Here is a 70,341-nt window from a genome sequence, read left to right as displayed (position 1 = left end):
TGGATAGTGTAATAGGATCATTTATGTTGGGTGCTTTGGGCCATGCCATATCTGTACTAGATCCAGAGGAACTGGATACTAAAGATCCAGTCTGGACACCAAGGCTTGGGTGAGTTTCCCTAGTTGGCCATACATATTGTGTTGTCACACATTGTTGCAGGAAGGTGTTGTTAACACTCCATGACTCCACTGGGAAAGGGTTACCGGAAGCTCTGAGTTTGGAACCCTCCTAGATTCTGCTCCATGTGTCTCCTCCCTTTGCTGATTTTGCTTTGTGTTCTTTTGCTATAATAAACCCTAACCTTGAGTATAATCGCTTTTAGTGAATTCTGTGGGTCCTTCTAATCAATTATCTAATCTGAGGGTAGTTTTGGAGAGACCTCTGAACCCTGAAGTTGGTGTCAGATGTGTGAGTGCAGCCTTATGGACTGTTCTTAGCTCTGCACTATGTCAAAATGGTATTATTATTATTTTTATATGCAGTTTTTATGTTTTTAATATTTATTTGGTTATACCAGGTCTTAGTTGCGGCAGGTGGGCTTCTTAGTTGTGACTTGCTGGCTCCTTAGTTGCGGCATGCATGTGGGACCTAGTTCCCTGACCAGAGATCGAACCCAGTCCCCCTGCATTGGAAGCGTGGAGTCTTATCCACTGCGCCACCAGGGAAGCCCCACAATGGTATTAATATTACTATATTTTTTTATCACTCAAATATTGGGATGATTTTTTTTGCCTTAATTTAATGAATTTGGTAGTTCCCACATGAGCCTAAGTCTATTCACCTAACTGCAGACTTCCAAAGAGTGATAAACACTTGTTTGGGCCTTAGTGAAAGATAAAGGGAAATGAAAGCAGTTAACTGTAAGCTTCCTTGACGATCTTACAAAACTGAGGGCTCCTGGAAGTCAAGGACAACCTTATTTCTCTTTGTATCTCCAGTCCCCATGCCAGTGACTAGCCCAGACACATTCAATGACTATCTCTTAAATAAATTGATTTATAAATAAATATGCTAACTACTGCATGGCACAATTTGCTAGGACATTTTGACACACATCAAGAATCTCCTTATAGGGCTTCCCTGGTGGTGCAGTGGTTGACTGTCCGCCTGCCGATGCAGGGGACGCGGGTTCGTGCCCCGGTCCGGGAGGATCCCACATGATGCGGAGTGGCTAGGTCCGTGAGCCATGGCCGCTGGGCCTACGCGTCCGGAGCCTGTGCTCCGCAACTGGAGAGGCCGCAACGGTGAGAGGCCCGTGTACCACACACACACAAAAAAAGAATCTCCTTATAAACCTTCGTAACTGAATTCTTCACTTTAGTTTCTTCTTTTATGGAGTTTCTGCTAACTCTTAATCTGTTACCTTACACTTGAAACATTGTATTTTTTTACTCATCATCAATCTTCACTCCTATATTTTAAATAAATTTTTATGTTACCTTTAATTTCTTGTCAATTTTAAATTTCATTACCATTTTCTTTATTATTATTTTCTCCTATTTTCTTTTTTATTTTAATTTATTTATTTTTGGCTGTGTTGGGTCTTCCTTGCCGTGCACGGGCTTCTCATTGCGGTGGCTTCTCCCACTGCGGAGCACCAGCTCTAAGCGAGCAGGCTTCAGCAGTTGTGGCTTGCGGGCTGTAGAGCACAGACTCAGCAGTTGTGGCGCATGGGCCTAGTTGCTCCTTGGCATGTGGGATCTTCCCGGACCAGGGCTCGAACCCGTGTCCCCTGAACCAGCAGGCAGACTCCCAACCATTGCACCACCAGGGAAGCTCTATTTTCTCCTATTTTCATATACCACAGTATTTTCTGAAATTTTAATTTTTTACTATATTTATTTTCTTCTTTAATTTGTTTTCTTTTTCAAAAAGACCAAACGTATTAGTTTGTTGGACATTCCAAAACAATCGTGCACCAGAGATTTGCTTTCCTGATTGCAGTTTAGGATTTCTCAGATGAATTAATTCAATTCATTCAATATTTTAAAAAGTACCTGCTGGGCTTCCCTGGTGGCGCAGTGGTTGAGAGTCCACCTGCCGATGCAGGGGACACGGGTTCGTGCCCCGGTCCGCGAGGATCCCACGTGCCGCGGAGTGGCTGGGCCCGTGAGCTATGGCCACTGGGCCTGCGCGTCCGGAGCCTGTGCTCCGCAACGGGAGAGGCCACAACAGTGAGAGGCCCGCGTAACGCAAAAAAAAAAAAAAAAACCTGCTATGTGCTGAGATAATGTTTTATTTAACTGCAGAGGCCGCTATTTTGTCCTTTACAATCTCAGAGAAAAGTCCATCAGGACATCATGTGGGAGTTTTATTGACTTTGTCTCTGTGGATAGTGGTCTATTACAGTCTAAGTTGCTGGAATTCCTAAAAATCTACCAAGTATAAAGGTATTAAGTTCAGGTGATTTTACAACTTATTTCTATCTAATCTTTAAAGCACAAATACTTTTTACATTCAAGTATTTAAAGCATAAAAAGAATGACGTGGTGGTTTTAAAATATGTCCGCAAATTTTTAAAATATCCTTACCTCAAAAGTGGATTCTAATTCCCCTTCTGAATATATGCTAGGTTTAAGTGACTTGCTTCTAAAGAATAGAAAGTGGCAGAAGCGTCAGTGTGTGATGTTCGAAACTAGGTCGCAGAAGGCATTCCTGGCACTCTCTTTCTCTATATAATTTCTCTTTCTGTGGGATAACAGCTAACGTGTTTTGAAGCGTCATTTAGACCTCCAGAGAGGTCCATGTGGCAAGGAGCTGAGTTCCTCCTGCCACCAGCCACCAGGAACTTGTCTGGCATCCAACATGGCATTCAAGCCATCTTGGAAGGGAATCCTCCAGCTACAGTCTGGAGCCTATGCTCCAGATGACTGCAGCCTATGCTTACATCTTGACTTCAACCTCCTGAGAGACCCTGAGTCATAACCACCCAGCTAAGTCACTTCTGGATTCCTGATCACAGAAACTGAATGAGATAATAAATGTCCATTGATTTAAGCTGCTCAGTTTGGGGATAATTTATTATAAAGCAGTAAATAATAAAGGAGAGCCCTACAGTGAAGTTTATGAAGCTACCATAACCTTAAGGACAAAATCTGATGAAGGTAAACCCAAAAGAGAAAATCATAGAATGATTTTATATATGAATAGTAGAGATTTTAAAAATCCACGTAAAATATTAAAATTTATCCAGCCATTATTTAAGATAATAATACAACATGACCAAATAAGATTTGTCCTAGGACTGGAAGCATGGATTAACATTAGAAAATCTACATGTACTTTACTGCAAAAGGTTAAAGGAGTAAAAGGACATTATTTCATCAGGTGACAAAACTTCATAAATCATTCCTAATAAAAACTCTTAAAAAAGAATTAAAAGGAAACTACATTAGCACAATAAAAACTACTCTCTCACACACACACGTGCTCACACACACAGGTATTATTATAAATAATGAACTAACAAAGCTATTTCCATGAAAAGGAGAAAAAAGATGGTGACATCTAATAGCATGTCTAATATGAAATAGTTTGTGATTTTAGTTAACACAATAACAAGATAAAAGATTAAGAGAAATTGTTATTGGAAAGAATATCAAAGATTTTTTATTTGCTAATGACAGTATTGTATGCAATGAAAATCAAGATAGCCCATTAAATATGGATTAGCATTGACAGAATTTTTAGCTAGATACAAAATGCATATAAATAATCACTCACTCAAGTCCTCTCCCCCCACGAATTTCAAACAGTGCTTTGGTCTGATGCCACGTGTCCACACAGATTAGAAGGCACAACCCTATGAAAATCAGCATTATATTTGTTGTAAGAATGTATATGGCTTAGTCTAGTGTCACACAGTAACCCTTTCTGTTGTATCATTTTTCACTACATTTATTTTTCATTGTATGAGTAATCCATCAATTCTAAAAAACTGTCAGCCATGATCATTTGAATCTCACACTGCATCATTTTCTGCGTGTCCTGCTACTATGATTAGATGCATGCCAGACAATTTTACTAGTAATTCCAGATCTCTTAAACTCACTTTTACATTCGTCTCTTTTCATTTTGGATAATTCCTTGTGTTCTGGTTATATAATTCATGAAAATTCTTCAGCTGGGTCCAATTGGCTATTAAAATCATTCAGTAAGCTTTTAATTTCAGTTCTGTTATAATTTTATATGTATATATATAACTTGTTATATATATAATTTTATATGTATTATATAAATTTATGTTTATATTATATTTATATATATTATATATAATTATATATATAATTAATTATAGAATAGTAACATTTGTTTCTATAGAAAACAAATAGAAATTCTAGAAATAAATGTATATATATTTCTAGAATTTCTATTTGTTTTTTTCAAATCTATGTGATCATTCTTTGTATTCTCTTAATCCCGCACATATATATTTTTTTAAGATATTAAAGTTAGGCACTTGAAGTCTGTATCTGTTAATTTGTGCTTTTGCTTTCATTGTCTGTTGCTTTTGGTCATGGTGCCTTATTTCATGGTGTGTTTGGTTAATTTCGGTTGTGAAGCTGCTCATTCATTTTCTTGGATATTTATCTGTGAAGATTTATTGAGGCCTAAAGTGAAGCTTATGCTTCCAGAGAGGATTTGTATTTGCTTTTACCAGGTGCTCAGGGGCACCAGACCAGTTTGGGATATCCCTAAATTAAATTCTCAGCCTGGGTGTTTTGAATCCTTGTGGTATTAAAGCTGAAACAACTAAGTGTGAAGTCTGGCTTGTAGTCCGAATTCTCAGCAGTGGAATCTACTCAGCACCAACGTTCAGGGCAGACTGTTTGCCATCATCTATGGTGAGTGTGTTTGTGTGTTTATTTCTAGTTCATTTTGGTCTGGTGTCTCAGCTTCACTGGGAAAGAGTTCTTATCATGCTCCCCACCATGGCCAGGCGTCACATAACACCCTAAAAAACAAAGCGCAAGTTTGGGTGAAGTCGGCTGTGGTGCTTGGGGTTTCACGTGGGCCAAGCCCCTGGGACCGAGAGTTCCTTGGTTTTGTGGTGGCTCTTCCTTGCTTTTATAAATTAAAAAATATATTATTCTGGATTTTAATCGTTCATCCAAGTACCCAGCTTGCCATATTATGGAAAAATCTATCCCCATAATCCATGAATCTCTGTTTCTTTGGGAGATCGTGAGAACCCTAGAGTTTCTAAATTCATTCCTCCCTCAGCCAACAATACCCTCCACCTAAATTTTCCATCTCAACCAGCACTTCATTCCCAGCCCAGCCTCATCTACCTGGCAATTTTCTTGGTGACCTCTGACCATTGATTCCTCTCCTCCCAGCCACTTCCTCCCAGCCCCTCTGGACCTCTTTTCAGAGATTTAGCTTCCCGACAGAATCTATTCCTCAGCAGTGAAAACCTTTACCCCTATCCTACCGGCCAGAAAAGGCTTTCCTTCTCATTCTACTTCCTCTCCGTCCTTGACGCTCTGGGACATCCGGTAAAGCGGAGAGGGTGCTGAAAAGGGGGCCTCAGACCTCAATCAGGCGCCTTAACTGATTGAGTACTGTGCTTCCCTCTTGTGACCCAGAGGACTTTAAAGCTGAATGCTGCTCCCAAAGGACTATAAATTAAATATGACTTTCTGGGAAAGAAGATACAGTAGCTGACAGGGTTTGAAGCCTTCCCTTTCCCTTTCCTCGGTGCCTAGGCTCCTCCTCTCCCTCCCCCACCCGCTGCTCAGAGCTTCAAGCAGAAACTGCACCAATTACAAAGCAAGAAAACCAGAAAAACCTGTGTAACATTTCAGTGAAAACTCCCATTTCCTTCAGCATTTTTTCCAGAAATACATGTCTATATATATATATATATTTTTTTTTTAAAAAGGAAAGAAATGGAAAAGCTCCGAGCAGAATGAAGTCAGAGCATGCGCCTTCGTGCTCTGGGCAAGGGGTCATCGCCAAATTCCGGATCAACCTTAGGATCAACTTGGAGACCTACACACGAAGAGGAAAGCTGCACACTTGAAATGGCATTTTCAGTGCAAATTGGTATCTGGTTATGTGGTATCATGGCTCTATGGAAGTGTACTTGCCCATAGTGAGCGCGCAATTAACAGCACATATTGTTATTTTCTAAGTTCCTCATAAGTATTTTCTACGCGGCTGTATTAGTTAAAGAACAGTAGTGAAGCTTTAAATTTGGCAGGAGACATCCGGAAATAGCCTTTGGAATGAAAGGATTACAACTCATCTGCTGAAAGCATGCGTGGCTCTTAAAAGAGCCTTTGGGGTTAGGTGTAAAGACGCTTACTTGGCAAGTTTACTTGGAGCTGGTGTACTTGGTGACAGCCTTGGTGCCCTCGGACACGGCGTGCTTGGCCAGCTCCCCGGGCAGCAGCAGGCGCACGGCCGTCTGGATCTCTCTGGAAGTGATGGTCGAGCGCTTGTTATAATGCGCCAGGCGCGACGCCTCGCCCGCAATGCGCTCGAAGATGTCGTTGACGAACGAGTTCATGATGCCCATAGCCTTGGACGAGATGCCAGTGTCCGGGTGGACCTGCTTCAGCACCTTGTACACGTACACGGAGTAACTCTCCTTGCGACTGCGCTTGCGCTTCTTGCCATCCTTCTTCTGCGCCTTGGTCACCGCCTTCTTGGAGCCCTTCTTCGGGGCCGGAGCAGACTTGGTGGGTTCAGGCATTGTAGCGTTAAAAATTCGAACACTAACGCTAACACCTGGGAAAAGAGTCGCCCCCGCTGAGGCCACATTTACTTATAGATGCGGTATTCAAATTAGGTTAGTAAGATTTCGCTCATGATTGGATTAATTTTATTGTGGCGTCACAAACAGGAATGTAAATGATACTAGCAGGTCTACCTTTTCATTGGCTGTTTAGTTAGTGTGCTTTGACCCAATCAGACGGGCCTAGACTAGACTACCCATAGCTAGTACAAATAGCCTTTTGAAGCACCTGCACTGTGTATTTCACAGCAAGCAGATGAAAGGAAATGATAACATGCTAGCTTTAAGTTAGTAACTGAAAGCAACTTCTCTGTTCCTTTGGATAACTTCGTGCATTGGTTCGGGCCCCGCAACTAGTCACCGTGTTAATGTCCAGCTGGAGCTGGTGGACAAACTCGTAAACGCATTACTCCGCGCCCTGGGCAGCTAACCAATAAGTAGCCACTACCTGCACCTAACGTGCTGGGCTGGGTCACCCTCTTAAAAGTTCACAATTCTTAACCTCTTCGTCCTCTATCAGAAGTCCTGATTATTTTTGTTACTTATTAACCATGATGTTTAAAATACTTGGGAGTATTTTTCCCGCAAACTTGCTAGTTTTGCCTGTCGGCATGCCCTTGTTAAGCAAAGAAAATGCAAGTGGCTCATTAAATGATAAACCATCTTTCGTGCAATGGGGTAAACATTTAAATTTCACTTTAGTGGTCTCCAGACACCTACAGAACGTAGTGCCTGATACGGTGGGGGGAGACTTCCTGCCCCTGAGTTTGTGCTCTCCCTTACCGCGCCCTTTGGGGCGAAGTGGGGACTTTCAACCAGCGGTCTCCACTCTCCGCACACTGGAGCCTAAAACAAGCTTACGCTCAGGCCTGTTCCCTGGTCAGTCTAACCGCACTCTTACCAGTTTCCTAAAGGGACTGTCACATTGTACTACAGCCGAGGCCATCAATACCCACCCCAGGGAGGGCCGCCCCTCACTTGCAGCCTTTCACTTCCTAACCACGCCCCCTTAAAACGTGCCAACAGCTCTTTTCCTGATATCTTTGGGTGGCTCTGAAAAGAGCCTTTGGGTTGTGTCGAGCTTCTAAGCCTTAGGCCAAAGCAACTTCCTATTTCTTCTTGGCTGCCGCCTTCTTTGGCTTGGCTGCCTTAGGTTTGGCGGTCTTTGGTTTAGCCGCCTTGGGCTTCACCGCCTTAGCTTTCGCTGGGCTCTTGGGCGCCTTCTTCGGCTTGGTTGCTTTCGCTTTTTTCGGACTCTTTGCTTTTTTGGCTCCTGCAGCCGCGGCAGGCTTCTTCGCCTTCTTTGGGGTCTTCTTGGCGCTCTTCTTGGGGGTGGCCGCCCCCGTCGCCTTCTTGGGCTTCTTAGCCCCTCCTGCGGGCTTCTTGGGCTTGGCCGCGCCCGCCTTCTTGGCTTTGGGCTTAGCCTCCCCGGTGGCCGCCTTCCTGTTCAGCTTGAAAGAACCCGAGGCGCCGGTGCCCTTGGTCTGTACCAGAGTGCCCTTGCTCACCAAGCTCTTGAGACCCAGCTTGATCCGACTGTTATTCTTCTCTACATCGTAGCCCGCGGCCGCCAGCGCCTTCTTGAGCGCAGCCAGAGACACGCCGCTGCGCTCCTTGGAGGCGGCGACAGCCTTGGTGATGAGCTCGGACACCGGGGGCCCAGACGCTTTGCGCTTTGCGGCACCTGCAGCCTTACGGGCCTTCTTTTTCACCGGCGTCTTCTCGGCAGGGGCCGGTGCAGCAGGCGCGGCGGGCGCAGTCTCGGACATGTTGAAGGCGATTGTTGGGAAAGCAATTCGAGCCGGAAGCAGAGGCACTGGCCGGGACTCGGGCCGCGCCGCTGCGCCCGCCCGTTTATATAGGGCGGAGCTGCGCCGTGATTGGTGCGCTGTCCAGCCCGCCTCGCTGGCAGCCTCAGAGTGTCCTCTCGGATCCCGAGTTGTGTTTGTTACACCTCAAAAAATGCCAAAAATATCAAAATTCTCTGCACTGAATTGCCCGATTTTTCCCAGAAAATGATCCCCGAAGTCTCAGGCTTCACTCAGGTCTCAAATTATGAGGAAAGCACAAAACCTTATGCCAAAACCCAGCAATATTTCCCGCCGTGCTTGTCAAATTTCAACTCAGAGAAACAAAACTTTCTATTTTCTTCGTAAATTATAAACCGATCTTTAACTGTGGAGTTTTCTGACCTCTCAAATATGATTCTCCAAGTGGTTAGGTTCTTATAGGTCCAAAAAGCATGTAACTGGCATTAGGATTTTTATTACAAATCTGCACTTAAGTGAGGGAAGTAACACAGGCTCCTCTGAGAGTCCTGTCTATTGAGCCGAGGGCATTTGAGTTCATCAAACTGGTTTAGTTTAATGCTAAACAAATTATTGCCCATATGAGGTTAAATGTTGGACCCCTGGGACATCAACGTATGCAGCCATGGTTTTATTTCTTTCTGTTGCGTCTGGGTTTTTAAACAATTCCTTAGGATAATTCTTTTCCTGTCTGCTCCCAGGGGTTGGGGGAGGGGCGGTTGCTTCTCCTCCTCTGGACAACTGCTCCATGAGTTTAGATACCTTGAATTCAGGATATTTGGGAAGGAAAGGGAGTCCAAAACACAGGATACACAGATGGAAAAGGATTAATTTTCAAATAACACGCAGATGTTTTCTATGAAGTCACTGGAAGCGGAGGCGCACTTGGAAGAATTTGTTTGCAGTCTTGGTGAGTTCTTTTGGCATATGCTTCAGGATCAAATAGAAATATACTCTTTAGAGTTGGAATTCAAGCGTTGATCATAAGGGGAACTAAATGGAAACTGTAGATTATAACATATCTATTCCCTTTACCGGAGAAACCCAGACCCTGTTATCACTGAATAACTGATGAATGACTAGTCCACACAGCAAATATGGCTTCACTCATGAAGATTATGGTCCTATGCTTCCTGGAGCTCCATCAAAAAGAAAATAAGTTCCGTGTAGGATCGAATGACAAGTTCAGATTTCCAGCTCGGAAGCAGAGCTTTGAGGGACCATCCACGTTAAGTTTTTGTCCTCTGAAGACACCCTTTGCAAGGTCTTTGAAAAAGTGGTTTTATTTAGGTAGTACATATTGGCAATCACCAAAGTGTACACGTTGGCAATGAAAACCCAACTAAAGGAATTATTCCTGGAAAATGATCTGGACGGAATTGTCTTTAAAAACTACAAGCCATGTACTTGAAAGACTTGAAATTTTGGCCAGTGCTATAAGGTGATAGGATACAATTCTGTGGGTGTAGCTGGTTGTAACATGGCATTTGACATCACATTAATTTTTAGTTCCATTCCCCCAATTTTCTCCACACACAACAGACTCTACTACTGAAATAAAAGAATACAGATCTTTGATTCAACATGAATGAAATGTCTCAAAAGAGTCTTGTTTAAATTAATGCTGAATCTGGTATAAAAGACATATAAATTATCAATATTTTTTAAAGCCTTAATATGTAAACATTTTCAATGTAATTTGTGCATGCTAGTGAAAAATAAATATGCGCTTTGTTATATATTAAAATAAAAAGGGAGGGGATTAGGCTCCAAAACAGACCACTTGATGGTTACTACAGAAATTGATTTTATGGGCACTTTAATCCCAGGGCAGTGGGGTTATGCTCATTTGCAATGACAAACAAAACCACTCCCCTACGTAGTTGAAATTTGCAGAGCACACTGGAATTTTCTCTCAAATACCTCACTTTTTTCTATGTATTCCTAACGACTTCTGATTTGGAGGTACTTAAATTCTTCAAATTCTGGGATCTTTTAACTCATCTATGCTCATCTCCTATGTTGCAGTGTGTTTTCTATAAATAAAACTATTTGACAGACTTAAAGAAGACGTAGAGGATATGCCACTGTTACATCAAGCATTTATTTGAAATAGAAGTAACACCAAAGGCTCTATTTTCCTATTGATCTGTCAGTTATATCAGAACTACCTAGGGTGTTTGTGTGTGTGTGTGTGTATATGTGTGTGTTGTACCTGTGCTTTAAATATAGATTCCAAAGTCTTGCCGCAGATAATTCTGAATTCTCCCAAGAAGACTGCTGGTAAGAGGTGCATCCAGGATTTCAGCTCACATCTGTTTGACTTCAAAGCATTTGCTCAGTGTTTTTCAGGCTGCAGGTCTGAACAATCATTAAAGGTTGCAAAATCAATTTTGTAGCACAAGGCCAAAATGTTTCCTTTTTAATGAACTAGAATAGAATACAAAGTATCAGAGCCCAAAGCAGGTAGTTTCAGTTTTCTGCATAGCTTTTTGATGGTGTGCTGGGTGCCACCGTGTAAAATGTATTTCTTACAGTACAATCTCATATGGCCAGAGTGGGAGGAGTCTTCCTCATGCATTTCTTGAACTTTTATAGCCATGAAATATTCTCAAGTGTGTTAATCGCTAATGATCTACAAAAAGTAATTTCCTATTATTGGCATTTTTAAGCCTCTAAGAAACCCCAAGTCATAAAAAATGGGGAGCACTCTGCAAACATTTCCATTTTGAACACGGTAGCAACTGTGCTAAGAGTAATGATGAGATTTGTGGAAAAGCTGAAAGGAAAGTGAGGCTTATACTTAGTTCCTTTTACTCCAAAATTCTGGGCTCCAGAATCAAGCACTTGATTCTGGACTTTTCTATTTCAGTAGAAAAGTCAAGACAGAGTTTGGGGAAGAGGCGCTTTTTTGCTAAACAAATTAGCCCTTCTCCAGCTTCCTCATAGCAGGCGTGTTGTATGATCGCAGCCATGGTGACGCTATGAAGACCACCTGTAGATCTCTATCTGTTGGGACAGCCTCCCTTTTGTAGGCTCTTTTAAGAGGCACTCTATCTTGGCTTTTGGTGTAGAGCATTTCTGGAAAACTTCTTAAAATGGGCTATATATTATTTCAGAAATTGTTATTATTTTTATTTAATTCAACAAATAAAGCTGGGGCATGGTGCATACTCAAGGTTATTAATTGCAGCACTCTTTGGAACTGTAAAATATTGGAGCAAACTTTAATATCCATGTATAAAAGCGATTGAATAAACTAGAACACATATGTACAATTGGGTAATATATAGCTACAAAAATGAATGAGGAAGATCTCTATGAGTTATTAAGGAATGAATTCCAGGATAGAGGGTTAAGTGAAAAAGCCAAGTGCAGAAGAGTATCTATAGTATGATACCCTCTGTAACAGAAAGATGAAGATATAAGAAAATACATTTTTTTTCTCATTTGTGCAAAAGATACACAGGAAGAATAAACCAAAAATGAAAGGGATTTGTTATCTGTGGGGGTGGGGATTAGAAAGGAATGGAAAGAAGGAAGGAATGGGAACAGAGTTGCAGGGATGAGAAGGGAGTGACAGTTTTCTGAGTATGTCTTTTTGTATAACTCTGACTCTTAAAACTATAGTAATGCTTCATATACCAGCAAAATAGTCACACTATTAAAAGCAGTAGAGATGGGGGAACTCAGAATGGAATACAAGCACTAACAAATTAACCAAACTATATTAAGTTACAGTTATTACATAATAACACTAAAGGGATTGGGGAAGATAAAAATTAACTTAAGTAACTGTAGAAAACAGTATCTTGATTGGATACTATAAGGCTAAAGACAAAAGCAACTACACATAAAGGTTGTAATCTAATAAAAGTGTTTTTCTCAGGGTTATGGGTTAACAATTCTGAAAATACTTATGTGTTTAGAATTGAACAAAGAAGTAAACACAGTGTAGAAAATGAGATCCAGTGTTCTCACTAGTGCAAAAAGAAGTATTTGGCTAAAATGAAACTTGTACTGGATTAGAATCAGAAGTATTAATATAAACTCATATTTTAAAATACATCTCCAGTTTAATAGATACAGACACCTAGAAGTGTGTGTATGTGATTGGGTTAACATACAAATATACTTCCTTGCTCTGTCAGCGGAGTGGAACTAAAAGCAGTGACACCCTAGTAGCAGTCAGCACACCTGGAAGACAATCTTTGGTTTTTAAGCATCATTCTCTAATCAAAGGAACCAGGACTACCTGGAGAAGTGAGTGGCTCCAAGGCTGGAGCAGGGATAATACAGGGTGAGCCTGGAATATCTTGTGGTGCCAGAAAAGGAAGATGCTTAAAATAAAATGAAAATTTGTTGAAACACCATGCAAGCCACTCTCAAGGAGCTACTAATTGCTAAAGCTGGTACCATTTGAGCAACAAAATAAAAATTGATAATACTGGATTTTAACTCATAGATAAAATATATACCCGTAAATAAATACATACATACATAAGGAAAATGGACAACTTTTCCTTGTTGCAGATGAAATCCACAGGAGGATACTAAAATCACTGAGTGAAATTTGAAGGACAATCAGGATTTGCATAGTCTCAAAGTATCTTCCCCAAGATATCTATCTACTACAAAGAGAAAGGTAATGAATTTACAGTGGAGAAACCCAGACACCACCTTAACTAAGTGAGCAGGGTAAACCCCACAAATAGTAAGACATATCAACATCATGAACTCCTTGCATTGAGAAGGATACTTCATCGTTTTTGTGCTAATTCCTGGCAAAAGGCATAAACTCATTCCAGGGATGAGAAAACATCAGACAAATTCCACCCAAGGAACATTTAAAAAAATAACTGATCAATACTCCAAAAATGTGAAGGCCATGAAAGGAAAGACAGACTAAGGAATTGTTACAGACTGGAGGAGACTAAGGAAAAGCATTAAGTAAAATCAATGTGCGATCCTGAATAAGATCCTGGAAAAGAAAAAGGACTTGGTGGAAAAGTTTGTGAAATTTGAATAAAGTCTAAAGTTTAGTTAACATGGGGGTGGGGATGGGGTGGGTGGGTGGTGGTGGGATGAACTGGGAGATTGGGATTGACATATATACACTAATATGTATAAGATAGATAACTAATAAGACCCTGCTGTATAAAAAAATTGAATTAAATTTTTTAAAAAATTTATTTAGTTATGACTGTGTTGGGTCTTCGTTTCTTTGCGAGGGCTTTCTCTAGTTGTGGCAAGCGGAGGCCACTCTTCATCGCGATGCGCGGGCCTCTCACTATCGCGGCCTCTCTTGTTGCGGAGCACAGGCTCCAGACGCGCAGGCTCAGTAATTGTGGCTCACGGGCCCAGTCGCTCCGCGGCATGTGGGATCTTCCCAGACCAGGGCACGAACCTGTATTCCCTGCATTGGCAGGCAGACTCTCAACCACTGCGCCACCAGGGAAGCCCCTTGAATTAAATTTTAAAGAAGAATTGAAAAATAAATAAAGTTTAGTTAACAATATTGCACCAACGTCCATTTCTTGTTCTCCATAAGTGTACAATGGTTATGTAAGACATTAACATTAGGGGAAGCCAGTTGAGGGATATAAAGAAACTTTTTGTACTGTTTTTGCAACTTTCTTGTAAATATAAAATTAGTTCAAAATAAAAAGTTTCCTAAAAAAAAAGTTTCTCTTCATAGCTCACCGTGTTATACCACTTTTCATAGAAGGGGGAAATATACCTAAATGTGACATAGGTTTGCCAAAGTGGCGGAAATGTAGGTGATTTTTATTCTTGTGTCCAAACTTTAATAGTTTTTCAAAGCTTCTACCATAAGCATAATTACTTTATTATTAGTAAACAACATGTTTCTCTTTAAAATATGATGAAGCTTATTAAAAAAAAATATATGGGTGCTGAGTTTCTCAGACATTCAGGTACTATCTGTCTCCTCTTTCTGCTCTTTATCTGGACTTTCACAGAAATTATATACGTGTTTTTTCATTTACAGATTCATCATTTATCTGTGTATCCATAAACAATGCTTTAGTTTGGCCTGATTTTGTTATGTATATGTGGAAAATCACAATGTATTTAATCTTTCATGTCTTGTTTTTTTTCCCTGAACAAGATCCATCCCTCTGTATTATACTGGTGCGGAGAGCTCTAGTTTGGTGATTTGCACTGCAGTTTAATATTTCTTTTATACATGTGGCCCAATGTATTTACTTATCTAGTCTACCAGTCCTGGACATTCTCGTGGTTATATAATATGGCAAATTTAGCTTCTCAAAAATGGTCGCAACTATTTCTCCTGACCCACATTCCCTTCTCCAATGTGTCTTGTCACTCCCGCAACAAGTCTAATTCTGGTCCCCTTGAATCTGAGTGACCTTGTGACAGCTTGCACCAATAGAATGTGAAGGAAGGGAGGCTGTGTGACCTCCACCGCTAGGTCTTAAAAAGCAATGGTGCTTCTGCCTGATTTGCTGGAACACTTAGGCTTCTGTTTCTGAACTATCTATCTCATGAGAATTTCGGTAGTTCTGAGACCACGTTGTGAGAAAGTCAAGCTGCCTGTGGAGACCACGTTTGGGCACTCTGGTTAGTCATAGCAGTTTTTGAACCATCCTAATACAAGGACCAGCAATGTGAGGGAAGGAGTTTCCAGCTGATTCCAGCTTCCAGTGGTCAAGTCTTTTCAGGTGAAGTCCCAAACATCCTGGCAAAGAGACAAACCAACTCCACTCTGCTCTATCAGAAATCCTGATTTGAAGAATCTATGAGTATAATAAAATAGTTGTTTTAAGCCACTAAGTGTTGGGTGCTTTGTAGCCTAAACAGTAATGGTTTCAGTTTATTTTCAAATGGTCATTAGCTGGCCAGTTATTTATTTTTTTAAGAACTCTTTTTGACTGTAACCTACACTAGGAAACACATTTTACATCATACGCTCACACTCACGTGCGCTCATGCTTGCCCTTACTGAAACAAAATTTTGAGGAAGTAATAGATCTTCCTTTTCAATGCAATTTGCTCTGCTATTTCTTCTTCTCATCTCTTCCCTCTCCTCTTTTCTCTTTAATTTCAGTAGAGAAATCTATTGATTTCTTATCACAACCAAATAAATTGATTTAATAAATAATAGTCTTCATCAGCAGATTGAAGGTATAGTTTAAGAGGTGATCTTAATCTCTTTATCTTTATATCTTGCAGAGTATGTATATACTTTGATATCTTATGTATTTTGCACTATACACAAGCTCATGCACATTTTACGCTCTAAACTCAGAGTTAAATTGTTCACTGGCCTAAGTCTAAATAAATCAATAAAACCGAAACAAAAAAATATGAAAAGAGTGAATCTAATAAATGATTCTAAACTTAATTTGGATGTTGAAGTATATGGAAACTCCAAGAACCCATTATTGTTTCAAAATGAAAGCCCTGAGAGAGGTTAGTGATTTGTCCCCTGGGCTGTCAGGAAGGGAATCCTGTGGCATCTGGAAGGAGGAAGGGTCCTTGCAGAAGGTGCAGGTGGCGAGTAGTTTAGATCTGGGGTTGGGATGGAGGATTGGGTATCCTTTCTTGGCCCAGAAGAGCTTAAGAATATAAAACACAAGTGTCTACATATATACTCTTAAGAGTCAAAACACAGATCCCTTAATTCTGGCAAGAGCTTGAGAAGTATTCTCTTCTGTCTAGTAAGTGGACCCTGTGAGAAAGAATGACTTCAGAGATATTAACTACCTTTCCATTAACCTTAATATTGAACTCATAATCATTTTCCGAATCAATCTCTTCAACATCAATTTATTCAAAGATGTTGCTGGTGTCTTCAAAAGAGATGGTTCAATGAACAAGAATAGATTGCATTTGAGCCTGTGTATATTTTCTCTGTTCTTGACTTTTCTCTCTTTGTCTATCCTACTTCCTATTATTCCCTCAGCATCCCTTTACATTTCCCTCTCTGTTCCCCCTAAATTATATGAATTTGCTGGTTTGTAAATGTAAGTTCCATCCACTTACACAATATTGTTAATTCATACCTGGCAGTGGCAGTTTGGCATAGTTATCCATTGCTGTGTAACAAATTATCCCAGAATTTAGCGGCTTACAATAGTAATGAGCATTTATTATCTCACACAGTTTCCATGGGTCAGGAATTTGGGGGTGACTTAACTGGGTGGTTTTGACTTGGGATCTCTGATAAGATTGCAGTCAAGATGTTACTCTGGCTGCAGTCATCTGAAAACTTGACTGAGAATAGAAGATCCAATCCCAGATGTCTCATATGGCTCACATGGCTGGCAAGTCAGTGTTGGCTATTGGCAGAAAGCCTCAGTTCCTTGGCATGTGTACCTGTTCATCGGGCTGCTTGAGAGCTCACTCCATCACAGCTGGCTTCCCCAAGAATGAGTGATCCAAGAGAGTGCAAAACAGGAGTCACAATATCCTTTATGACATAACTTCAGAAATCACAATATTCTATTAGTTCCATAGATCAGTCCTATTTAGTTTGGGAGTCTGCACATGTGCATGCATGTCAGAGGATGAGAATTACCAGGGCCATGTTGGAGTCTGGCTATCACAGTTCTGGAGATGAACAGCTCTATTTCAGATCCCAATGCTATCACTTACCGGGTTTGCAACTTTAAGAAATTTACTAAACTCTATTTCTCAAGTTTCTCATGTCTAAAATTTGAATGAGGATAGTGAGGTAGATTTCACTTTTACTCCCAATGTTTTGCTGCCCTTTTTGGGAGAATTATACATCCCTGCCCACTAATATCGATTTATGACATGCCTACCTATGTGAGGAGTACACTTCCACTCCAACTTGATATCAGTCCCTGCCATGGGAGTTGCTTTGGTAGATCAAATGTGAGTAGAAGTGAGGTGTACTCACTTTCCAGCAGAATCGTTAGGAGCAATGAGATCTTTTCATGTCATGTTCTTTTAGTCTGGGTCCCTCCATGAAGAAAATGTGGAGCAGAACCACAACCGATCTATAAAAAAATGCAATGTGAGCCTGAAATAACCCTTGCCATTGTCATCCACTTAGATTTTGGGGGTTTTTGTTATATAATTTAGCAAAATCTAACGGATACAGCTATTATCTACTCACTAGGAGTATGCTGAGATTTGATAAAATATTTTTGAGGTGCTTATAATACTGAGACATAGTAAACAACCCTGCATATTATCTATTACCTATTACTATGATTATACAAACCTAAATTCACATGAAATGAGTTAATAAGCAATGCCATTAATTAATTTATAATAAGAGATGCACTTGATATTGAAAATAAGTATCAGAGGTGTACATATTTTCTGGTCAGGAGACCAAGATACAGATTAGAGGATGCTTTTTGAGCATATAGTTCGAATAAGGGATATTTTTATCAAGAAGTGGTCACCCAATCAATCAGCTCCTCCACCCTGAGGACACCTGTGTACAGTGTTTTGTTTTGTGGAGAAGACACACTGAACAAGTTACCATTCTACAAACTCTTCTTTTTCTAGGTGATCACCAACCTCCCTTTTCTCACAGTTGCTCTTATATGAATTCTCCAGACTTACAGTAACCATGATACTCCAATATAATTTATACCAGTTACAGTACAAATACAGTCAGTTACAATTTAGAATATTGCAATATATTTATAAAGTTTACCATAGAGTAAATACAATATGCCAGTAAATGCAATATGTTCTAAGCACTTTTCAAATACTTACTCACTTAATCCTTGTAATAACAAGGATTATTACAAGTCACTGGCGCAATGATGCTACTATTACACCATTTTCCAAAAGACAAAACTGCATCCAAAGATGTTAAGTAACTTGCCCAAGGACTTAAACTAAGAGAGCTTTCCTGTACTGTCTCTCCGCCTTGTAACAGTGACTAATTCTGCCATCCTTTATAAATTATTGTTATACCAAGTACAGTAAAATTTTATTCTCATGTTTTGAAACTTTATTTCTTTTTTTAAAAAATAGATTTATTTAATTAATTTATTTATTTCGGCTGCGTTGGGTCTTCGTTGCTGCACACGGGCTTTCCCTAGTTGCGGCGAGCAGGGTCTCCTCTTCGTTGCGGTGCGCGGGCTTCTCACTGCGGTGGCTTCTCTTGTTGCAGAGCACGGACTCTAGGCCTGCGGGCTTCAGTAGTTGTGGCACGTGGGCTCAGTAGCTGTGGCTCGTGGACTCAGTAGTTGTGACTCGCGGAGTCTAGAGTGCAGGCTCAGTAGTTGTGGAGCACGGGCTTAGTTGCTCCGTGACATGTGGGATCTTGCTGGACCAGGGCTCGAACCCGTGTTCCCTGCATTGGCAGGCGGATTCTTAATCACTGCACCACCATGGAAGCCCTGAAACTTTATTTCTAAGCACTATTCTTTGATTTGGGGTGGGGTAGAAAGCAGTGGCTGGAGTAGGAAATAGGAAGCAATTTGTAGGACAACATACTTAGTTTATGAAGTCATAGTACAATCCTCATTAACTTCCCCCACAGTCTCCACCAGTGACGCCCCTCTTCTGTGACACGGACAACTTAGGCTTTTGGGTTTTTGTTTATTTTCTTTTCTTCCCCTTCACCCCAACTTTGGTCTCATATAAAGTGTCTCCACCCACTTCCCAAAATATGGTTCCTAAACTTTCCCTGTGGAGAAATTCTGCAGCCCCTAATATTCAGGGATTTAAGAGACCACAGATGTCACAAAGCCTCCCACTTTGTAAAATAGGAAACTTAAGCCCAGAGTGGTGAAGTTACATCCTGAATAAGCAATCACCCTCTGGACTTCCAGCAGCATGAGCACTAGGACAGATATTTAGCATCGCAAATGCTTTAGAAAACTTTTGCTGCAAATACTGCTCTGTACATGAGTTGCTCAGGGAAGACCAATGTTTATCAGTTGGGTTCAGTCCCACTGTTTGTCAGTGTATTAAAAACTGCTCCAGGGATCTTATATAGGATGAATTTAATAGAGGTAATCAGTGAAACAGATCATGAAAGAGTTAAGAAACCAAAAGAGAGATGAGGAGTAACCAAAGATAAGCAGCAGCAAGAAGTTGCCACTTCTCCAAAAGCTAGGACAAAGGAAAAAGAGGTGCTGCTATCATTTAGGAGTTGGGGCCAGCCCCAACTGGAGATCCAGTTTCCAGTGAAGCTGGAGCAACACAGGCTGGTAAGACAGGAGTGGAGACCACCAAGAGACCAGCTATCTGGTGGGACTGGAGTCAAAGAATGCCAGTGAGGCTGGAGAAACCCCAGGAAGCAAAGGCAGGAAGGGCAGAAATAACTTGGTCTCACCAACATGTTCCACTGGGGCCTCCCATTGGTCATATCTACTGGAAGCCAGAGAGCAAGGGAGCCTGGGAATTGTAGTTTCCAGTACATACAGCCGCTTCAGAGAATAAACAGGCAAATGACCGAAACAATCAGAAATTCAAATATTTCTGCGAATCTGATGCCTGAGCATGAGTTCTTGTATCTGAACTCAACCAGAGGTACACTTCCATCTTTAAAGACGCGGGATCAAGAAGACAGTTTCACCTTCTTTTAATCAGGTTGTGATATATCCAGTGTGGTGGGGATCCTCTGACAGAATCAAAACGATCCCTGACTCTGAGGGTTCATATCCCTAAGTTATCCCCTTTTCTTGAGTGTGTGCTGCACCTGGTGACTTGCTTCTAACAAAGAGACTATGTCGGGACTTCCCTGGTGGCTCAGTGGTCAAGACTCTGCCTGCCGATGCAGGGGACACCGGTTCGAGCCCTGCACCTGGAAGATCCCACGTGCCACGGAGCAGCTTGAGCCCGCGTGCTGCAACTAATGAAGCCCACGCACCTAGAGCCCGTGCTCTGGAACAAGATGAAGCCACTGCAATGAGAAGGCCGAGCACCACAAGGAAGAGTAGCCACCTCTGCCGCAACTAAAGAAAGCCCGCGCGCAGCAACGAAGACCCAACGCAGCCAAAAATAATAAATAAATAAATAAAAAATTTTAAAAAGCACAGACTCTTAAAAAAAAAAAAGAGAGAATATGTCAAAAGCTATGGTGTGTCATTTTTGAGATTAGTTTACAAAAGGTTGTAGCTTCTATCTTGGGCCCCCACTTGCACTCTCTCACTTGCTCATTTCCTCAGAAGAAAGTCAGTAAGCCACCGACATGACAAGAAACAAGGACTTGAGGACTTCAGTCTAACAAACAGCCCTTGAGGAACTGAGTCCCTCCAACAACCATGTGCACGGGTTTGGAAGCGGATCAGTCCCAAATTGAGCTTTGAGATGATGGCAGTCCTGGCCACATCCTAAATGCAGCCTTGTGAGAGACCCAGAGAACCCAGCTCAGCCACGCTCAGCTCCTGAAGCTGCTAAGTTTGAGGATAATTTGTGATGCAGCAATAGATAACGGATACATCCAGAGATAAGCCAAAGACATACAAGCGGAAATAAAGGGAAGAGAGGGCATGGTTTTCAGTGTCTATTATGTACCAAGCACATTATCCCCACTTAATCTTTGCATCTATCCTCTGAGGTGGGTGATCATCATCGGTTCCATTTTCCAGACAAGGAAACTGAAGATGAAAAGGGAAAATAATTTGCTCAAGGTCGCATTGTAGGGTTGCAATTGTAGGGTTGCAAAGTAGGGTCTGATGGATGGCCATATCTGGGTTTTTATTTTCATTATTTCACATTGTTCCAGAACTCAAAACAAAGAGCCTTCAAAGTTGCAGTCACTTCATTTGGATTGAGTACAAATAAAAAGAGTAAATCGTTTAAAGTCAAATGCCTTCTTGCTTTCTGAAAATTGTATACCCACTTCTTTCTCTCACAGAATATCATAACTCACCTAAAAGTTTAAAAAAAAGGAGCAGGGCCTTATTTCTGCTCTTTTCTGCACTTAAAGATGGAAGTGTACCTCTGGTTGAGTGCAGATACAAGGTCTCATGCTCAGGCATCAGATTTGCAGAAATATTTGTTTGAATTTCTGATTGTTTCCCTCATTTGCCTGTTTACTCTCCGAAGCCGCTGTCACTGGAAACTACAATTCCCAGGCTCCCTTGCTCTCTGGCTTCCAGTAGATTTGACCAATGGGAGGCCCCGGTGGAACAGATTGATGAGGCCAGGGTATTTCTTAAAGACTAAAGTCCAGAGAACAATATAAAATTCGTGTAACAAATAACCAAATTAAAGCAAACAAAGCCTCCAAAGAGACAGGCAGTTTTTAGCTCTTTGGGCTATTAGACCACTGGTTGCATTGTGTAATTAGATAATTACTTTTATGGTAATAGCAGCAAATAGCAACTCGCATTTGTCGAGGGTTCCCTTCGGATTGGGCGCTCTTCTGAGGTCTTTACCTGTATTACCTCATTTGCCTTCCCAATAACACTATGAAGCTGATTCCCTGTGTGTGTCTTATTCTCATCTGCACACTTCCCCCACCCGTCCTTTTTACCAGGTACATGACCTGGGCAAGTTAGGTCATCTCTCTGTGCCTTGGTCTCCCAATCTACAAAATGGGACAATAATAGCACCTACCTCATGACATTATGAAGATTAAATAAAATAAGTTAGTGCTTGAGTGAACATTATAATCTAATGAAGTGAGGTAAGAACCACATTCCTCCCAATCCAACTCTAGTTTATTTATTTATTTTTTTGCGGCATGCGGGCCTCTCAGTGTTGTGGCCTCTCCCGTTGCGGAGCACAGGCTCTGGACGCGCAAGCTCAGTGGCCATGGCTCACGGGCCCAGCCGCTCCGCGACATGTGGGATCCTCCTGGACCGGGACGCGAACCCGCCTCCCCCGCATCAGCAGGCAGACTCTCAACCACTGCGCCACCAGGGAAGCCCCCAACTCTAGTTTAGATAGCAGTAAATTTGGAATAACAAGGAATATTTGTCTGATTCTGAGGCACAGCTTCTGAGTCACAGGTGAGATCCGAGCGTCGTGGTTCTTACTGATGGAGCCAGAGGACCGTTCTGCGGCTCCATAACACAGATGCCGGGACCGGCACCGGAAGTCCGAGCTGAGCCCTTAGTTCCGGCGTGACTGGGTCCCACTGGGGCATCCGCGGAGTGCAGCGGTGGCAGAGTCTCCACGTATTTCAACACTGACCACCTAGTGTGAAAACAAGGTACTTTTAAAAAGTGCTCCTTAAAAAATAGCTGATGCTAAATGGAGAGGAAAGAGAGCTGGAAAACACTGGGCAAAAGAAAGGGTGGCGGGGGTGGGGGTGGGGTGGGGGAGGAATACAAAGGGATAAATAAGAAATTTCAGAAAGAGCTGTTGGTTTGTAGCGTTCATGAAGAACATTTGAGAAGATGAGACACAAGATGATTAGAATAATGATTAAAAAGTTCGATCTCAGCCCATAATGAAAGCTGTTTATAGCCACTCCTTCCCACCGACTCCCTCCTCTAGAGGTCATTAACTCCTCCTAACAGGTCTTCGTACTTTGGGCTTCTGTCTGGTTGGCAGGCACAGTGTCTGTTGTGTCTGCTGGAACTCGTGGGCAGAAGTCGGCAGATGCGCAGTGCCTGCTCTCCTGCAGCTCTGAGTCACGTGCCAGGGAAGGGGACAGCCTGATGCACAGAGGGGCTGTGCTCCAGAAGGGGACCCAGTGCCTGTGCTGTTCCTTTTCATAGAGAAAGCATGAGACCAGACTTGAATAGGAGAAGAAACCTTTTCTGTGTGGGTTTCAGCTGGGAGCACCAGCCTCCCAGCACCTGAGAACATTGGCTGATTCTCCCACAGGGAGAGAAGCAGCCATTGTTCCCAGTTCATTGCCAGGCAACCCAGAGGAAATCCCTGGGGTCACTGGTTAAACAGCCCTGCTTGTGTCCTAGCAGTGCCTTTGCTCATGGCATTCCTAGCCACGCTGTACTGACGGTCCACACTCCCAGCATCACTCTCTGCCAGACCTTGGCCACCCTCCCAGCAGGGATCTCTCCCCTCTGGGAGTAGGAGGAAGGCTAGGGAGGGTCTCACTGAGAAGGTGACATTTGAGCAAAAGCTTGAAGGAAGTGAGGGGTGAGGCAGGTGAGGATGTGTGAGAAGAGTGTGTCAGGGTTCCTCATAAAATTTGGAAAGTCGATATGAGAACCCAGCAGATGGGAAACAATGCAGAAGAATCCACAATAGGTGTGGATCATAGGACTGTGGGAATTAAATCAGCCCAGAGACATGGGGCTCATTTGGGAGGTGAGAGAGAACACTTTTAGGTAGGAAAACAGCACAATAGCGTGAGCCAATGTGTGTGCACGAGAGAGAGACAGAGACAGAGAGAGTCATGAGCGGTAGGAGAGTATCTTTATGGGGTAGAAACAAAGGACGTTTGAGGTAGTGGTGTGCTGGTACACGTTTAACAACGGATTCTCCAGGAAAACTCCCCAAATACTGATTTGTAGCCAGTTCTTTTTGTGTAAATACTGCCGCTATGGCCAATTCCAGGCTACCGATGTTACCCTGAACACGGAACAGAACGCAAGGAAGGTTCAAAATGACATGTAGATTTTCCAGTGGAGGCCTGAGAGGATGAAGACGGCGAGGGCAGAAATATAACTCTGTGGGCGACGTGCACAAGCCACTGATCTGTTCTGTGACCGCACAGAGACCAGCTGCTCAGGGCCCCAGTCTCTTCATCCACAGCCTGAAGGACTGAGCTAAAGGAAATCGAAGTTTCCTTCTGTGCTCTCCCCTTCCTTTATTCTTTCCTCCCAAAGAGCCACTGTATCTAGGGCCCCTTTCCTTAATGGCCTTCCACATATTTCTTTTCTCTGCCAAAGTTGCACAGGTACCCAGTGGGGGTGATTCTCCATATCCAGGGAGTCAAGCTGAGCCCCAATGGAGTGGGCACAATTTGCAGCATCCCTGTCTTAGGAGTCTCTGCTCTTGGAAAGTGGCTCAGCTGAGTTCGAAATGCCCACCCAGTCCACTGGGGCTGCTGCTTCTGCACCTGGAAGAGACCTGGTGGCAGGTGAGTGGGTGCGTCCACTGCCATTTCAACACCACATGTCTGCCAGGCCCACTCCTCTGGAAGCTTCCTCCGGCCATGGGGGAGTGGCTGCCCGAAGCAGGCAGTGATCTGGCTTATCACAACCTAAGTCATCTCAATCTCTGCAGGTGGAAGCTGGCAAATCCCAACTTGGAAATCCCAACATCCTCTTCAACTGCCCACATTTGTGAATGGATCAACAGGTGAGAGATCATTTCTATCTCTACTTCTATCTTTATATATGCTTGCACATGTTTATGTTAGGTTTTACAAGGAACAAGGTGCTTTCTCACGTGCTGTCATTTGACTGGTTTTTCAAAACTCTGGGACGTGCTATTATCCCATTTTACAGATGAAAAGCCTGATTTTTCAGGGATGGCAGGTGACTCACCCCCAGTCAGACACTTGGTAAATGGCAGAGCTGGAATACAGACCCAAGTATTTTCATTCCAGATTCGCACATCTTTCCAGAATATTTCACTGCATGTCTGTGCTGTGTGTACATGCATATGTATATGTACGTGTGTACACACACAAACCACTTTGTATAGACTTATATAGGTATTTTTTAAGACTAAGTTGGGTGTGTCCTTCTTACAACCCAGCCTTAGGAATTTATCAGCTATTTCCTGAGTGATTAGTACATGCCAGGCAATATCAGACACCAGCTGAGAGCTGGCAATACAGCAGTGGACCATCCAGACCCCCAGTCCCCAACACACAGACACTAGAGTAGCAGAAACATTCTTAAAACCTGACCTTAACTTAAGAGGAAAGAGCAGAAGGGGCAAAGTGGCAGGCAGATTGGGAGGGTGTGCCTTCTAACTCCTGTGTGAGGAAATGGCCATTTAACCAGGTAATTAATGAAACTATCTTCCTCTGTCTTGGTACCATATTTCATTTCTTCATGCCAGGCTGGAATTTGGGGAGCCTGATCCTATTACAATATATATAACTCTCACAAAAGAAGTAGTGTTGAAAAATTAAATAATTTTGTTTGTGCTGTTCTTTAGAATTCCAAACTTTTTTTTTTTTCCATTTTTGTAGTTAATTAAGGTACGTATTACCTCCATTATACAGATGAAGAAACTGGAGTTCAAAATGAGCTTGGCTAAAGCCACAGTTTTCTTTTTTGCGGTACGCGGGCCTCTCACTGCTGTGGCCTCTCCCGTTGCGGAGCACAGGCTCCGGACGCGCAGGCCCAGCGGCCATGGCTCACGGGCCCAGCCGCTCCGCGGCATGTGGGATCTTCCCGGACCGGGGCATGAACCCGTGTCCCCTGCATCGGCAGGCGGACTCTCAACCACTGCGCCACCAGGGAAGCCCCAAGCCACAGTTTTTAAGGAGAAGAACCTTGAGTCCAAGCCAAGGGTGACTTGAATTTCTGTTCATTTTCCACCATCCCAGAGGAATATGAGAACAATTTCCATTTTGCTGTACATCAGGGTTTGTTATTCTGGAATTGCTTTATGTGCCTACCACCAGGAGACAGGTTACATGAACTGTGATGTACTTGTGATGCGTTCACAGTACAATACCATGAGACAGTGTACAGGATGTCCCCTATGTTCATATCTGGAAAGTTTTCCAAGATATACTGTTATAGAAAAGAGTAAGTGTATACAGTCTGCTATCTTTTAAGAATGAAAACTGGGGGAGATAAAACATGCGTTCATTCTTGACTCACATCAGCATGAATTAACAATAGGCAAATACACAAGGAAAATAATGTTACCTAGGGAGAGTGGGGTAAACCAGTGAGGAGTGGATTCTCAGCATATACCTTGTGATTTTGATTTGGTTGAACCCTGTGAATGTATTACTTATTCAAGAAATTAGGTACATTTGGTACTAGAGAGAGCTTCTCCACAATAATATTTACCACCCCTTCCCTTTTACTCTCCTTATCCCGAAGACACACAGTGCACACGAAGAAAGAAACCCAAGTAAGTTTTTAATAGGAAAAAATTGGCAGGTACAGAATCAATCAATGATGTCAGAACACAGATGCCAATCCATTTATTTCTGAGAATTGATGAGTTTGACAGACACTCTGGATCCAGGCATCTCTTTGTAGTGAGAAGCTTTTGAAACCTAAGGGGAGAGAAGAAACCAAAGTAAATGTATTTGGGAACTTCTTTCTTAACCTTCCTCAACATATGCAGAAGAACTTACAAACCTCTTCCCTCAGAATGAGTTTGGTTCATTCTGTATATCAGCCCTTTTCATTTCCTCATATACACACTCCCCATGGTAAGAGGACCCAGCCTCCCCGGGAAATGCTCTAATTTCGCTCTTCAGATAGGGTTGCCAGATTTGGCAAATAAAAATACAAGATGCCTAGTTAAATCTGAATTTCAGATAAACAACATCTTTTGTTGAATTACAGCATGTCTCATGCCATATTTGGGGGCATACTTATACTAAAACAATTACTTGTCACTTAACTGAAATTCAGATTTAACTGAGCATCCTATATTTTATCAGGCAACTGTATCCTCAGATGCTACCTGAAGGGAGCTGGTTAAGTGCACTTGAACATGTTAGCCCAGAGGGACAAAAAGTACCTAGCCCGGTGTGCTACCAGTAGAACTTTCTGCATTGACAGACATGTTCTACATCTATCTGTCCAATGTAGAAGCCACCAGCAACTTGAAATATGGTTAGTGCAACTGAGTACCTGAATTTTTAATTTCATTATTTTATTTAAATTTAAAATGTCACATGTGGCCAGTGGCCTATCTTGGACAAAGTAGCTCAAGTACCAGTCATGTATCTCCCTCCAAATGTAGCAACTGGAATTTAAAACCGAATGGTGGCTAAAAAGGTACATCACCCGGAAATAAACCCACAAATCCCTGCAGCTTAGTGATTATTCCGTTTCCATGCAGATATAAGTTCTGTTGCCAACACATTAATTCTGAGTATTCATTCTGAGTATTTACTGAGGATGTGACATGCCAGGGAGTGGAGATGTATGATAGAATTTTTCAACAAACTTACCCTGTAGGTGATCGTGTTAACTGTATAATCCAGCATTAGACTGTAAAAGCCACCAAGGTGCCCTATGTGCAGAGCAGGCATTGTAAGGGGATGAAACAGCATTGATTTGGTCACACACATCAGCTGTGTGACCCTTTTCCTTCCATGACTCTAAGCAAGCATTAGTAACCACAGACCCAGTAGGGTGTTAAGGAGGATTCTTTTATACACGGTATCAGCCAGCAGAGAAGACAGGCCCTTAAAGGAAACTGAGCTTCCTGGGTCACTGAGGCTTATCAGGAGACATTAAGTCTGGTGAGGTTAGTGCAGAAACCTGGCAAAAGGTAGAGTGTGGAAAACAAATGGTGTATATGGTACTTCCAAATTTCACTGCGGTCCTGGTAGCTGCATAGGGCAGTAGGCAGTGCATTAACAATGGTTAGTGGGCATTTTTATACAGAAATTCAGATAACCATGTGCTTTCTGGGCTCTGAGAGGGCTTTTGGGGCTACAATATCCATTCCCTGGTTCATTCACCAGCGAGCTGAGTCCCAGGCCTTCTGTTAGATGTTAGGATGTCACAGACCAGGTCCCACTTCATGAAACAGAGAGTATAATGGGGAGAGGCAAACAACAAGGGAGCTGATAAATAAAATCTTAGAATGTATTTTAAAGAATCTCAACAAGATGATTGATAGAAAGTAACTTGGAGTGAGACGTGAGCAGAGGGAGGTTACTTATTTTTTTTATTTTTGTTTTTTTTTGCGGTACGCGGGCCTCTCACTGTCGTGTCCTCTCCAGTTGCGGAGCACAGGCTCCGGACGTGCAGGCTCGGTGGCCCTGGCTCACGGGCCCAGCCGCTCTGCGGTATGTGGGATCTTCCCGGACCGGGGCACGAACCCGTGTCCCCTGCATCGGCAGGCGGAGTCTCAACCACTGCGCCACCAGGGAAGCCCGGGAGATTACTTTTTTATTTTACTTTCTATACTTGAAGTTACAAACTTAATTCATGCTCCTTTTAACACTTTACACACATGTTTATACAGGTTAACAATCTCTCCTCATATAACCTCACATAATGGGGCTTTTATTTCTAGATGGTAGACACCCTCTCTTCCCTAGTTTCTACTATCTGTCTATCTATCTATCTATCTATCTGATATTGCTTTGCTTTACAAAAGGTTAAGTGTCTCTTAATAAATTTTAATATATATTGCCAGGAAATTTTCTCAAAAGATAATATGACTGTGGCACTCCTTCCTCATCCTCAGCATCCTAAGTATTATTGGTTTTAGTGGTTGTCTATCCATAGGTGAGAAATGCTATTCATTTGTTGCTATGATATGCATAACCTAACTTTTAGGAAGGTGAACAGCTCTATGTATTTTGGTTTGTTTTTTCTCATATGCACTGTCTATTTGAATTTCATAAAAGGTATAAAATATCCTGTTCAGTAATTTTTTTCTATTATTGTTTGCCCTTTTCTTAGCAGCTTGCAGGTCTTCCTTGTAAATTAAAGTCATTAACCTTTTGTGTATAATGTTTTACAAATCCTTTATCCCAATTTACTGCTTGTTTTCTACTCTTTTTATGGAATATTGCATCTTAAGTTTATTTTTGTCCTATGTGGTCTGTGTCCCTTCCTATATGGCATTTGTGTTTACTGCCTGGCTTAATAATGACACCTCCCCCTTAAAATATACACATACAAAACTGAAGTTATACAAAGTGTGTCCCTAAAATTTCATCTAGTATTTGTATTTTATACTTAGCTCTTTAATCCATCTGGGTAGGTCTATTTCAGATAGGCCTGTCTGGAGAAGAGCTGAGAACACGCTCGCCAGAAGAAAAATCAGAGGATGGGCACTGCAGAGAAAGAGACCAACAGTACAAATGTCTTGAAGCAGCAAAGGGCTTGGCAGGTGGAAGAGAGATCAGTGTAGCTGGACAGGGAGATGGAGATGAAGTCAGGGAGGTGGGCAGAGGCCAGGGTGGTCATGGATGGCTCTTCAGGTCATGGTAAGGAGTATGGTAAATAAATTAAGATATGTATTAAAGGTATAGGTGAAGTGACTTACAGATAGTTTGGATTCGTGGAGATGAAGGAAAGGGAGCAAGGCTCATTCCTAGAATTTTCGCTCGAGTAAATGGACTTACAGTAATGTCATTTACTGAGCTGGGGAGGATTGGAGGGCATAACAGGCTTAGGAAGCATAATGTAAACTCTTGTGTCTTGAATGTATTTAGGCTGAGAGGTCTGTTAGGGCTTCAGGTGAAGGTGTCAAGTAGAAATTTGTATGCACACATTTGCATTTCAGGGAAGACAGCAGGACTGGAGATGTAAAATTGGAAGTTTATTGCATATAGACAGACTTTGAAACTACAGTACTGATAAAATCATCAAGGAGACAGAGTGAACAGGGGCTAGTACTGAGCTCCAAGGTTCTAAAATTTAGAGCATTTTCAGATAGAGCCATTTTGAGATAGATTTTGAATGCAAGGGCAATTTGTCATGGCGTAAAGTCAGGGCCTGTACTTTCAGCTCAGGCTATCACTGAGTACAGGAAAGAATAGACATGCTCAGCTGCTGCTGCCTGGTGCTGCGAGAGTGAGGAATGTGGTAAAAGTTTAAGCTCCAACTCGCAGACAAGCAACATACAGCAGAGACCCCGAAACTTACACACTTGCTTCTTTCAGAAAGAACCTCAACTATAAGTAACACGTGTAAGTCTAAGTCTTAACAGATGCTTGTTCTATCACCCTGCCTAAACTACAACTTAACTAACAACTGTAATCTAATTAAGTCCAATGAATTTCTGATATTTTTTCAATATGACTACATTAATTTCATGTCCTAGAATTCGTTTTATTTTAAAGTATACATGTTACGTTCCAAATTCTTTTGGTGTTATAATGATTATACTTATTGAGTTTTTTCATAAATTTGTCTACTTATTAATGATACAGTTTTATGGGTATAAATATAGACTATAATCTGCCTTTTGGTAGATCTCCTGGTGATGCTAATCTTATTTTGCTACAAGATCAAGGTACTGAAATAAAATAGAGAGGGAAGAATACTGGGGCTACATGTGAGCCCTTATTCTCAATTTTGGTATGTTTGGGGATTCCTCAATTAAATTCCTAATGTTTCCTAGTAACCCACATGCATTATACTTAACAGGAATATTTACATTTATAATTATAATTCAGGCTCAACAGGTGACAAACCCCTAGAAGGTAACCTACTTCTAACCTTAAAATATACAATTTTTTTTTTACAACTGGTTATAAAATGTATCACACTTGTAAAAAAGAGTTCAAGTGATACATTTAAAAAATAGAATGTGAATGGATAATGGATGGAGTAAAGGAAAGGATATTGCTGCATAGATTATTTGGAAATTTTAAAGAAGATTTTATATTTGGCGATGCTGTATCAAAGTGATCTGTGTTGTTCGGAATATGCTATATAATTGAATGATGATTCTGTCTCAGCCTCACATCTCAATAAATCCCTTTAACACATATCTTGTCCCTGGTGGCCAGGTGTCTTCAGTAACTGGAAGCCCTGGGTTTACGATTCACATCAACTTGCCCCAATTTAAATGGTTCTCTCCAGGACCCTTGAGGCATGGTAGATGGAGACCTACTCAAGGGCTGGAAACCAACTAAAGCTACTGAGAGTTTATTGCCCACTAGAGAATTTTCCCAAGTGGTAACTAGGGCTTTTGGATATAAACAGTGACATTTCAAAGTAGGAGGTGAAGAACTATGTTGGAGAGGGGAAGCTAGGCCAGAGCTGTGAGGAATGTCCTCTGCTTGGGGAATAGCCTTTTAGCAGTACCTCTTAGGTAAGAGGTTATCAATTGGCACCTTCTGTGTTTCTTTGAAGCTCCCAAAATAAGTTGCCAATGCAAATTGGATTTTTCAGAAGGGATTTTCTACTGGTAAGAGAAGATATTATTAGCAGCCTTTAGTCTGGCATGTAATTAATGTCTCCTCTGGTAATAAACTGACCCTCTAGAACAAAGTACTTCCTGATGGCCCAGCCACTGACACAGCTCAACATTTACTCAATGTCCTATTATCAAGTGTTTATTTTATGCCAGGGTCTATGCTGACTATCAACAATTTAACAAGATGTGGTCCTTGACTTTAAGGAGGTCTCAGTGAAACACACAAAATTAACACGATGTATCATTCACTCTTAAGTAATCCAATACAAAGTTTTGTTATTGGAGCCCAGAGGGGAGAATTCAAGTCCTTGCTAACTCCTTTCTTCACCTACCACAATAAAGTAGTTTATCAAGTCCTTTGGTTCTTTTTTTTTTTTTCTTTGGTTCTTTACTAAACCATCTCCCCACTTGTCGCCTTGTTTCACTTGTCACATACTAAATCAAAAGTGTATTGGTTAACACAAAAATATGTGGCTAGCACACTGTCAGGATTTACCTCCCTCCCTTATGTAGATTCCAGGGAGATTACCTCTCCTCCTTCTCTTAAAATTTTCACAGAGTTTAGGATACAATTAGTAACATTCTGGTATGTGGGCAAAGTTAAATCCATTATGTATTGAATTTTTACTCGTTTCATTATTCTGACAACCTCTTAGGGAGCAGTTGGTTATAAAATTGCCAGTGGTTAGAAGTACTGACTTCCTGACCTTGGGGCTTAGACAAGTTTTTTATGCTGTCTTCCTGTCTCTTCATCTTTAAAATTGGGATAGGAATAGTACTTATCTCTAAGATTGTTGGGTTAAATTAATATTCTGGAAGCATGTTGACACACAGTAAGTGCTTACTAAGTGTTGGCCATTACTCGAGCACCCCACGTTCTAATTTCAGAACCCACACTGCTGAATCCACTCTTTTCATCACAAGACAGGCAAAGGCATACAGGAAGAAATGGACGCAGGGAGAAGTTAAGCACCTAGCCCAAGGTCACCCACCTAGTTAAGTGTTGGAGCTGGGTTCAAAGGCAACCTGGAAAGTCAATGAAAAGTATCCCAAGGCTTATATAAAGCAATTGCAACCTAAGGATCCAAGTTCTCCAACATACAAGAAATGCTGGGTGTAAAGAACGCGGTCCTCTCAGTGGACCCCTACCTGAAATGCTGTGAGGCCGGACCTTCCCCAAACTGATTTTCATTCCGGCTATCCTTAAAAATTAAGGAAATTCTAACGTGCGGCCATCAAGGTGCTCACTTCTTTTTCCGCCTATTTGCCTTCACCAAACACCCAGACCCTCTAGCCCCGGTTCTTTGGCTGGTAGTTTCAAGGCCGGGGTGGGGGTGGGGGGTAGGGGGATGCGCGGGAGGAGGGCAAGAGAGGGATGGAGGCTGCCTCAAGACCGCAAAGTGTCTGTGCCAACATGAGAATGAGAAAAGTGCGTTCACGGGAACCAGCTTCTGTTTAGATTCTCTTTCCCCACACACTCGGATCTGAATGCTCCAAAAGAACTGATGCCACGCAAAATGCTTCAGTGAAGCTCCAGAGATGTTTGAATGAGGGTGCGTCTCCCTGGGCCGCACAGGTCCCAAGTTTTGGCCTACTCAGCCTCCTTGCCTACTCATCCAAGGACAAACTGAGTCATGCAGAAGAAATGCTTACTTGATGAGACTCAGTCTCGGAAAATAGGATCCTAGGAATTTTTGCACAGTACCAGATCGACACTTTTGGGTTGGAACAGCTAATTTACCAGATCCCTAGTAGTTAACTATTTTAGGGAGGCCTGCAGCCCTACTCTATCCCTTTTGGGGCTGCGTTAGGGACCTAGGCGTTTGAACCTCTATTAACTATAGTTCGTTGAATGTCAGGCACTAATCTAGGTTACGGGTGTTAACCGGTTTGTCAAAAGAAAAAAAAAAAATCAATGGAAACACCATCACTCTATCCCCAATTTACATACAACAAAACTACCAGGTTAGAAATTGGCCCCAAATCTCACAATTTGTAAATGTGGGGAGAAGCCACAATTAGAGTCTAGATTCAGTCTGTTCTAAGCTACCATTATGTTAACTCCAGGTAATCAATTTTTCAAAAGCCCCTTTCAGTACGTGGTAAATTTCAGATGATACGTTGAAAGTTAGCGGGAGCAGTCTAACTCCCTTGCGGGATTAGGAAAGACGGGTTGTCTGCAGCCTAGAACGAGGCGTCTAAGAGGTTCTGGCTATTTCACTCGGCATGTTCATTTGAGACCACCGTATATCCACCCCTGCAGTTAAACCGTGCTTAGGCTTTACTGACTAAAGGCAGATCACTCGACTGTCTGAAATGCCTAACCACTTCGTGGATCATTAGACCTTAACCGATTTACCGCGTTCTGCAGAGAGGCAGATTTCTAGTAACAATGAGAGCCTTTTCTAAATATCTAGGGAGATTTTTCTTCCATTTCTTGTTATCTTGGATAAAAATTCACTTACCTTCCTTTTTCTTTAATATTCCGAGTGGTGTTAGCTCTTCCTTTGAAACAGTGGGGGGCTCTGAAAAGAGCCTTTGGGTTTGAAAGCACTTCCGGAAACTCAAATCCCTGTCAAATCACTTGCCCTTGGCCTTGTGATGGCTCTCGGTCTTCTTAGGCAACAGCACCGCCTGGATGTTCGGCAAGACCCCGCCCTGAGCGATGGTCACGCGGCCCAACAGTTTGTTAAGCTCCTCATCGTTGCGGATGGCCAGCTGCAGGTGGCGTGGGATGATGCGAGTCTTCTTGTTGTCGCGCGCCGCATTACCAGCCAACTCCAGTATCTCAGCCGTCAAGTACTCCAATACCGCTGCCAAATACACCGGCGCGCCAGCCCCGACTCGCTCAGCGTAGTTGCCCTTACGAAGTAGGCGATGCACTCTGCCCACGGGAAACTGGAGACCGGCCCGCGAGGAGCGAGACTTCGCTTTAGCCCGAGCCTTACCACCTTGCTTGCCACGTCCAGACATCGCAAAATAAACAGAAAAGAAACAAACAAAAAAAGAGTACTTCTCAAAACAAACCAAGTCTGAAAGCAGATAGAACACTGCGGCTTTTATAGGCATTTCCTGGGGAGTAAATCCGATTGTCTGATTGGTTAGTACCAAGATTCACCTAAGTAGCCAATAGAAAAGCTTTGTTTCCATACCTCATTTACATAGTTCTGCCCATAGATGACAGCCTTGCTGTTTGTCTTCCAATTAACTAAGACGCAGTCTGCATCCTTCATTAGCATAAAGGCCCTATAAATAGCAGAAATCCTCTTTCTACTTTCATTTTATTTTTCGTGTTTTGAGGTTTTAAAATGCCAGAGTCAGCCAAGTCCGTTCCTGCCCCGAAGAAGGGCTCTAAGAAGGCAGTGACCAAGGCGCAGAAGAAGGATGGCAAGAAGCGCAAGCGCAGCCGCAAAGAAAGTTATTCTGTGTACGTGTACAAGGTGCTGAAGCAGGTCCACCCGGACACTGGCATCTCGTCCAAGGCCATGGGCATCATGAACTCGTTCGTCAACGACATCTTCGAGCGCATTGCGGGCGAGGCGTCGCGCCTGGCGCATTATAACAAGCGCTCGACCATCACGTCCAGGGAGATCCAAACGGCCGTGCGCCTGCTGCTGCCCGGGGAGCTGGCCAAGCACGCTGTGTCTGAGGGCACCAAGGCTGTCACCAAGTACACTAGCTCCAAGTAAACTTGCCAAGTAAGCGTCTTTACACCTAACCCCAAAGGCTCTTTTAAGAGCCACCCACATGTCCACAAAGAGAGTTGTAACCTGCTGCTTATTTTCTATAAGTTGAAGTTTGGCCAAAAGTACTGTGCATTAATTAGAAAACAAAGGTAGAAAAATTTGTAAGTCCTATTAATGGATCTAAGGAATGACAAGTGAAGCTGTTAAAAGCATTGCCAGGTTGTTGGGTTTTGGCATTGTTGTGTCAAATGTTATCCATTGCCCGTTGCAATTAGGGGGTCACCGCAAGTATAAAGTCAGCTATTTTTTGAGTCCCAGTGATCAATGTACTGTAATTGACCTACAGCTATCTGAACATGAAAATTAACTGCATAGGCGGCTGGTGGTTTGTAATACGTAGTCGGGGTTGACGAACTGCTTTAAGAGATGCTTGCAACTTGGCAAGTTTCCATGGAGGTTGAACCGAGGGCTGGCACCGAAAGGCGGGGAAACTAGGCGGGAAGAGAAAGGAGGCTATTGAACTTGGCATACAGAGTCTCTAGGAGAGAACCTTCCCAAACCAGGTAGTCGCGCGGCGGGGAGGGGGTGGGGGGAGCTGGCAAGTTCCACCTTCCCTTAAGCAGTTTAATCTTTGTTCCAGGGGAAGATTTTAGGGTGAAAGAAACGCATTTTCCATTTAATTTATCCAAGTCTAGAACACATTTTCAGCACCTAGGAGTAAACTTTGCTTTCTCTGTAAAAAAGTGGGAGACTACAGGAATAAAATTTATGTTACAAGGAAAACAGGTTTTTTTGTTGTTGTTTAACGACTTGAGGTAAGATACAATGTGATTTAGATTACTTAACATTAAGACCCCGTGATTCGAAATGTGCAGTTTTCTTTGATCCTGGGAAAAATACTACGGCCTGTCTGGCGCTAGACAGGCGTCCATTGGAACACGGCTCCACAGTTACTGGCTGCCTAACCTGGAAGTTACCTGAGAAATGAGGTGCAGCCCTGGCTTAATTAAGGTAGAAGTGCAAATATAGGACAATGGCACATGCTTATCACACAAGCTCTTCAGCCAAACTGTAAAGTTTCCCAAGTCCTTCAACAACTGAAATTGGATTTTTTTCTATACCCCTAGTGAGCCTGCGCAAGGACTGATGATCCAAAGCAGACTAACCTCTCCTCACTGCCAACTGATCAGTTTACCCCAAAAATGTGCAAACATTCACTATCCCAGGCTGACTACAAGGTTTTGTTTTGTTTTTGTTTTCTCCTTCTCTTCCCCTCTTTTCCTCACATATAAATTCTGGTTTGCCTTTGTTGGATGAAATAACAACTATTGCTTGATTTCTCTTCAATACAAGAGCAGGCTGCCTAATCATTAACACCTTGGACCATTTATTTCTGAAGATTCCACCAAGACATTGTTTACCCGAGCCCTACCTTAGGAATCAATAGAAAAGTGAACTGAAAATGTACCTTGTCTAGCCCTGGGCACTTTGAGTTTTCTGTTCATCTTCCCTTGGCTCTTGTATGCTAAAATTTATTTTTGCCCAAGTCTGCTTCTTATTTTGGTTCTTAGATTGTACTTTGTCGATTGGATACACATTAGTGGTTTTATCGCTAGATCATTAATTAGTTGGTGGCAGAGGACAGGGTATCTGGAATCTGTTCATTTGTTCATCTTTTTTGGGTTGTTTGTGTTTGTCTGAGGATTCTGGTCATCTCTGGCATTTGAGAACACAGGACGAGGAAGTTGGTGTTTTTCTTTCTGGCCTTTGATGGGATCCACTGTGTTTGGTGTTTTGTGTTTGTATACTGTGGGTTCTTTTAACTAAAAATCAGAGTTTCTTTCTTCCTTTCAAAACTGTCTGTTATCGTGATTACTCAGTATAAGTCCAAATAATTGTCAGTATCTGCAAAAATAACATTCCTGCTTCAAAGACAAATGAATATAAAATGGCCGCCTAAAACTTTTAACTTTAATAAAGCGTTAGACCTAACAGGAGACTTAAGACAAGAAAGAAAACAAGGAAACAGCATCTCCAGCCTACAATTGGCCTGTCTCTTGCTATGCCGAAGCCTCTAAAGTTTATTATTCAATAATTCCAAAAAAATATTGTCCCTTCTTGCTCTTTAAGTAAGGTCAGAGAGGAGAGAGAAGAAATATGTCATTATAAATAAAGCTATTGAGTCAGAAAAAAGAGAGGGCTTCCAATACCTGTATAGAACAAACGTTAAATAGTTTATTAACCTTAATGAGTTCATTGTGAGGGATATGGCACTGGAAACTAGAATTTCCTACCAAACTTAGAAGGATATCAGAGAATTTACTCATATTCCCAGCAGTGGTGTACCCTGAGGGATCTCTGATCTTAATCACATTTGTTTCTTTAACTGATCAACATACTTAAATCTTGGTTGCTTTTAAATTAAATCTCTTTAAGTTTTGTTCCAGTTTCACAATTAGCTCCTCTAACTTGTAAAATGATTGAGAATGTTTTCTGCTTTATGAATACAAATAATTTTGAGCAAATTATCTACCTCAGCAGAAAATTTTAAAAGTTATAATGTAAACTTAAATAGCTTATATAAAGACTAAAAAACATACATCAATTTAAAATAAGAGCAAAATCAAATTCTCCAGATGCTTTAAACGTGCTACCTCTTTAAGTTGTAACTCAGACAGAAAAGAAAGTTTAACTGAATTTAATTAGTGGTCTTAGTTAACACATTACAAGATAAGAAACAAAACAGAACTACTCCATTATTTTTGAACAACTTAAATATTTTAATACATGGCATGTAATTCTATAGGAAATTTAAAAATCACATATTTCTAATCAAGTTAACCCTTTGGATAAATTTGCTGGCTTAACAATTCTGCCTTACAAACTGGCTCTACATCTTTTTCTTTATTATTGTTATAATGTAAGAATAATGTTAGTATAGTATTCTAGTTTACACAAGTTATTTTCTTTAAAAAAAAAACTAAGTTAAAATTACAAAATTTCTTTAACTCTACTGATTAGATGAGTTATCATCACTTTATTTAAAATTTTACATTACGTAAATTATGCATTGAACTAAATTATCACAAAATAGTGGTAAGGTAGATAGGTAATGTCATTTTTAAAATGGAATTAATTTTTCTAATGTTACAAATCATAAGGACTCATTGTGTCAGCTTAAATACTGAGTTCAAAGTCTATAGATAACTTTAAAAATTTAGATAAATATTAAATTGGGTAAATTAAATAAGTTGGAGGGTACAAAATACACATCACTAAAAACAGATCTATGCAAGTCTTTTATTTTCACACAGTTGAGAATGACCATAGATTAACAGGTTAGAAAACATATAGATGCCGTAGGAGAATAGAAATAGCTATGCTTGTTTTTGCTACTTTATATATGTAGAAGGGATATGTAAAGTGTATATGTGGGCCCAGAGGACAAGGCAGGTTTTGGACAGCCTCCTGGTTTCCTTATGCCTATGAGGGAACACAGTTGCTTGTTTTTCTAAAGGGCTGTCGTTAATACAAACGGCTCTGACTCTACCAAGTACTATAGCTGCAGAGAAACACAAATATGTACACAAGCAATGGCTATGTTTGGTCTGTTTATTTATTAGAAAGTGGTTACTGTTCATTAATGTAGTAAATTCAATTTTATATGTATTGTCTTATTTATGCTGACAAGGTAATAATACTTTAGAGCTGCCATTAAAGTCTGAATTTATAACTATATTAATTTATCAACCACCCCTCAATAAAAATTGACTATCCAAATCTCTCATCTCTCTGTAGCCCAACCACCTCCAGACTTAATGGTCATGTAACAAAAAATAACTCCAACATAAGCACAAACTAGTTCAAGTTTTACAAAGATGTTGACTATCTCAAAAACTTGGCAAGTGATTGAATCTTGCTATATATCCAATTAGTACAAATTGAAAAATAATAAAGGTGGGACAGTGCTTCAACCATATCTCAAAAACCACAGCATTAACAAATCAATTTCATGTTATTGTTTTGAAATATATGGATCTTTTTTGCCACCTGGGAATACTTGTAATAGTTTTAAATAATAAAAAATGAGATCATGGATAAAATATAAAACTATTCTTATCAAAACATATCAATCTATATCACCCCCTAACTGCTGAGAAGATAATACAAATAATTTAAAGTAAAATTCCCAAAAGAACATAAACTTACTGTGCAAAAATTTTACTTCTAACCTTAATAATAATGATAATATGACCTACATCTAAATATTCCCATAAATTCTCATCATTTGAAATTGTACCACAAGATCCATGTGACTTTTCTTCTCTTTTGACATTTTCAGGTGTCAGATATTATCTAAAACTAATGTAGGCTACACTGTCATATATACAACAAATGCAATCTACATTTCAAAAAAAGACTTCAACAGACACACCTCTACATAATATACAATTAAAGATTGTATTAAAAGAGACTCCCCAAAGTGTCAACTTTTAACAATGCTAGAAAAGGCCATTTCCAGTATTTTTAACTACAAAGGTTGTAGTTCAGGACAAATGGATTTTTTCTTTTTTTTCACAGCATAAACATGTTTAGAATCCTACCACTTGGATATACACTCTCATTGGAAAGCCAATCGTGACACATTAAAAGATTTCCAGAATTTTGGAAGTAGGAAGCTTCCTCCTAAGATTCTACAGATCAAGATGAGATCTAGAATAGATAGCTTTTTCCTTCTCCTTCCCGTTGTGTTATTCTTTGTCCTTTTCTCCATTATCAGTTTTTCCAATGATTAGATCTCAGATTTGTTCTTCTCAAGTATTAGAAAAAAATTAAAAATCCTCAGAGACTAGCCCTCTATCTATACCTTGACTAAAAGTTCCTGAACAAAAGAATGTGTACTACATAATTTCTTTCTGAGTATGGCTCAAATTAGAGTTACAACTATGGTTAGGAAAAATGACACTTATTTAACTTAAATCCATCAAGGTAATCTTTGAGGCCTGTTCTTCTAATTAAGACATGCCAATTAAGTACTTGAAGATAATAGAGGTTTCAAATATTTCTTATTATGTTTGTGATTGTCCTCATAACGTTTTTGTCTTCCTCCTCTGTCTAATATGCAGATGACTAAGTGTTACAAACAGGAGACTAAAACCTGCTACTCTATTATGAGAGTCTTGACCAAAGTGGCGAAGTTGAGAGACTCTGATGCCAGAAATGGTGAAGATATGACCTACCTAAGATGGAAATGCTGACTGAGAGTCAGTGGACCATATTATACAGAGGCAGCCTGTCACATATTCTTCACAGCCAATCTTGAGAGTTTTTAGACAATCACTATTTTTCTTTTTTTTTTAATCCTCTTTGGTCTGTGTAAGAACAGATTGTCCACACTGAACTCTTTCCTACTGAAAATAATGTACAAACATGATATCCTGTTCCTAGACAGTCCAAAGGTATTTCCTCCCCTCTTTCTCTTTCATAGTCATCTTTTTTGACTTGGATGAAATCAATCTATTGCTTGGCATACCTTATACACAAGTTAACAGTGTGCTAATAATTTACTAAATGTCTTTGAGTTACTGTTTGACAAACGTAGTACTCTGAGCCTGTGGGGTGATAGTAATTACCTACTTGAGAAGATGGGGTGAGGATTAAATGAAATAGAAAATAGAAAATATTTGTCCTAGAAATGGTATGGGTGCCAGTAAAATGGCTGCACAGCATTGCTCCCTGTTGACAGAAGTGTAGCCCCTGGAGATAAAACCTCCCGGTTTGACGCTCAGCTTGCCACCTATTAGCTGTGAGACTGATGCAAGTCATTAATCTCTCTGTGCCTCTTCTATATCTTGAGGATGATGGTAATAGCACCTACCTTCTAGATGTTTGTGATGATCAAAGACCTTTAATGCATAGAACACACTTTGAAGGGTGCCTGGTACATGGTAGGTACTCAGTTTTTGTGTGATGTTTGACAAGTTTCATTTATAACCTTCTTTATGCCCTAAAGGGAACTAAGGCAGCTTGTGACTGAAGACCTCAGTCGGTAGGAGCTGGTCTTTCTTAAATGATAGGAATTTCACAAGTGATATAAAAAGATTGCCAACGGATTCCTTTGCATTTACATTGGTCCAACAGGTTGACAGAAAATGCATTATTTTTCCCATACTTGTACTTAATTAGCTCTCTAGGCGTATACCTAAGGACATGATAGCTATCACTTGTCTTGAAGCGTCCAGATTTCGAAGGGTGTGTAGATTCAGTACTTTGCAGTCCAACAGTCCTAAATTTAAAAGGTATTAAAAATTATTTAGCTTTTCCAAAATTTCACCCTGTGCAATCCTGGATGACTAAGCGTAAAATTAATTGGGCCAAATACACAGTTGCCTTTGACCTTGCCAGCAAGACGTTCTAGGCTCTGACTAAATTCTTTGGACTCTGAAAATCAGCTTGACATATCTTCAAGTACTATGGGTTTATTATAAATTAGGAATTTATAAATTTAGAGTAAATTTAGAGAATCAACCACTTTCTTATTGTCCCACCTCAGTTCTGAGGAAGGAAAATGAAGCTTTGGTTTGCTCATTTAAAGACTTACATAACCTTATCATCCAATAAGCAATTTGTATAGTAATTAATGGAAAGAGCTGGCTTCATCTTGCTATGGGTATTCATGGTATTAGATCTCCCCAGCTGCAGGCTCCAAGGGATGAAGGAACAGAAATGATGGGACTTGTCTCATTCTATGAGGAGACTGATATACTTAGAGGAGGCAACACTGGGGTAAAACCTTGACTTCATCACTTATAGCTCTAAACTTGTCTTCTGACAAGATCGAGTTCTCCAACAGTAAAAGAATTGGCTTCAAAAGCAATAAGGAAGAAACTTTGTTCTCATTTTCTTTTCTCTCTCCTCTCCTCCCCTCCTCCCTTCTTTTCTTTTCTTTTTTTCCTTTATTTTCTTTTCACTTTTTTTTCCCTACTATAATTGGCCCAAACTCAGCTGTAGGACAGGATATAAAAATATCAAAGATTAAAATGTGCCTGTTTTGGGACTCCCCTGGTGGTCCAGTGGTTAAGACTTCGCCTTCCAATGCAGGGGGTGTTGGTTCGATCCCTGGTCAGGGAGCTAAGATCCCACATGCCTCGTGGCCAAAAAAACAAAACAAGAGACAGAAGCAATATTGTAACAAATTCAATAAAGACTTTAAAAAATGGTCCACATTAAAAAAAAAATGTGCCCCTTTTATTGTTAGATTTGCTTAAACAATTGAGGTGTTAGATGCTGGTCACTAGATTTTTAAACACATGCATTTGGGCTTTAATGCACTGAAATACACATATTTTTTAAAATTGAAATAAACAAACAAATATGATTGTGTGTTTAAGAATTCTACAGAGAAGATGCAAGTTCTGAGATCTTGAATGGAAGAAAGGCTGCTAGCCTCAAAGGTGGGTCAAGGATACTCAGCAAGCACCAGGGTAAGAGCTTTTTGGAGGTTTTGGAAAGCGCTTGGCCTCCCTGACTCTAAGCATCAGAGACTGAGCCTGGCTGCATCGATTCTAGACATAAATAATGCTGAGTGGATTGGAATTGTTTTTCCTATATACATTTTTTATAAGTTTTTTTTTTTTTAGAGCAGTTTTAGGTTTACAACAAAATTGAGAGGGAGGTACGGAGATTCCTCAAATACTCCCTACACCCACACACCCACACATGCATAGCCTTTCGCATTACCAGCATCACTCACCAGAATGGTACTTTTTTTTTTTTTTTTTAAACCAAGGATGAACCTATATTGACACAGCATAATCACCCAAAGTCCATAGTTGACCTTAGGGTTCATTCTTGATGTTGTACATTCTATGAGTTTGGTCAAATGTATAATGACTTATATTCATTGTTATAATATCATACAGAATTTTTTACTGTCCTAAAATGATCGGAAATTTTAATAAGCTGGAAATGAGGGGAAGGGGCTGTGGGGTCTTTATCCTTCCCGCATGTGAGCTGGGGCATCATGGATGGTCTGGAATGGGTCTGAAAGAGCTGTATCTTCCTTTAGGATACTCCAAAGACCTGAAACACGGTTTGACGGACTCTTCCCCTGCCCACTGTCTGTGGCCTCTTTCTCTCATGTTCTGTACTGCAGCCAGATTTGCACACACTCTGCTTTTCCTGGTTTTCATCCTCCCATATATGCTGGACCTCGTCTTTGATATTTTCACCACAGAGGGAATGAAGACAGAGTTTTGGGATGGTCTAAGGAGGGGATTTCTGCCCTTTCTCCTCTGGTCCTAAGGACCACCTTCTGGTTCTTGTTCCTCCAGCTATCTTCAGTGACTGTCTCCTTGGAAAAGGACAAAGTCACTATCCTCTTGGAGCTTACATCTCAGCTGGGGAAGAGAGACAACAAACAATCGTTACTATGAGTAATTACATAGAATATGAGAAAGGAATAAATGCTATGGAAAGGGAAAATGGAAAACAGGAAAGGGGGGGATCAAGAGGAGTGGTAGATATAATTTTCACATTAGCACTAATTAAAATGCTTAATATAACAAGAGTAGCTAACACTAGTGTAGCACTTAGTATGGGCCAGGTACTGTTCTGAGTGCTTTACACTATTAACTCAATTTATTCTCAGACAATAAAATGTTAGTTGGAAAGCACATACAAAACTCTTGGAGGAAGACCCAGCAATGAAGAAAAGAAGAGAAATCAAAGCCCTATTGGTTCTACCTTGAGTACCTGTCCCTCTTTTTCTAGCACCACCATCACTGCCCTCATTCTGGGCGTGAGCTGGTGAGAAGAGCTGTGCTTCCCTCCAGCACAGTCCTTCAATCTGGTGCATTTTCAACAGTGTTTAAGATAACACGTGCCACTTGCAATTGTTAAGGCTGCTACATCTGAAGCAACAGTGAGTTTGTTAAACTACTGGAACATCAGAGATCACACCATGAGTCAGTAGAGATGGTCAATGGTTTGTGTGGGAGACTGTGGCCTTCACCAGCTAAAGAGAGGACTGCTTCCCCCTTGCCCACCCGCCACTACCACCAGGATCTTCTTCCAGGCAGAGCTTTCTCAAAACTTAAATAACTATGTAATTGTGACTATATTTTTACAAGCACACACAAACCATGTAGCAAGAACCTCTCTCTGTAAAGTGGAGTGACGGCCTGAGTGTAAGCTGTGTCAAGCGTGGCTTATAATTACGAGTATTCATATTACGCAAACGTGCGACCAATTTTCACAGAAACCCATATGTCCCCGCCCCACTAATGTGTCAGCCCACAGGTAGTAAAGAGGACTCCTTAGTAAGCAAACCCTATTTCCTTGCACTGAATCTGGACACCAAGAGAGCATAAAATTAGGTTTGCCTCTGCCTACCTGTGAAGAAGAGTTGGAAAAATGCATTTCAAAACAACCCAGGAAAAAGACTAAGCATTTATTTGGGTACATTTCCATTAGATGTTTGATTTGGTTTATTTGAAAATGGGGAACGATTTCATCTGCCAGCAGCCCAGAGAGATGAGCATGTAAGAGAAGGGAGGCTTCTGGGATCTGTTAAAACTGCTTCATGTGGGAATAACAAGCTTGAACTCTTCAACCTGTCGTCATGCAAGGGCCTTCCTCATCCTTCACAACCGGTTCTACAAGGCTTACCCCCAAGCACCTCACCCTAGACAATCCCCACCACCTGGCCTTTGTCACTATGTCTCCTTTGTGAAAAGCCCTAATACCCTTTCCTCACCTGACAAATTCCTACCCGCCCTTCAAGATGTAGCTCAAATGTAATTTATAGGACACTGACTAGATCATGCTCATCTTTTATTTACAAGTGCACGTAGACTCAAATGCTAGACGGTGTGGTTTTACTGTAGAGGATGGTTCACCATCCAACAGCTGTGCCATCTGGGAAACTCAGTCTCTCTGAGCCTTAATTTCCTCATGTATAAAGCAAGGAGGACCATCATACGTACCTCAGAAGGTTGTTGCAAGATTAAATGCATTGGTATCTAAAGGGCTTAGAGCACTGCCTGGCACAGAACAAACACCAATGAACATTAGCCATCGCCATAATTACTGTTCTCAGAATCAAGTACAATATCAGATATTTGATGAATTATAGAAGTGAATTAATCAATCAATCTCTCTTTTTACAGGAGGAGCAAATGGGCTTTAGAAATGTATTTTCTCACCACTGGTCACTGCTGGACACTGTTGCATCTCACAAATAAGTCAATGAAAATGATACTAGAAGAAGATAAAAGGAGGTATTTTTAACAATCACGGAAGGATCAATAAGAACTTGGCTAAAACATTTATTTTGAGTATAAAAATATTAAATGATAATTGCAGAAATTTGTAAGAAGAGAAATATATAACAAAGAAAATCAAAATAAATCTTAGTACCTCTTTTCTATATGTATATATGAATATGAACATATATATGAGATCCATCTTTAATAAGTATATATCATATATCAAGCAAATTTAGGTATCATGCTACATATACACAGCTAATTTTCTAGGTAACATGCCTAGAAATGCACATTTTTTATAGATGTATGATTACTTATTAATTAGTCCTGTTACTGGCTATTTAGAAGGAGTTCCATTTTTATGCATTATAAATCATACAGATCACACTTCTTTTTACATAAATCTTTGTTTAAATATTTGATTATTTCCTTGGGACGGACTTCTAGAAGTAGAAATCCTAAATCACAAGGTAAAACCATTTTTTAAGGCCCTTAATGTATACATTCATCAAATTGCTATTCAGAAGGACCATGCCAACTTATAACACCAACATAATAGAATAATTCCTATTTTACGGCAGTCATATTTACTGAGAATATTTTTAAAACACTTAATCAGAGAGACCAAAAAAATATTGAAATGTAATTTCCTTCATCATGAGTGAAGGTAGTTTTTTCCCCATATTTTTATTAGCCATGATCCCATAAGAAATAAACTGCTGCAAAACAATGAACAGGATTGCAACAGTTCCACGGGAAAGCACTCTGTAAAGAATAAGTAGGATCTTAGGTTAAGACCAAAAAAGGGAATATTTATCAGGTGCCTCCTTTGCCCAGGACTGTGTTGGAATAATGAACCATGTTTGGCTATGTGTAACTAAAACTACTTTTATCTAGGTTGTCTCTAATAAGCCTCCTAATCATTCCATGAGAAAAGTATCTGCTATGGATTGATTTATGTCCACCCCTCCTCCAAAATTCATATGCTGAAGCCCTAATCCCCAATGTGACTATATTTGGAGACAGGGCTTTTAGGAGGTAATTTAGGCTACAGAGGTCATAGAGGTGGGGCCCTAATCCAATAGGATTCATGGCCTTATAAGAAGAGAAAGAGAGAGCCATCACTCTCCTGGTGTGCATGCACTCATGAAAGGCCATGTAAGGACACAGCAAGAAGGCAGCCGTCTATAGGGTAGGAAAAGATGTCTCACCAGAACCTGACCATTCTGGCACCCTGACCTCGGATTTCTAGACTCCAGAGCTTTGAGGAAATAAATTTTTATTGTTTAAGCCATGCACTCTAGAGTATTTTGTTTGAGTTGCCTGAGCAGACTAAGTGTGAGATGGGAGAAGGAGAGACTTTTGAAGCCAGACTTCTTGAAATCAAAGCCCAGCCTTCCTGCTCACTAGCTCTAAGACTTTGGGCAAGTTGTGTGACTTTCTGTGACTCAGTTTCCTCATCTATAAAATGATTTCATACATTTTTTAAAAAAATTTTTTGAGGGGAAAATACTTGGGACAATGACTGGCACATATATATGGTGTATATGTGTGTGAGCTTGTTTTTATGGTATCTTTTCGAATTATAATGCAAAATATGAATCATGGTGTTTTCTCTGGATCTTAAATTATGGAATCTAAGAATTTTAGAAAACTAGCCAATTCTCTGTTACTTTTACAGCAATGAGTGATATGTTCTGTCAACCTGTAAATATAAGTATCAATCCACTCATACCCGACCCTAAGCCACTGACGTTTAATGGTACGACCTCTCAGGATCACCGAGGTTCAGAGAAACCAAATACACGTTAAAACAGAGCCCTTGGTAAGATGCACCCGTAATATCTCTAAGGAGAAAAGAATTTTCAAACTGAGGGTCACAATGTATTAGTAGGCTGTGAAATCAATCTCATGATTTGCAACCAGCATTTTTTAAAAAATAAAATAAACTAGATGAAAATATATCAGAATGCACTTAAGGTAGTATTGTTTTCAGAATTTATGTTTCAAATGTGTGTGTAAGTGCACATGTGAGCATGTATGTGGGACAGAGAGAGTGAAAGAGACTTTTCTACCTCACTTTGCAATCAGAAGTTTGAAAGTCTCATCATCTCATTTCCTCTTCAGAAGTATTTCAAATGTAGACTCTCTCTTTTCCCACACTCTCTCCTCAAATGAAGCTCTTGTCTTTCTTCTGAGACTATTACAACAGACTACCAACCTCTGACATTAGGCTTTCCACAATAATTGTTTATGTGAAAAATCGAAAATCAAGGCAACTACAACAACCATACAAGAAGACAACTACTACAAAAATACACAAGCTCTCTCCTTAAAAGCCTCCAGTGGTTGCCCAGTCTGTAGAATGTCACCAAATTTCTCACGCAGGCATTTGCGGATCTTTGCAAGATGGTCTTTATGGGATTTTCCTTTGCTGAACCCTGGACTCTGGTCATATTACACCGTTCCCTCAACATCCTCCTGGAAGGCCAGGCCTTGAAACTCTTATACACCTCTGAGAAAGCTGAGTCCTAGAACAAGCCCAGAGAAACATCCTAGACATTATTCCAATAACTCTTTTCCCACAGCTCTGCAGGACACCTGCCAGCCCAGTCCTGTTAGAGATCTGGGTCTGTCGTTTCCACTGAGCTCTTCAGACCAGGGTTCCTGCCTCGTATTTTATAGTTAATTAAGTGCAGGGATTGTATCTGTTTCCTTACATATTCTTTTTGAGGGTGGAGGGTGAAGGGGCTGGGTGTGGGTATAGGGGTAAGGTTTGAACTAATGAAACCAGAAGCAAAACTCAGTTCAAGATGCCCTCTACAAGGGGGACCTGATTTTGGCCAAGCAGATATCATGTGTGAAATCCAGGTAATTTACTCCATGCTTGAGGGTCTGCTATCAAGCCTTAGGGACTGAGAAGTGGTTTTAGTCACAAGCAATCCACATGCCTGTAGATCATTGTTTATTAGATTGTTTGCTCAAATAAGGTGTTATCCTGAAGTTTTTTGACAATTCTAAAAGCATCTTCCAACTCTGCAGTGAGACATCTAAGATATCTGTGTTACTTCCCTCATATACATAAATAATTTTCAATAAAAATCAGGGCGTGAATAATTTATTTTCTCCACCAACTGAAAGCCAACCATTTGGAAGACCAGTTAGAAGAGATGAGATAAGTCATTCGTTAAAAATTACTTTTATATTTACACGGAAAAGAGGAAGTTTTGTGCTTCCCTTTGAATTTTGTTGAAAATCGAGGGCTTTATTGAACAGTTTTGGCATGCAGGGTCATTTTTCATTAAAAGGCAAAAAGGGATCTGAAATCTGTATCTCTATGGTTTATTCAGCAGTGGAACCTGGGCGATTCCGTGCAGAGGGTATTCGAGGCATTCAACTTTTGGCCGTGAAACAAACACAAATGCTCCTTCCCCAAGGGCGGGGGCGGTGCCTGAGCGACGCACCAATCACAGCGCGCCCTGCCCTATATAAGGCCCTGAGGCCCGTGCAGTAGTTTATGCTATTTGCTAGGTGGTACGTATTGCTCTACTCTAATGTAATGTCTGAGATGGTGCCCGTCGCTCTAGCGGACCAGGTTCCACCGTCCATGGAAAAACCTCCCCCCCAAAAAAGGGGCAAGAAGCCGGTTGGTTTGACAGGTGAAAGTCGCAAGACCACAAGCGCCTCATTGTCCAAGTTGATCATCGAGGCCCTTTCCATTTCTCAAGACAGAGCTGGCATGTCTGTGGTAGCACTGAAAAAGGCGCTAGCAGCCGTGGGCTATGACGTGGAGAAGAACAACAGCCGCATCAAGCTGGGTCTCAAGAGCCTGGTTAGCAAAGGAATTCTGGTGCAGACCAGGGGTACCGGTGCTTCCGGCTCTTTCAAGCTCAGCAAGAAGGTTGCTGCTGAGCCCACCAAGGGGAAGGTCAAGAAGCCTGTTTCTACCAAGACGAAGAAGCAGGTCTTGGCCGGAGACTCCAAATCTCCGCAGAAAGCTAAGACCAACAAAAAAGCAAGGACGCCGAGGAAAACAATGGCTGAGAAAGCAGGTTCGAGTGGCAGAAAAGCTAAAGGCGCCAAGGGCAAACAACAACGGCAAAGTCCAGCGAAGGCCAGAGCAGGCAAGCCCAAGGCTGGGAATTCTAAACTGATCCAGCTGAAGCCTAATCCTAGGAAAGCAACAACCAAGAAGTAACATTTCGGCAACGGCCAGTTTTCATAGAACCCAACGGCTCTTTTAAGAGCCACTCAAATGATTTTGAGGGTGTGACATTGCATTTTCAGAAGACCCCGGAAGAAAAGACTATTCGTCAACTTTATCACTTGACAATAAGCAAGATTGTGATGTGGTGATAAGTGTCTTGTCAGACAAACGGCACAGACTCTGAAGAGCTTTGGATATTTAATGGTATGCTGACTTCCCAGTTCCAGAAAGTTAGGTTGTCCATCCTAATAAAAATAAGGCACATTCCTTGTATGTAAGTTCCTAAATGCTTAGAAAAGTGCTGGATTTTAAGCCGAGAGAGGAGAGGAGATCAGCTCCGTGCCCAACCATACCTGACCATGTTTTTTCACCTAATGATACTCTAGTATATGACTTAATGTGCCTTTCCATGTAAGATTTCTGAACTCAGTCTCCATGGACTTTACAGGGGTTAATATACAGAAACCAAGGTCTCAGTTTGGATTAGTGAGAAGTTTACCTCTCGTTAAACAGATTTCTTTCCACTATGAGTGATTAGTTGCATAAATCACAGATGTTTCCGTTTTACATTTGCAAGAATATTGAAATGCCTTTCACCTTCATTAGTTTGCAAGTGGTTACCAGATGACTATATATTAAGCACATACTGTTACATTAAAATTTGGTTTGATAATATCATTAGTCTTGATATAATTGTTCTCTATTTATGAAGAGAATGATAGGCTTGTTCAGATTGTGCTACACAGGCTGAAAAACGTTAACTCTAAAACGTGTGGAGATGTTGGAGGTTCAAATATTAGGGTGTGACCTTTAAATCACAAACCTGCTTGTACTAGGAAACGCTTAGGGTCGGAGTTAAAGCATCTTTTCCGCTTTAAACAGTTGTTTGTTTTCACTTAGTTTGTAATTTAGCGTTCTTAAAGATCCTCATAAAATAAATTTATACTGTTAATCTTATTTTGGGCCTTGGTATTGGGGGCGACTTCGAACAAAGCCCATTGCAAAACTACGTAATTAATGCAGTCACACATACAAACATGTTCTATATCCTGTCTGAATTCATTTGTATAATCGGGCCACAGAAAAAAAAAATTAATTGTATCCTATATGGAAAACGACTAAATACAATGGTTTCAATTTGTACAGAATCAGCCACAGCCCTGCTTTGCTTGGATAAGGTGGCCACTGTTTCCCTCTGAGGCTGGAGTTGGGATAGTGCAGGAAAATTCTTCACTTGCTGGACAAGGCAGTGAGCTACTTCTCTGTGTCCAGCAGTGGACTGACCCCAGACTATCACCGCAAAGAGAAAGGAGGAACAACTGGCTTCATCCCGTCCAGAAGCCAGCCGACCTCCCGGCACTACTCCAACCTGTGTAGAAGCGGCTCGGCCACTCTGCGCCTTTGTTCCTCGGGCCCATTAGCGCCTGGATTGCATCGGATTAAAAAGTTAACCAATGAAGGTTTTCCCTTAAGTTCCGGGTACCGGTATGAACCCCCTTGTTTTGGCCAATAGGAAAACAGCCTTGTAACACCACCCTCCGCAATTAAACAGTGGTTTCTTCGCCACACTGAGAACCAGCCAATGAAAGCTTGTCCCCAAAGAGCCTTCATTTGCATAGCTCTGTTGTGTGGGTGATACTGTGAACTTTTGTGCCATGGATGCCTCCAGCCGTCCACTTAAGGACAGTTCTAATATTTCCAGATGCATAAAATAGGCACATTTCTCTCATGGGTCCAATCTTATACATCACTTCGCGTTTCACCGTTTGTGAAAGCCTACTTTCTTCATAAAGACCCAAGTTTAACACCTTAGTGAAGCGCAAGGCCCTAAGTATTGTTACATAACTGCCGTGTTAATGCAGCTTCCGACCATACTTCGCATGTTAAATTAGCTCTGACATTTGGCTTTCACACACCTCCGCAACGTCCAACAGCCCTTCAGCGAGTTTGTGGGCGGCCCTGAAAAGGGCCTTTTTGGTTTTTTTAGAAGATGTCGAAGTCTGTCTCGGCCGATGCCGTGATCAACCACCGAAGCCGTAAAGGGTGCGGCCCTGGCGTTTGAGTGCGTAAACCACGTCCATGGCGGTGACAGTCTTCCGCTTGGCGTGCTCGGTGTAGGTGACAGCGTCCCGAATCACGTTCTCCAAAAACACTTTCAACACCCCGCGAGTCTCCTCGTAAATTAGCCCAGAAATGCGCTTGACACCACCACGGCGGGCCAGGCGACGAATAGCTGGCTTGGTGATGCCCTGGATGTTGTCCCGTAAGACCTTGCGGTGACGCTTAGCGCCGCCTTTGCCGAGGCCCTTACCACCCTTTCCGCGACCAGACATGGCTGCTGTCACAGTAACTTTTTGAACTTAGCACTGCTCTTTAAATAGCATTCTTGCGGACCTGATTGAAAACGAGAGCCCTGGTGGCTTTTCCACATTAGGTCATCAAGGGGTGGGGCAAGGAGGGGCTTATTAACATTTCAATGTTTTGATTGGTCGGAATACCTAGCTCTTCGTCTGGCGGGCCGTAATGTGAGGTGGCCTTCAATCAGCTGAAGAGCTTTAGTTTCTCTTTTGCCCTGCACTATTTTTCTTCCGTGCGCGTTTGCAAGTTGAGTATATTCAGCTCAAGGACACGGAGCAAAGAGCTTCACTCCACATTTCCTTTTGGTAACTTGGTAACTAATGTTAGATAATGGTTCCTTGGGGAAGGTAAAAATAATGTGTAAAGGAAGATAGAGTTATAGGTCAAGGGACTTTCCCTTTCAGTCCTTTTAATGTTTCAGTTTTAAAGGACGCATTTTGATGGGGCGAAATATAAGCCTGGCCATGAAGAGGCTCTCGTCCTAAAAGACCTGTGTTTGGAAAGACAAAAAGGTAGACAAACGACTGCAAATTAAAACTTCTTCCTTTTCTTCTCTTCCTCAATTCAAACATGTACTGGGTGACTCCTTTTTCTGCAAATGCACGTGAGAGAAGGAATTTAAAACTAGGCTTGGGTAATCAGTTACCTCTGGACCCTCTTCCTGGCCTGCGCCTGATTGGCCTGCATTTCCTAAAAGCTCCTTTCCTTCTTTCATTAATCCTTTCTCAACCTTCTCTAGTTTTAGAGACAAGAACATACGTTTGTTTTGTAGAGTCCAGGATTAATAGTAAGATAGGGCTAATACTTGATTAAGGTCATTACAAAGCCTACAGGGCCCTCCCCTGGGAGGCCTATGATGAGATTATGGGTGTTTTGAACAGGTTAATCCCATTTTTGTTTTCATTCTTTTTTTAAAAAAAGCCGAATAGAACAGAACTGGATCTGAATATGGTTTGAAGAGAAGGATTTCTCAAATCAAAAAGTTTCTCTGGCTTCCTGACAACTTTAAAAAATTTCCACAGTAAGAGTCACTCTAGTTAAATTGAAAAAAAAAAAAAAAGACACCCCTCCCCCCCATCCTGGTTAATAAATAAATGTCTGTTGGAGAGATTTAGAATGAGATTATGGTCTGAGAGAGACCTCATATAATAACCTCAGACTTACGTAAAAAGGGAGAAGAGACCCAAAGATGGAGACAAAAGATCCAGGAGAGGGCAGGAAAGCTCTGGATGACATATGGTTTGTATCACTTCTGAAATAATTAGATGGTTATATTCTTCTGCCCCAAAGTGAGTGTTTTTAGGCTCCTGACTTTCACTACCCTTTCCCACCACAAACATGCACCTTATAAGCAGAGACTTAGCTAGGAAGAAATACCATTCATTACAGAGGAAAAGTGCAAGGTCAGCGTTCACAGGTAAACATGAAATCTCAACATGCTTTTTAATTCATGAAAATAAATTTAAAATAATGTGTATGACATGGTTCTTTTTTTCTTATTCCCTTCTCCTAATTTCTTCTTTTCTAATTTTTTCTCAATGACATTGACTCAAAAATCATGAATGTCAAAACAGGAATATTTAAGAGGTATACAATTATAGATTTATATTAAAAATGGATTCTTCCACTCTAGGAAGAGTTCAGGTATTCCTTGGTCCTGTAGCTTGGGAAAGGGTGGGTCACCCTAGAACTCTCATTCTCAGAGTGAACCTGGCTTCACAGAGCCCCATTCATGTGAGTGAGGCTCTTCAAATAAAAACCCTGCAAACAAGTTGTGGCTAAATGGACACATGAAATATTCACACAAATAAAACTGTGATGTTAAACAAAAGTCTTCTAAAAATATAAAATGCCCAGAACCACTCTCCACAAACTAACTCAATCAGAATATCACCGTTGAGGAATATATATATATATATATATATATATATATATATATATATATATATATATAATATATGTACACATATCATCCCATGGAATATATATGTATTCAAAAGACAATTCCGATACTTAGCCAGGGTTGAAAACTACCAGAATATACCAACACTTTTCAGGGTACAGTTGTACTTTAGGAAAAAGAAATCCCAGGGTAGAAATACTTTTGAGCAATATTATAGTTGCAGAAATACATAAGTACAATCTCGCCCCACTTAGCCTGACAGGGATTTATAACATGACAGTAGTTACTCTGGGCATTTGGGGACACCAATCCTGGTCTGGGGCAGACAGCTCTTCTGACCCCTGGCTGATTTATCTCCTTCCCATCTAAGTCTTAAATGCATTTCTCTTTTTCAGCCACCTAATCTTTACTTTGGTATGATCTATTTTCTTATTCATTTTTCCTGAATTAAACTGTCATTCCCACTGGCATGTTTTTGCTTCCATAACATACATATACTGTGTCTCTCCATATTTTTCTCATTTCCTCTCCTTTTCCTTCTAGGAAAACGTTCCTGCTTTTTCTCCTTATTTTATTTTATTTTTTAATTTTGGCTGTGCCATGCAGCTTGCGCGATCTCAGTTCCCCATCCAGGGATTGAACCCGGGCCACAGCAGTGAAAGTGCTGAATCCTGACCACTAGGCCACCAGGGAACTCCCTGCTTTTTCTCTTTAGTTCAAACTCTTTTACTAAAAGTTTTTGGCACTTGCACTTTCTAGGCCTGCTGTCCTTGTGTGGGTTTTCTCCCTTAAATATTCGTAATATATTTTGACCTACTAAAGAAAATGTTATTTGGAAAGAGAATTTCTAACAGTATCCTTTCTTAAACATTTGCTTCAAAATTTTTATAAACACGTTTGTAGTTAAATTTGATTCTCAAAGTTCCATTGAATACTTCCTTAATCACACACACAAAGCCCAAAGAAAGGATTTTGCATTTGTTTTAATGGTGAAAACTGAACACAAAAGTACGCAAAGCAAAGATCATTAACTGTTACATCCATGTTTAAAACAGGTGCTTTCTTGCACACATAGCGAGGCTCCTTTGGCAGTATCCAAGTTGCTTGCTGACTATCTTATGAAAATGCCATTGTGGTCACTCTGTTTACAGAATAAGATCCAGGATATTTCATCAACTCATAGGGTAACGTTAACTGACAAGACTTTCACTGAAGTTTATGCAAATATTGGTATTATCCTCACCTCCCCCTCCACACACAAATGCACTGAAAGCTCCAAAATTCTATTTTAGAATCTTTGGGTCAAAAGCCAGAATTTTTTTTTTACTTAATTACTTTATTTACAATACTTTCTATGCAAATCTGGTGAAAAATGATTCACAGGCGCTTCAATGCTACCTATCCCATAATACCTCCCTGAATGATAAATAGAATTAATAAAAATGTGAATTTGATAGTTAGAATTTTGTGTGTGAACAGAAAAAAGAATTCCCAAATGTTTCAAATATTTATGAAATAACTATAGAGTATATTCTGAAATGTTAAAACAGGTTCTCTCCTCACTCAGGAAATAATCAGAGGTGCTGCCACTAGGCAGCAGAATGGATACTCAAAGGAGCATCCTAAAAAGATGGAACAATGCCAACCACACGTTTTCTTGATTCAGAGAGAGGGATTGTGTAGTGGCTATGAAGATGAGCCAGGCTAGCTGGGAAAAAAATCAATACAATCATTTTCCAGCTGTGTAACCTTCAGCAAGTTAACCAACCTCTCTGTGCCTTGGTTTCCATACAGCAAAATAAGGGTAGCAGAATAACAAGAGTTTCTACCCCACAGGATTCTTCCGAAGAATTAAATTAATATTTAGAGCAGGGCCTGGCATCTAGTAAGTACTTGATAATTATTAGCTGAAAAAAATTAGTTTTAGAAAATATTTAAGCCTAAGAAGACTTTTCTGAGAATGAAAATTCATTCAGCCAAGAAATAGAAGCTACAGAAGCATCTGCTTAAAACACATCATATGTATCTCTCACACATGAGTAAACACCTTAGAGAATTACTCAGAATCAGCATATGTGAGATACCAGCATGCATGCCAGGCCAAGTAACAAATGCACGCAGGATGTCAAGGCAACCCAGGCTTTTTAATCAAATTGTCACATGAAATGATTTAATATTGTATTAATATTCTACATGTTAATCACTGATTCCAAAAGGGAGAAGAAAATATGATGACCCAAAGTCCACAGAAAGAAATCAAAATTAAAAATATCACTCCACGCATGTGAAAATCTTCCATGATTAAAGTCATGCATTTTAAAATTCTAGTTATTATTAGAGTGTGTAATTTATAAGAAACTTGCAGCATTTTAGAGAAGGTCTTTTGTTTTTAAGTGTGTGTGTGTACCTGAAGAATGTATCAAGTACACGGTACTCTAAGACTATATTATTATAACTGAAGCCGAAGTTTTGCCTGTACCGCCCAGCAGCCTTAACCAACTGCTGGCAGGTTGCCTCAAAGATCAGCAGGTTTGTTCGTTTTCCATCTGTTCTGTTCCCAGTTCAGGTAGCTCAACAGTGCCCTGCGATTCCAGAGATTCAAATAGCTGGTGAATAGTTTCAGCTTTGCTCTCAAATTTTCAGGGGCTTTTCTCCAAAAGTGATCCCCAGCGCCCCACCCCTTGTTTACTCTTTTCCCCTGAGGAACCCCCTCCCCCCACCCCATAGTTGAAAGACCACTGTGACATTTTTGGCCACCAGATGGCGCGCTTCTCCTTACTACCACCCTTGTAAGTGGTTTTTTTTTTTTTTTTTTCTTGTAAGTGGTTTTGCCAGAGGCAAAATAAGATACAGATTTTTAAATGTACAGATTTTTAAATCTGACTTTTCAAATGTAGTTGACCTTAAGAATTGATGAACAAGGCTAGAAAAATTAAGCTAAGAAACACTGAAAGAAAATGGAGATTTATAACTACGGTTATTAAAAAAAATTAGCAGGCCGCAGTTGCCGACTGTTAATAATTGTGTATTACTGTGAAGAGTAGAATGTTTCTTGAAATTTTGGCCTGTGTGAAACAAACCAATATAAGACAAATGTTGCCTAATTAATTGTAACATATCCTTAATGAGGTAGGAAGCTTAGTATGAGCCAGGAAGCTTCTTGGCAGTCTGCTGTGAGTATAGGATGATGTTTAAGGAGAAAGAATTTATCAGTGTGCTTCCACCATGGTTTGGAGGTGAAATGACCAATGTGTTACAGCTTAGATGGTAATGTGTCTAGTGTGAAGAAAAACAATTAATTCAGATACCGTGGTTTAATGAAAATATTTCATGAAACAAAACATTAAAAAATTAGAAGCAGTATAAATGTCCCCAAAATAACATAATGATTAAGTCGATTAAGTCTATACATAAGATGGACAAATACATCAGGAAAACCATGCAGTACACAACACAATGAATTATGCATTTATTAAAATATATGTATCTACTAATTTTATATATTTTAATATAGCAATAATAGTGAGAGGAAATATGCAAATTTTTAATAGACTTTATTACTGGTGAACGGAATAATAGTTTCAATTTAATTCATTTTCAACTTTTCTGTAGTAAGCACAAATCCTATATACTTTTCTCCACTTAACTTCGGGAACTGCAAAAAAAGAAAAGTTTAAAAAAATAGTTGAGATCTCTTTGCCCAAGTTCAATATCTACCAAACAAACTTTCGAGCTGTATTTGATCTGAGGCAGCTGCCCTCCAGGACAGAAAGCCTTGTTCACAGTTATGCTGCCAAATACACGTGGCAGCACAAAGTAAACACAAGTTTTCTGCGTGTATATATTAGTACCCTTTTGAATATGGTCAGACAAATTATTTTCCCAGAATCGACTAATTCCTGAGTGACCTGGTTAATTTTTTTGAATGTGCACGGGTGGGGATGAGAACCAGACTCTCACGGACCCCAGGAAGATGCTGGGGTCAGCATCTTGGTGCTGACCAAGGCCACTCAGTGGCTTCTAGTTTTCCATCTTTAATATGAGAGAAGTTGCTCCAGTTTTTGAAGGGAAACGTCTCCACCCTGGTGGTCCTGATTGGAGCAGGACACTGTGAGGTCCAACACAGTAACTAACTGACACCCCCAATCACAGTCCCATGAGTGATGTCAGATAGAGCTGGCCAGTGGTGGCAACAGGGGTCACATTCCAGGGTTCTTACCTCAGGGACTTTGAAAGGAAACATGGCTGATATTGTTTTCTGCTGTTTTTTCCCTTCATTTGGGTCAAACTCACTGAGAATACAGACAATGAGACAAGAGAAGAGCGATCTCCACAGCCATCTCCTTCCTTCCCCATTTACTCCAGGCATCTAACCATCTGAATGCAGGGCCAAGGGCTGGATCAAAGAGCCAGGTTGGGGCTTCTCTGGTGGCGCAGTGGTTGAGAGTCCGCCTGCCGAGGCAGGGGAAACGGGTTCGTGACCCGGTCCGGGAAGATCCCACATGCCGCGGAGTGGCTGGGCCCGTGCGCCACGGCCGCTAAGCCTACGCGTCCGGAGCCTGCGCATCCGGAGCCTGTGCTCCGCGACGGGAGAGGCCACAAGACTGAGAGGCCTGCGTACCGTAAAAAAAAAAAAAAGAGCCAGATTGATTGAGTTTGAGACCTGTCTCTGTCCCTGGTAAGCTGTGAGACTCTATTTTATATTTCACTTTCTTCATCTTAAAAAAAAAAAAGAGGATAATGGTACTTACATCAAAGGACTATTGAGATAATGTATGTAAGTAGGCACTCAGAACTAAGTCTGGCACCAAGGAAGAGCTTTATAAATAAGTGTCAGCCACCTTTTCGTTATCATCATCATCTTAATTATCATTTTCATTGTCAGAACAAGGAGAGGGTGTGAGCAGAGATCAAATCCTGTGCTACTTCAAGTCTGGCATTGTAAGTGCGGGTATCATTAACCTAAGGAAACCTACATGGCACCTATGTGCAAATTAGAAAAAGACATTCCCTCCTCAAGACACTTCCCACCCATTTTCGGGAAGACTATCATAAAACGCACAGACATCCATGATGCCTCTTCTGGGAAAGGTGCCTCCTCGGGTTGTGCAGTGCACAACCTTCACACTGTACAACTGTCCAGGTCTCCCTCTGATGGAAGAGACCACGGGGCTTGGAAACAGGTGAGTTCTTGTATAATAGAGAGAGGGTTAAAAGGAAACTTGAGTGGGTCCAGGAAACGCCTGGATGTGTGTGTCAAATGCTGGTAGGGGTATTAGAGTGTATGTCCCGAGGAGAAGGTTCAAAGCTATTCTCAGATGTTTAAAGGAATCACAAGTCCCCCCAAATTTAAGGAGACTCATTCCACCGTTAGGAGATGAGATGACGTAGGTGTATGGAGTCTGAGGTGATGCAGGAAATGGAGGCAGGCTCTACACGCAGCTTGGGATTCAGGAGAGCCAGTTCTCGGGGAGAGGTCACAACTAGGGCCCTTTAAGAAGCAGGAACTCAGAAACCTAGATGGGGAACTTTTGGACAGTGAACGGGGAAGGCTAAGAGCAAAGAGTTCCTGAGACAGTTTCTATTTCTTAGGTCCAGCTGTCCGGAAACATGAAGAACGCCTCAAGTGCACCCTCTCTTTCCCCACAAGGAGTCTGCAGGCTGCACTTCATTCACATTCGGCTAAGACATAGTCCCCTGCGGCTCCTCCTGTAAAGACAAGATCCAGGAAAGAGGCATCACAGACCTACGATCCTCTTGCCTCCTCCCCTCCCCGGCCACGCATGTCAACTCTTGTCACCCCCTTCCCAAGGAACTCCTGGATTTCAGGCACCGTTATCTCTCATCTGGAGTTGCTGAATAGCTTCCTAACTGGTCTCCTTGTCTCCCATCTCACCTCCTAACAACTCACTCTCCATATCGAGGAGACTGGGTTCCTCCTTCCTTATTTAAGTCCCTGCATTGATCGCCGCCCCTCCAGTGCTCATAACATAACATCCCAAAGGCCCCCAGGGCTCTACAGGAGTTGGCTTCTGTCTGCCCCTCTTTCCCCTGCACCACCAATGTTCAGGGAGTAGAAATGCAGACTGAAAAGTACCTAAAGTCAAGGGTCCAACTGATAATAATTTCTCACCTCCCAGCATGCCTCACACTCTCCCACTTGCACAGTTGCTACATCTGCATTGACTTCCCCTAGTCCTCAACCTCACCTAAAGAAATCCTACTTCTTCAAGATCCAGAAGCCTTTCTTGATCCCCAGATGAACGTGGTCATCCCTTCCCTTGACACCCCGGAGCATGTGCTTCTTATCTGCCTTAGGATCTTTGGGGGTCTTTAACTGCATTTACCTGTCATGGATTTCATTCCTTACTAGACCTGGGTTCTGAGATAGCAAAGGCGACTTAACCTCAAAGCACCTGCACTACTTAAAACAGCACCTTGCAAAATAACAGGCATTCAAAAGATGTCTGTTGAATTAGGAGCTTTCATTCTGAGGGAAATCATTAATTCCTGCTCCCAGGGACATGCCAGGGCTCCCAGAGAAAGACAGATGAGAAGGCTTCTCGTGGATGCCAGCTCCCCTTTGCCCTCCCCCTGCCCCACTTCCTGCAGGAGGGTTAGTGTGTCCTGGGGGCAGAGATGCTAAGAGGCTTCCTCCTTCTTCCTACTCACTGGAAGCCTGCCTTCTCCTCAAGATTCTGAACAAAATTCCAATAAGGAAGAGGATGATACAGACAGCAATTCCACTGATGATTCCAGTGACCAGGGTGCCAGACAGCGAGGGCTCTAAAATAGCAAAAGCAAGTGAAAGCCCATGATCACTGCCCCATCCCAGAGCCAACCCTCCCCTCACTGCCCTGTTGACCACTCCCATCCCACCCACACCAGGTTTTCTCAGCCCCTGGCTCTCATCCATACCCCAGGTGGCAGTGAGGGGCTGATCCAGGCCTGGGTGCTGCACCTGGCAGCTGTATCTCTGCTCTTCCCCAGGGAGCACAGCCAAAGCCACCCAGCCCTGGTAGGTTCCATCCCCGTTGGGCAGCACGTCCTCAGGCTCAACGTCCTTGGCATCCAGTGGCTGCCTGTCCTTCAACCACCTCATGGTGATGTCCTGGGGGTAGAAGTTCAGAGCCTGACACCGTAGAGTGGTCACTGCAGAGGCCACGTGATGAGTCACTTTCACCAAAGGAAGCGCTGAACAGGAAGGAGGGAGGATCTGGAGGGGGGATTCCTACCCATGCCAGGAAGACCAGAACTTTCACTTCACTTTCTCTATGGGTTGGAGGAAGGAGTTTCCCTGTGCAGACAGAGCAAGTTGTAGGAGAGACACCCATTTTGTGCCCCAACACATGTTCCAAGATTGGGTTCTGACGTGGTGTCACATGGAGAAGAGTCACAGTCATATCAGCCTGTTCTCCGGCCCCACATGTAAATATGCATACTCGTTGCACATGTCTTATGTTCTTTGTTAAGATATTAAGTTGAATCAGGTGAAATTGCCCCTATGAGGCTCAAAAGTGATTGAATATGTACTACTGGTAATTTCACCTGGTTCAACCCAATAATTACTCTTGTAAAAAGGGGCCTTGTAAGATAGGCAGCCTACGTGACTACTACCATGTTCTGTGAACGTAACCTTTACCCTCCAAGATTCTGCTACTCTGACCGGTTGCCTCCGTGGTATTCATTTCTTGTCTTGGTATTCATGTGATAAGTGGCATCTCTGAATTCCTAAGAGTTATAAATATACATAGCGTTCTTGGTTAAATCAAGAGAAAAATCACAGTTACTTCCTCTTTAGCTACGTGCATGGAAAAAAAATGAAAACCATGACTCATGGCTGGATGATACATCTCAATTGTAAGGTGGAGACCTCAGAGCTGGAGACCTCAGGGTGGAAAACTCAGACCTCGTTACCTTCGCAGAGAGTTACACAACCTGGACCATCTCTGAAAACCCAGCCGGGGATCCCATGCCCTGCATCCCCCTCCTGTCCGTCCGTCAAGAGAGGGGCAGAGGGTGCTCCCGCCATACCTTGCCGGTCCAGGGCCCCTCTCCCCAGCTCCAGCAAGCGCTGCAGCTGCTCAGGGCAGCCCCTCTCGAGGTAGGCCCTGTTCTGCTTGGCCCGAATCTTGTTCACTTCCCACTCCAGCTTGGTAGTCCGAGCCCTGGGCTCTGCTGCTCTCCAATCCAGCGTCTCAGGACGGAACTCAAGATGGTCCTGCCCATCGTACCCGTACTTCCAGAACCCTCTGGTGCTGTTGTCCTCTTGCACTTCACAGCCCAGGATCACCTGCAGGGTGTGGGACTCTGGCAGCACTCCCATCTTCGTTACTGAAACCAAAGGAGCAGGCCCCTGTTTTCGCCATTACGGGGACCCAGTGACCTCAGGAATCAAACTCCTGCCCTCTTCCCTGCCCCCCGATCTCAAATAGCCAGTCGTCTCCCTCAAGATGCATCCCTGAGGCGGGGACACACTCCACCCACCTCGGGAAGGCGAGGCGTGCTCGCCACATACCCTTGCTCTGGTTGTGGTTGTCCATGATGGTCCAGAAATCCACGATGAACATGTGATCCCAGCCTTTTAGGCTCTGGCTCAGCTGCAGCCACAGCTGGCTGGTGGCCCTGCCCCAGAGCCACGGGGCACGAGGCTCTGCACGGCGACTCTCGTGATCGTAGGACACGAACAGCTGGTCATCCACGTAGCCCAAGGCCTCAAACAGGGGCAGCCCAAGGTCTGGCTCGGAGGCACCCATGAAGAGGAAGCGCAGGGAGTGTGACCCTGGGGAGAGGGCGACAGGCCTTCTCTGTGAGCTGCCTGGGGAACTGGGAGGCAGGCCTTCTGAATCAACTGGTACCAGCTGTGTCTGGCCCCACCCCGTGAAAGTGACATGCGGTGCCTGCCTTCCCTCCGCGTGTCCCTCCCGTCTGCTCTCCCCTTGTGCCCCTCTGCCACGTGTGCCTGCCACCCCATCGCAGGCCCCAGCCTCTGCCCCAGTAGTCACAGTTACAGCAGCCTCCCTTGGATCCAACAGACTCTAGAAAATCCCAAGGTGTGCCTAGCTAGGGCAGTTGAGCTCGAGAGTTAGTGCTCAGAGCCAATTAGATCCAAGTCCAGAGGAGTTATTGTTTTTTTTCACTACTTCCATCTCTAAATGCTTTACAGTGTACAGACAGACTTCGTTTTACTGCACTTTGCAGCTAATGTGTTTTTTACAAATTGAAGGTTTGTGGCAACCCCGTGTCAAGCAAGTCTATCAGCACCACTTTTCCAACAGCCTTTGCTCACTTTATGTCTCTGCGTCACATTTTGGTAATTCTCGCAAGATTTCCAGCTTTTTCATTATTATTATATTTGTTCTGGTGATCTGTGATCAGTGATCTTTGATGTTACTATTATAAAAAGATTTTGCCTCTCTGAAGGCTCACATGATGGTTAACGTTTCTCAGCAATAAAGTACTTTTAAATTAAGGTATGTATGTTGTTTCTTTAAGACAATGCTATTGCACACTTAATAGAATACAGTGTAGTAAACATAATTTGAATATGTACTGGGAAACCAAAAACTTCATGTGAGTAGCTTTACTGTGACATTCCCTTTATTGTGGTGGTCTGAAACCGAACCCACAATATCTCTGAGGTCTGCCTGTAAATGTTTGCTGTCAAATGCTGGAAGATGTGCTGATAAACAGCTCAGGGCAGCTTTTCAGCAGCAAAACTGTTCCCAATCAAATGCAAATATAGAAAAACTCCAGTAAGCCCAAGAGGACAGACTTCTGGGCAGGTGAGAGCTTCCTTACACCTCTCCTCAATTCTAGAATGAGGGAGTTCAGGGATGTATCCGCAATGCCTAGAACAGTGTCTGGCATGTAGTACGTGCTTAATACACACTTGTTGGGTGACTAAATGCTGACTTCTAGATTTTTGTCTCTGGCCGTGAACTCTAGACTCTTACACTCCAACTGCCTACGTGATACCACCAGTTGGATGACTCACTGGGATCTCAAACTTGAACAAGTCCAAAACCAGGCTCCTGGTTTCCCCCAAACTGCTCTTTCTTCCGCCTTCACCATCTCAGAAATGGCATCACCTATCCCCCTGTTGCTCAGGCCGATAAAATAAAAATAAAATAAAACAATAACAGAGGCACCTTCGACTCTGTCTGTCATGTGATCCTTCATAGATCCCTCAGCAACTTCCTTCAAAATAGATCCAGAATACAACCGTTTCTCACCACGACTTCTGCTCCCACCGGCCCAGTCCATCAACTCCCGCCTGTCTGCTTGCCCTTCACTATGCGTTCCACGGAGCAGCTGGAGCAATCTTTTCAACAGCTGTGCTTGATCACATCACTGCTGGGCTGGAATCCACACTGTAGCCTGTGAGGCCCCAGGAGACTCGCCCGCGGCTCCTCTGCTGAGCCCATTGCCTATTCTAGGCCTCCGGCCCCTGCGCTCCTGCTGCAGCGGTGCCCTTGCTCTTTCTTCAACCAGGACATTTCGTCTCTTAAGGGACATTTGGCAATGTCTGGGCACACTTTCTGTTGTCACAACTGGGGAGTGTACTAACATCCAGTGAGTAAAGGACAGGGATGCTGCTAAACATACTACAGTGCACACGACAGTCCCCACAACAAAAAAAATGTCAGTAGTGCTGAGGTTGCAAATCCTTGCCATGTCTCCCCAGCCTGTCCGGGAAGCGCTACTCCCAGGCAGCATCACCTCTATTTCCTTCAGGTATCTGTTCAAACCCAGCCAGGGAGAGTGGCCTGCCCTGATCTCTGTGCTTCACATGCCTTCAGGGCACCCATTACCTGATGCTCTCTATCCTTTTGTGTATTGTCATCCCCGTCTACTTGAATACAAAGCACCAGAGGACTAGGCTCCCTGCTCTCTCCTGGGTCTAGAACAGCGTAACACATGGGTGATGTTGCTTCAATACTTGTGAACAGTGAAGACTTGTGTCCAACAAATGTTATGATTCAACCTCTAACGCAGTGTGACTTTTAAGGATTGCAGCTATGAAGCGGAGACACGGGCTCTGCCTCAAAAGCCCTGAGTAACATTGAACAAAGTCACCACCTGTGAGCAAGTCTTATCTTATTCTCGTCATCTATAAAGTGTGGATACACATACTAGCTACCCTCCAAGTGTGGTTCTGAGGCTACATGACAAAGTATGAAGTGTCCAGAGCTGTGCCAGACAACAGTAAGGGCGAACACTGTCAGCTAAGATTAGAACCAGTGGTACTTCATTCAGTGTCAGAAAACCAGATTGCCTGAATTCTTTGTAACCTGGGGAAAGGATTTAACCTGAGATCGTTAACCACGAGTAAAATCAACATACGAATAGCTCCTACCTCCCAAATGCATAGTAGAGTCAAACAGGATCACAGATCTGAAGGCGATTTAAAACTGAGGTCATTACTTACATGTTAATTACCATCCCTTTGGCATCCTTTAGTAAAGGCCGGTTAATTATACAATACTATTAACACTGCAAATCAACAACTCCGGGCTGAAAAGGAGAACTGTGCGATTCAGTTCAAAAGTTCAAAAACAGCAGATATGTTATTTTTCCAGGCAAAAGAACAATCACCAAGAGTCAGTCAGTCCCTAGGCCGACCTCTGTCAAGAACCTCCCACCCACAGCGCCAGTGATTCTGAAATGGAAACCCAGCTGGGTCCGCCGTGCGTTCGCTCGTCCCAAAGTCTCCCAACCCTTAGAGCGCCCGGGAAAGGAAACACCGAGGGGGCGCTCCGGCCGAGGTCGCCCTTGGTGAAAAGAACTTCCTGTTTGGGGATGATCGGGGGTAAAACGACACAACCACCAGTAGAAACAAGAATACCGAGATCCGAGTCCAAGGACCCCTAATCCGAGAGCTTGGCCTCGATGACACAAGGTTTATACCTAGAAACGTCACGCTCGGAGGAGGGAGTGGGTGGTTCCGAGTGTAACTCCATAGCAGCAGGGACAGCGAGCGGGCCGGGGGTGGCCGTGGAGGTCTTAGGGCGAGAGGCCCCGTAACCCCATCTGCACCCCAGTGACCCACGTCCCCTCCGGGGAAAGTTGGGGGAGGGGACGGCGCACAGGCGCACAGCAGTCGTTCCGAGCTTAGTGAACTCCCAATCGCTAAGAAAAGCTAGTTTCGATTTTTCCTCCCCCCACCCCCCGCTCTCCTCTCTGGCCTGCAGCCCCCGGACTCACGCGGCGGTCGCCCCTGCGTGGCCACCGTCCACAGGAGAATCAGGAGGAGAAGCGCCGGCCGGGCTCGCGGGCCCATTTCGCCGGCTCCGACCGTCCGTCCTGGCGCTTTTCAGCCGCTTGGGTAGGGCGGGGGAACGGGGGTGGCCCAAGAAGTCACCCTGGAGCCATTGCCGAGGCTCCGGGGATCCCAGATGAAACTTCCTGGCCAGTGGGATCCTTTTCCGTGACCACTGGCGAAAAGAAATGGGTCTCCTGCACTTGAGCTCTCCTGCAATCCAGAGTACCTGCTTGGGAAACACTCGGTGACCCAGCTGTCCTTCTGGTTTTTAAACCCAGGGAGGATGTTGCTGACTGGGGAAAGTATATTTAACGATTTTCTGATCTAAATATTTAAATATTGAATAACTTGAAAATTTAATTATACATTTTGAAAAATTTTAAGTTCAACTTTCCAATCCTGATGTTTTTGCATAAAAAATTTATTTTATTCTTTGATCAGAATTAGTTAAATCATAAGATTAACAGATTAGATCCTATCTACCGAAACATCTTTCACAATTTATGTAGTTAAATTATATTTCACAAACTACTGCACATTGGAATCACCCGGAGAATCGTTAAACTTATTGATGCCCTGCTATAGCCCCCAGACACTGATTTAATTGCTGTATGGTGCCACCAGAGCAACGGGATTTTAAATACCCCTCTTCCCCCCAACACACACAACAAAGTTTGAGAACTACTCTCTGAGAAATTTCAAAAGGATATTAGTGTCTGATTTTCCTGAAACCTTTAAGTGCCTAATAAATATAATAAGTGATACCTTTTAAAGCATGTATGCAAATTTTGGCCATCTCAGAAAAAATCAGAGTTGGAAATGAAGGCCTCTTAACTGTGTGGGGATATGAAATCGGGTGGGGAAAATGTTGACTACTGCTGATGAGCACATGGGGGTTGATTGTACAATTACTTTTTTTTTTCTTGGTAACAGCTTTATGGAGATATGATTCACGTACATACAATTCACCCATTTAAAGTATAAAATTCCACGGCTTTAGTATATTCATAAAGGTGAGCAATTATACCACAATCAATTTTAGAACATTTGTCATCCCCTCCACAATGAAACATTTTAGTACCGTTTAGTCATCATTTCCAAATTCCACCATCCTCCCTCCCTCTCCCCTTACTCAGTCACTAAGCTGCTGCTAAAAAACATAATTCAGCAAAGTAAATTTTAAAGATTGAATTGGTTTTATTGAATGATTCATGAGTCAGGCAGCATACCATCTAGCAAGCAGAGGAGAGCTCCAAAGAGCTACAAAAAGGGAAAGATTTAACGGTACTATGGCTTTACTCCAGTTTCTCTGAACCTCAGTTTGCTCATCTGTGAAATGGGGATAATAATTTCTGATCACCAAATCATACTCTATGTGAATGACCTCTTGCAGCTGTTAACAGATATGGACACCCCTAGAAGGTAATAATTACAGACTGGCAGGTTAGGAATAAACTGTATGTTGTACGTTTTTGTTTAGAGTGCCATCAGAACTAACGAGATACCATGGTATAAATGTCTCTTTCATTTGGGAAGAGTTTGGGACCATTGCGATGACTATTTTTGTCAATTGTTATCTTTCAGCTCTTCCAAAAGCCTTAGAAATTTTAAGGGAGAAAACGTCCTCGATATTTAATATCTTCTAATGAAAACTGTCGTATATGTATTTTTCATTACCGATGAGAAGAACAGCAAAGTCTACTCTTGCTCACTTTAGTATAATCAGAGTTTTTGTAAACTACCCTATTGTATCTCATTTCTGATGAGTATATACGTGTGCTTTAAAGGCACATGAATTATAATCAATCTTCAAGGGAAAGTTATTCTGCAAAGCCACTGAAACTCTCCGTCTCAGCTTTCTCATTTGTAAAGAGGTGATAATAACAGCTACTTCATAAAATGATTTTTAGAATTAAGTGAAAAAGAATAAAAATGGATAAATGAAGCCTTCAACAAGTGCCTGGCAAGTAAACAAGGCTAAACCATGTTTATTAGTAGTACATATTCTAATATCATACTAATATTATCAATGATATTTTTTATCTGAGGATGCTGCTCCCTACCAGGTGATAGGTCAGCATCCTCTAACAGACTCTCTGTATTGTGGTTATCTCACTATCAAAATAATAATAATTTAAAAAGATAAAACATATGCAGTCTCTTTAGGTCTTTGGGGCTCTTATGCCTAATTTGCTACTCACATTTAAGACACAGTTGAAGTGGCTTCTGCACGAGACTGTTTCTACCCCCATGATTTTGTAAAATTGGCCATATTCTCCTTTAGTCTCTACGCCACACTATACTGCCAGCTGTAAACCATTTCTGTCCATTCTCTTTCCATGCCTTTTCCCCTTACTCTAAACTGTATGCAGTTCGAGGGTAGTTATCTGTGCTTCTCCTCCTTATGAATTGCTTGAGGAGGTGAATGAATCAACCATGGGTTTCTTGTCCATTTGACAATTTATTTCTCTTTATAAAGATTATTGACTCTAAAGGTCCCGGTAGCCAGCTTGGTACTTGACTGCTCTGGGCCTTTATTCCAGTATCACAACTTCTCAATACTGTCACTGTCAACTGTAGGTAATTATCATTTCTGTCCATCAAAAGACTATATATGAATGAGTTTTGAAATCTTCTGGGTAATATGTCAACCCAGAGTTAATGATTGATGACTTAGCCCGGCCACAAGGACAGTGTTAATTTGGAGCGCCATCTAGTGCCTATTGGTGCCAACGACATCCTACGTTGTAAATGCCTTTGGGCAGGGAAGGGTTGAAGCCAAAACAAACCCATTTATTAAATTGTTAATTGGACTTTTACACAACCTACACTTCAGTGCAGTCTACTTCTTGAGGCTTTGTTTGGAGCGTGTGTGTTACAATGAAGGTGCTGGGTTGATCTTAGGCACATTGCAAAGTCACAAACCCTTTAAATCTTTTTATCCTTATTAGCACATAGTGTGTAATAAATTTGCTATTGCTATCACCATTGTCATAATTGATATACCTTAACCAAGATAGTACCAGTGTTGTTATATTGCACAATAGTGTTTTCTTCTATCATCTTCCGCCTCACTGTGGTCATTTTTACTTTAAGAAAGGAAAGAAAAATAATTTAGTATTTTAAAAGTTGCCTTTGTAAGACTATGGCTAACCTCCACGCCTGGGGAAAGTCGACTGTTTCCTCCTTTTCATGTCCACTCTGACCTTTTCCACAGCCATTATTCCATATCTTTTTCTAGGTCCCCATCCTCCAAATTCCACCATAAGGGTAGAGCCTGTCTTATTTGCTTCCTTATTCCCTAAACCCAGAGGGGATTATCGAAGGTGCAGATTAATTTTTTTGTGGAATGAAATAATTATCCAGCATGATATTTCTGGACTACTTAGACAACTGTCAGTCCAAGCCACTTAATCTGTTCCTCCCTTGCTCTTGCCTGCCTATAGACTTGCTGAACTCTCAGGGCTTCACAGTGGTGTCAGGATCACCATCTGTCAAACGGGAATAAAAATTTCTATTCACCAAAAGAAACAGAAAAGTGTTAAATTATAACTAAAGGTTAAAAATTACATAAGGGCCTGGAGAGCCTGTAACATGCCAGCCGCCAAAATGAGCTTTGGTTGGTTGGGCTCGCCATCTAGTGTCCATCAGAACAGACAGCAAGATGTGTTGTAAACACCTTTGATTCTGCCGGAAGGGTATGATATTCATGCAGAATTGTTTGCAGGGGTGAAAACGCTTTCTGCCAACAACTCATTAAACAGACTAGTAAGTAATTAATAGTTATGGGAGTATTTTAATTTTATAATTGAAAAACAAAGGTCTTTGACTTTAGTTCAGTTGATATGTGTGTGTGTGTGTGTGTGTGCGCGTGTGTGTGTGTGTGTGTTCAGGGTACATGAATTGTAATCAGTCTGCAGGGCTCTCCTAGGAGAAATCTGAATTCTCAATCTCATTTCCTTATTGGTGAAGTACTAATGCTTGTGATGGTAGTCATAGGATGGTGGTGAAGACAGAATGAAAATAGTGCATATAATGCCTGGTGCATAGAAAGTGTTCAGTTAACTGTTATCTTTATTAGTATTATTGACACTCTTAAACCAACAATTACAGAATGGTGTTGTGTTTATAAGAATGTATGTATAACTTTTAAAATAAT

The 70,341-nt window shown here is 41.8% G+C and overlaps 7 protein-coding genes and 1 long non-coding RNA gene across 10 annotated transcripts in view; 3 read left to right on the top strand and 5 right to left on the bottom strand.

Annotated features, from left to right (window-relative positions):
- LOC137231679 (histone H2B type 1-M) overlaps positions 1–6,701 on the bottom strand; it is an 8,896-nt gene extending 2,195 nt beyond the window's left edge. The window contains exon 1 of the mRNA XM_067752201.1: positions 6,312–6,701. Within this exon, the coding sequence (XP_067608302.1) occupies positions 6,321–6,701 (381 nt within the window). The 3' untranslated portion in view covers positions 6,312–6,320. The remainder of the gene's footprint in view (positions 1–6,311) is intronic.
- The window catches only part of LOC137231683 (uncharacterized), a 9,656-nt gene extending 2,911 nt beyond the window's left edge, over positions 1–6,745 (top strand). Inside the window, exon 3 of the long non-coding RNA XR_010946711.1 lies at positions 5,886–6,745. This is a non-coding gene — a long non-coding RNA (uncharacterized lncRNA). The remainder of the gene's footprint in view (positions 1–5,885) is intronic.
- A 1,040-nt stretch (positions 6,746–7,785) lies between these two features.
- H1-4 (H1.4 linker histone, cluster member) lies at positions 7,786–8,561 on the bottom strand. Its single transcript, XM_067752196.1, has one exon. It carries the CDS (start codon positions 8,510–8,512, stop codon positions 7,853–7,855), a length of 660 nt encoding a protein of 219 aa, XP_067608297.1. The 5' UTR covers positions 8,513–8,561; the 3' UTR covers positions 7,786–7,852.
- A 17,927-nt stretch (positions 8,562–26,488) lies between these two features.
- On the bottom strand, positions 26,489–34,516 carry LOC137231670 (histone H2A type 1-C). Of its 2 annotated transcripts, XM_067752192.1 has the most exons (3): positions 33,961–34,516; positions 27,558–27,619; positions 26,489–26,648 (listed from the first exon to the last, which is right to left on the bottom strand). In XM_067752192.1, exon 1 carries the CDS (start codon positions 34,466–34,468, stop codon positions 34,076–34,078), a length of 393 nt encoding a protein of 130 aa, XP_067608293.1. In that variant the 5' UTR covers positions 34,469–34,516; the 3' UTR covers positions 26,489–26,648; positions 27,558–27,619; positions 33,961–34,075. The 2 variants fall into 2 exon arrangements, with proteins under 2 accessions (XP_067608293.1, XP_067608294.1); XM_067752193.1 differs by lacking the exon at positions 27,558–27,619.
- A 241-nt stretch (positions 34,517–34,757) lies between these two features.
- LOC137231668 (histone H2B type 1-C/E/F/G/I-like) lies at positions 34,758–47,423 on the top strand. Its single transcript, XM_067752190.1, has 2 exons — positions 34,758–35,193; positions 45,351–47,423. Exon 1 carries the CDS (start codon positions 34,804–34,806, stop codon positions 35,182–35,184), a length of 381 nt encoding a protein of 126 aa, XP_067608291.1. The 5' UTR covers positions 34,758–34,803; the 3' UTR covers positions 35,185–35,193; positions 45,351–47,423.
- Positions 47,424–48,163: 740 nt separating this feature from the next.
- Positions 48,164–51,456, top strand: H1-6 (H1.6 linker histone, cluster member). The gene has a single exon (XM_067752189.1). The coding sequence runs from the start codon at positions 48,967–48,969 to the stop codon at positions 49,645–49,647; it is 681 nt and encodes a 226-aa protein (XP_067608290.1). The 5' UTR covers positions 48,164–48,966; the 3' UTR covers positions 49,648–51,456.
- A 14-nt stretch (positions 51,457–51,470) lies between these two features.
- LOC137231669 (histone H4) lies at positions 51,471–51,990 on the bottom strand. Its single transcript, XM_067752191.1, has one exon. It carries the CDS (start codon positions 51,987–51,989, stop codon positions 51,678–51,680), a length of 312 nt encoding a protein of 103 aa, XP_067608292.1. The 5' UTR covers position 51,990; the 3' UTR covers positions 51,471–51,677.
- Positions 51,991–57,452: 5,462 nt separating this feature from the next.
- On the bottom strand, positions 57,453–66,447 carry HFE (homeostatic iron regulator). Of its 2 annotated transcripts, XM_067752187.1 has the most exons (6): positions 66,125–66,445; positions 62,436–62,699; positions 61,952–62,251; positions 60,836–61,111; positions 60,590–60,703; positions 57,453–59,626 (listed from the first exon to the last, which is right to left on the bottom strand). In XM_067752187.1, the coding sequence occupies exons 1-6, from the start codon at positions 66,198–66,200 to the stop codon at positions 59,586–59,588; spliced, it is 1,071 nt and encodes a 356-aa protein (XP_067608288.1). In that variant the 5' UTR covers positions 66,201–66,445; the 3' UTR covers positions 57,453–59,585. The 2 variants fall into 2 exon arrangements, with proteins under 2 accessions (XP_067608288.1, XP_067608289.1); XM_067752188.1 differs by lacking the exons at positions 57,453–59,626; positions 60,590–60,703 and having other exon boundaries at positions 60,841–61,214; positions 66,125–66,447.
- Between the last annotated feature and the right edge of the window lie 3,894 nt (positions 66,448–70,341).

The sequence above is a fragment of the Pseudorca crassidens genome, chromosome 10, assembly GCF_039906515.1.
Source record: "Pseudorca crassidens isolate mPseCra1 chromosome 10, mPseCra1.hap1, whole genome shotgun sequence".
Taxonomy (NCBI): domain Eukaryota; kingdom Metazoa; phylum Chordata; class Mammalia; order Artiodactyla; family Delphinidae; genus Pseudorca; species Pseudorca crassidens.
Note: the sequence above shows the minus strand (reverse complement) of the source record. Positions and strands in the feature narration are given on the sequence as shown.

Excerpts from the sequence above, each read along its gene's own strand:
- LOC137231669 (XM_067752191.1), bottom strand. The coding sequence starts at position 51,989 with ATGTCTGGTCGCGGAAAGGGTGGTAAGGGCCTCGGCAAAGGCGGCGCT.
- LOC137231670 (XM_067752192.1), bottom strand. The coding sequence starts at position 34,468 with ATGTCTGGACGTGGCAAGCAAGGTGGTAAGGCTCGGGCTAAAGCGAAG.
- H1-4 (XM_067752196.1), bottom strand. The coding sequence starts at position 8,512 with ATGTCCGAGACTGCGCCCGCCGCGCCTGCTGCACCGGCCCCTGCCGAG.
- H1-6 (XM_067752189.1), top strand. The coding sequence starts at position 48,967 with ATGCTATTTGCTAGGTGGTACGTATTGCTCTACTCTAATGTAATGTCT.
- LOC137231668 (XM_067752190.1), top strand. The coding sequence starts at position 34,804 with ATGCCAGAGTCAGCCAAGTCCGTTCCTGCCCCGAAGAAGGGCTCTAAG.
- HFE (XM_067752187.1), bottom strand. The coding sequence starts at position 66,200 with ATGGGCCCGCGAGCCCGGCCGGCGCTTCTCCTCCTGATTCTCCTGTGG. Across the intron at positions 60,704-60,835 it reads GCCCCTCACTGCCACCTGGG|AGCCCTCGCTGTCTGGCACC; the intron begins GTATGGATGAGA and ends TTGCTATTTTAG. Across the intron at positions 59,627-60,589 it reads GAGGAGAAGGCAGGCTTCCA|GAGGAGCCGCAGGGGACTAT; the intron begins GTGAGTAGGAAG and ends TTGTCTTTACAG.